This window comes from Rousettus aegyptiacus, unplaced genomic scaffold (genome assembly GCF_014176215.1).
Source record: "Rousettus aegyptiacus isolate mRouAeg1 unplaced genomic scaffold, mRouAeg1.p scaffold_m13_p_5, whole genome shotgun sequence".
Classification (NCBI taxonomy): Eukaryota; Metazoa; Chordata; class Mammalia; order Chiroptera; family Pteropodidae; genus Rousettus; species Rousettus aegyptiacus.
The window spans coordinates 63227029-63299117 of record NW_023416308.1 but is presented as its reverse complement, the minus strand read 5'-3'; the positions used below and the strand labels follow the sequence as shown (position 1 = coordinate 63299117).

Genomic DNA, 72089 nt, shown 5'->3' with positions numbered 1-72089 from the left:
TAAATAACTCATCCATTGAATGTGTTTGACTTGAAAACTCATTCTTTTTTTTCTGCAATTATACCATGCTGAGCTGCTCCTATACACCGTCCAGTTTTGTGCACAGTACTTAAAAAGATTGATATTACACGCATGCTGACTTGTCCATTGTAAAGAACATTTGGATTATATTGGCTGTCCAGTATCCATTCCCTTTGCTAACAGCAACCTTTATTTCCTTTTGAGAAAGCTCTCTGTCTCATTAGTGTTAGGAGAAACATAATTTCAGAATCAACTTCTCAATATGAAAGAAAATGAGATGAAACCTCTTCTCCCAGATCTTCTCAGACACACATAACCTAAATTCAGACAATTCTTGGACTTTGAATCTTTAGCTGGAACGCAAATTTAGAGTTAAAAGTTGGTCAATCATCTCACAGGCAATGGCTATGAAACAGTGACTGTGCTTCCTGGTTTTTAAAATTTTGTCCCTCCAGGTTTCTTCTCCACCTGCAGCTTCCTACTGATTCTGTGTCCACATTTTCATAACCTAAACTCTTAGTTAGTCTCTTTATCTTGCTTGCAGTCAACATTCTTAATGTACCAATACTACTAACTCTTGTCTACTCCTATTCCTATTTCTATTCCTTGAGTGTAAGTACAGTATAATGTTTAAGAGGACAAATTTTGTAGCCAAACTCTATCAGTTCAAATCCTACCTCTGCTGATTACTAATTTCCTCATTTGTATTGGGTTATTATAAGAATGAAAACAATTATAACTTGTAAGGTTCCTAGAACAGTGTCTAGTATATAGTACACATTATATATGCTTGCTGTTCATTTGTGTTCCTACTATGAAAGATTTTGAATCCTAACAAACAGTTTTTGTTATTCTTTAACCTCCCATTTGTCTTCTCCAGGAATCCAGATGCTTCCTAATTGGCGAAAAGGCAAGTAAAGGCTAAGCACCCACCTTGCTGAATGATTTATAGAAAGGCAGTAACGCCAATCTCATAAATGTTGAATTACTTCTTTCTTGGCAGGGACTCAGTCCTACCTTCCAATTACATAGCTGAACTAATGTAAATTTGGTACCTTCTCCTACCCCATTAGAGTAATATGTATTTTATAGGATCAATATTTGGTCACAGTTGTAGGGGATCCTGCTTTCATGAACAAACCAGCCTGATGTCAGTAATTCCCACTTTGTAGAGCTTGTAGCAGATCATCTCTATAAGATTGTCCTGTGTAGGAACATTCAGTGGATTCCACAACTGTGAACAAGTTAAGTTTGTATCCTGCTCTCTGCACTGGCTGTCAAGAAAAAGAATGATCTGACTTTACCATGACCTTGTTGGGTTTTAAAGTTCCAGACAGAGTTAGTCAGTACTGAATGTGAGATTTCGGCCTTAGGCCTGACTTGCTGTGCCCTGTGAGGTGAGCATTGTTGTGTTTTGGGTCAGCAGGCACCTGTAGTGTTAACTTTAAGAACTATAGACCATGAATTCTATTTCCCTCCTTTTTCATTCTTTTATATCTCAGCTTCCATCTACCACCTGCTCATTGTAATCAGTGATTTCCATTTTTGTTCATTTTTCTACTTACCCAGTTTATAGCTTTGATTGTTTTTCCCTTGGACTTTCCCTTTTCTGCTATGTTGCTGTTTTACTGTTCATTACCACAAGTGTTCTATCTAGAGGAGCATTGCAGATTAAAATATATATACAATATACATTTAATATTAGAAAAAGTAGCATGTTTTGGTCTTCATTTTCAACAATCAAGATCTTTTTTCTATAAAGCTCTCTTTAAAACTTCCAAAGCATCTCTCTGGAGTTCTAAGGCTAGATATTAAATTCCTATCAATAGAGAGGCAAAGGAGACAGAACTGAGGTACATTTCCTGATTCAACCAAGCTGAAGTGAGTCATAAGTAAAAGCACCCAACAAAGAGCACAACACACAAAAGCATTTCAGTAAATATTTCTTGAAAGAAACAATGACTAAGTCTCGCTCCTTCTTCTCAGAAACACATTGGAGGGTGGACTAGCCAAAGAAGTCACTAAGCCATTCTAGTGTTTGTTCGCCTAAATCATACATTAAAAATATTATGTCATCATTGCCAGTAAAAATAGACAAAAGATGAGATGCTAATTGCACGCGAATAACCATTGAATAGAACAAAACAAATGATAGATGTTTACAATATTTATGAACAACAGTTTCTGCCTTCATGCTAGAATAACATTTAAAAGGAGAGGGAAATTGCAAGGTGAAGTATCATTTGGCTACAAGGAAGTCATTTATCATTTTAGTTAACAACTTAGACTGTCAAACTCGATAAACGAAATGGTCCATTGATACCATTCTAATCACTGATGCATAGCTTCAATATAAAATGCCCAATTAGGTGTATTTGATTAAACTATTTCTATGTAAAGTGTTTGTGTTTTATATAATGCACAGTGAAATTCTGAAGCCTCTCTAGATTATTTTAGATTACTTATGAGTTTCTTACAGCAGCCCGGATTTCTAAAGGAAAATCATTAAACATTAAATACTTCAGCAAAATGAACTTTGTCCTTTGAATGATAGTATTATGTATGCTATAAATCTGATAGAGATATTGCATCTGAGAGCTTTTCAGGAGATAACAAAGAAGGTATACCTTGGGACACAACATTTATTCCTTTTCAAGCAGTGACCTTTACAGTGCATTTTAAGCATGGCCATTGCCTTTTAAAACTGCTCAGTGTTGCATACAGATACCTTCTCCTGCACTATATTCTGAACAAGGAAGTGGAAGGTATATTCAGTGTTAACTCATGAACATGAACCATATGGTTTAACTCCTAATGGAAGAAATTAGCAATGATTATGAGCGTTTTTATTTTAGAAGAGATTTTGTATGATTTTGTTAGGCCTCCCCAGTACAAATTTAAGTGTCATATATGAGACTGATTTATCTTGCAATAACTTGGTTTATATTTTAAATATAAATATTTTTACACGAACCCCAGACAAAGTGCTCTGATGTCCAAGTAGGTGACCTCCCCAAAAAAAGACTGTATGAAGAAGAAAATAACAGAAAAAAAAAATCCATGCAGTTTATTCTCATTCACTGTTTAACTTGAATTAAATTTCATACCTTTAAGCAATACATTTAAGGCATGGGTACCCTCAGGATAAAAAATTCTATTTGTGAACCTAATGGGGTTTAGTGATTGTCCATCCTTGTGAACAAAACTGTGGTAAAATCTAATATAAACTTTGTTATTGCTTAGGTACAGATCATTAATAGCTAATGAAAATAAGGTTGAAGTTCAAATCCCAGGCATTATTACAGTCAGATTCCAAGCCAGATTATTTATTTGGTGACATATGGTCCAACTTGAAACTCAACAGTTGCTGAGGATTTCACGGCAAATGATCATTTAGAATATGCAAATTATACATAGACATTTGATTTTACGCCTATCAAACTTTCATAAAACATGTTAATGATCAAATATATTATGGACTTTGTTAGTATTGATCACATATAGTATAGGATTTATAAAATGTAATTCTAATATTAAGGCATTGTGATTTATTTAGATTCTACATACTGTAGGAACAAGCTAAATTAGTATGCAAAAATAAATATGACATTTTACTATACAGAACACTAAGTGTGGAAGCAAGATGGTGAATAGAAAAAGTTGAAATGTCTAGATTAAATCTAGTTGCTACTTATTAGCTTTAATTATTGTCCATATTTTTAAAATAAAAAGCTTACTATTTCCCACCAAAGGATGTAATTAGGGTTAAATAAAACAGTATATGTGAAATTAGATATCTGGCATGTAGAAAGTTTCCAAATATTTATTTTACTTAAATTTCTTTGGAATTCTCTCTCTTATATGAAGTTCAAGTGATTGTTTCCATAAAAAAGTATAGCCACAGCTTTTACTACTAGAAATGTGAGGCCTCCTTGCCTTTTGTGCCAACCAAATGAGTTTGCTCATATAAACTCCTCAATTCTCTTAGATTTAAAGAAATTCTTTTTTAACAGGAAGAAATATGTTATCATACCAGTAATCCAGTAAATTCCAGCTCTAGCTAAATAAAATTATAAGGCAGTTTTTCATTTCCTTGCAAATATTTTGCTATGTACAGATCTCTAACTCATGCAAGTAATGGTCTTGCAAAGTGGGACACAAAATATTAGCAAGAAATTGCAAGAAAGTACGCATAGCATCTGAACAAGACTGCAAGAAAAATCAATGAAGTCTATCCTGGAGGTAATGCTATAGCTATCATACTTAATCATTTTAATAATTCTTTATTGACTCACTGGATTGTGTTTGCTCTTTACATTTCTGGCAGAAAGTCCACATATTTTCAGACCACAAATAATTAGTCCAAAATGTTTAAATGTGAAGAGTTCTGGTGCTATGTTAGAAATACAACCTGAGTTTCTTATATCAACAGAGACTCAGCAAGCCATCACCAAGAACAACGTGTTTTGTGCATAGGCCAAACCCGAGGGCCACAAGTCCTTTGTATGTGCCTTTGGAAACAGGAAGGAGCAACGGAACCAATCTAAATGAGGTTTCAGCAAGGAATACCAATTCCTTTGATGCCATAAGCCCCGGTTTAGTCCCTGGCGAGTTTTGTAGCATTCCAGAAATACTGTTATTTATATTGTCTATTTCCATCGTCAATAGATTTTTTAGTTAATGTGGAGAAGCATAAAACAGTCCTTGTTTTCAGGGAATTATAATCCGATTAGAATGAACAAATTCAAGAAGAGTGAAGCCAAAGTTAAAAAAAAAAGAAAATGCTAAAGTGATTTTGAAATCTAATGATTAATGATACCAATAAGTCATTTATACGTTGAATAAAAATATGAATGCCCACATTTTGCCATTAAAAAAAAACAGCAGAGTATTTAACTGTAGAAACAGATTTTCGCCATAGAAACTGAAAGTAATTTCTCTGCTATATTTAGGTGTAAGAACTATATATAAAATAGGATCTGTGCACTTCAAAACAGAAGAAGAAACTGCAAAGAATTCTATGGACAAATAAATTAATGAAATGGAAAAAAATTATGAATAAAAGGCAATGGCAACTTATAGGAGCTTTAGTATGTTAAACGACTATATTGTTGGCTAACATTTATTGAGTACTCACTATGTATCAGGCATTGTTCTAGGCACTTTCACATGAATTAATTTATTTAATCATTCTTTGAGGTAGATGCTACTTATCTCCATTTTTTTTACCATTGAGGAAACAGATATAAACATGTGAAATAACTTCCCTAGGTTAAACAGCTAATAAATAACAAAACTGGGATCCCGAATTCAGAGAACTGGATATCAAAACTGAGTCATAGCCTCTCCAATAAATACAGTGTTTCATAAAAGGTTTCTATTTCATTGAATTCAATATATGTTTTAAACTATAAGAGGAAAATGCTGCTTCATTTGGTTTATTGTCTAGTATGCTTTGATGATTAATTCAGTCCATACTCTCTCTCATATTCCCACACCAGTAACCACAGCACACACCTCAAATTAGATGTGGCACATATTGCTAAAGCTCATAATAGTTCAGATCATCTGTCTTCATAAAACATTATTACAGTAAAAGTGGAAGAATTTGAGAGAGGGATGCAGCTGCTGGAGAATGCAGAGAGAAGGAGGGGAATGAAAAGCACAGAGAAAAACATTTGGTTAGAGTATAATTAGTGCTAGAATCTTTAAAAAGATGAACAGCAAGAACTTTATCTTTTTTACCTATAATTGTGACCTATGCAAATACATATAAAATATTAAATTATACACATATACTTATATATTTATACATATGTATGTACTTTTTGTTATAAATTTAAAGTTTTTTTCTACCCACTCTACTTTCTTCTATAGTATCCTCACCTTACCATAAGAAAGACAGGAGACATGATAGGGAATAGACACTATTTTAGTGATAATACCCCAAAAGAGACCACATCCAGAGAAAGAACTCCAAGTCAACAGAAATATACAGCATATAATCAGAACACTGGGAGGTTTAAGGTTCACTTAATCTTTCAGTACTCCAGATAATCACCGGTAAGGGTCTGATCTCTCTTTTAAGACACATTTTTCCAGATTTTGCCGGGGGGATTACTACTGATACATTTAGACATTACAATTGTCAAAATTGTCATGATGAGCACTAATAAGTACATATTACAGATAGCCCTCTCTTGTCACTAAACATTACCTTCAAGTGTTCATCCATTGCTTCTAAAGGCTTTTTGTTTGCCATTCCTTTTTCTTTTCTATCACTGATAAGGAAATAGGGAGAAGATAGAGAGAGGACTAATATTCTTTATTAACAATATATTTTTCTTTAAAGCCATACAATTTATCATAACCTAAAATGCATGCTGGAAAAAAATTAATAACTATGGCCCACCCACAATTTGCTTAGAAGTCATTTTTAACGAGTGTCAGAAAAGAGTGGTTAATGGCATCTGTGCATGAAGAATCAATATAGTAGTGCTTTGCAGTGCTTACAGATGGATGGACATATGTGTGTAGAGGATGAATCAAAGTTCACAGTAACACCTCAACCACAATTTTACAGAAGCATTGAAAAAGAGAGCAGGCATACTGCAAGATGTATTCACTATAAGCATATGTGAGAGACTAGACAACAGGGAATGAGTGTTTGCTTTTATACCCGACAAACAAGAAACAAGCACTAAGAGAGTTCCAGTTCTGCATGACAGCATGAGGAATTCCACAGACCCACTCCCGGCTATATTGGTGAAAACTGTTTAAAAAACAACTTTGAAAAGTGTTCGGAAATGGAAGTATGGTTTTACAGCAAGTGAATAAATATTTATCTAAGTAAATATACTAAAACTTGGTAAGAACTGCCAGAATCTATGACATTTAAACCAAGACCAATACCCTTCTCCCACATTCCCAGCTAGCAAGACATGAACTCCACTTGGACAGGTAAGGCCAAGACACAAGGTGTGATTTCTATTCCCCAAGATCCCATTCAGAAGGCTATCTTCCCAGGAAGGGCAGGATGCCAGCATTTCTCAATCTACTTGCAGCTACCTGTTACAAAGGCTATGTTCTGGCTGAATATGGTTGAGAGATGGAGACAACCTTCTCTCAGTCAGTCCCCACTTGGTTGCTCTTCCTTGGGCAGGATACTGCTGTCAATACTGTGGATCAGATATCTATACCCCATCTCATGCAGTGGGCATTTCAAAACTAAGAGAAGCAAGTTGAAAAGACTTGAAGGTGCTGCTCCCATATCTACCAAGCACTCAGCTCCTAAAAAGAGGATGACACCTAGAGAACAGCATGCCATATCTATCCTCATCATGTATCTATCCTCATCTCCAGAAAGATGTCCCAGGCATTTTATACATTTTTTAAAAAAATCATATTTAAAAATATTAAACCACAGCATGGTAAATATATCAGAATATTCTATCCAAAGCCAGATGCACTGAGTATTGGTGGGAGTAAAACAGACAATTAAGTTCTTAAGATGAAAACTTTTAGGAATGTGATAATTATTAAGAACACTACGGGATATCTATAAAAATCATAATTAATACATCAAAATGTTGAAATGTATTTAAAATATTTTGATCATTTTTCTTTTAAAAACACCCATCAAAACATTTGCAGACCACACAATGAGAAATACACCATAATATACAGAAAAGAAAAAAATAGTAAATACACAAAGATCACACACTAGAAAGAAATATATAGAGAATCAAAACCCAGGGAAATGGTCAAGGATAGCTGGACTGGGCACAAAAGGAAGGCACAGATCTCAGCATACATTTTGGCAATGTGAAGAGGAATATTGCTCAAAGCTAACAATGAAACAGGATGTTGTAAATAAGCGAGGTTCTTATATGATTTAAACATCCTCTTCCGTCAGTAATTCATTTGAGGCTACTTTAATACAACTTTGTTAGTGTTAAAGATTTAGCCGTGTGCCAGGCCTCTGATATGATTTATTGTGGGAGTCCTCAGGCCTGTTTAAGATTTTTATAAAAATTATTGGCCCTTTATCAAGCTTATTTGTGGTCGGTTATAATCTTCTAAATAGCTGAATCCTGCTAGTTGTATAAATCCACAGTCACACATTTCAAACAAATAACATTTAAGAACTCTCAGAGGCCTTGACCCAGAGTTAAACATTAACTTCTTACCTTAATGAAAAGATATGTAGGGAAATATTAACAAGTAGCATTGTTCTAATAAATCTATTTAATTGAAATCATTGTGTTAGGGCAGAGTTACAGAAAAGTCTGTTTAGCTCTTCCCAAAGACATATACTGAACAAAGAAATAAATGATAAAGTTCTCTTTATAAAATATCTAGAGTCCTTTATAGATATTGAGCTCAGATTTGACAAATTTTTTTTTTAGCTTTCAAATATTTTAGGATAAAAAATACAAGTTGAGTGAATTTAATGCCATCTCTGTCTAAGATATAACATCGTGAATTACTGTGAGTGTACGTTGGTATGCATGTCTGTATGAATTATTGTGATTGAATATTTTATTTAATTTACTATAACATAAATTTGATTATAAGGCAACTAGTTAGGTAGGTTATCTAACGTTCTTGATAATCTGTCGAGTGTATGTGATTGTTTATAATTTTGTATAGATTAATCATTGTTTCCAAGTTATATTAGTTTTGTAAGTCTGAATAACTATAGTAAACTTACCAACACATAAAATACTAATGGCACTCATGGAAATTAACACGCATTTTTACTTATTTTTTATTCACTAAAGAAAATCCTATGCAAAATAAATGATGAAACTTTGTAATGGGAATATAATCAGTACCCTAATCTAAGATTGTTATTATTGCACTCCCTAGCTGACCTTAAGATGTCACTCAGGAAAAAGTTTACAATCTTTGTTTTTCTCTCTGGAAAGACAGAAGGACAGAAAAGATGTGTTAGAAGCAAAAGACACACTATCAAATTACCCAAGGTAGTAATAACTGGTTATATGAATAGACATAAAATAAAGGAACAAAAGAAACCATGTTAGTAGCCACATAGCTCAGTCTTAAGTAGAATAGGAAGATGCATCCTGCCTTTCAATACATAAAAGGAAAGACCAAAATTCCCAAGGTAGTGCCAACCTGTCATCCATAAGAAAGCATCTACTTTCTTTTATTCTAGAGAATGTCATTCTCAGGAGTGATGTTCTCAGTAATCTGTATCTTCTTCTATAATGATTACGATTCTTTTAAAATTATCTCTATCTGTCTTAAATTTTAACTCCTCTCGAAGTAAGAAACTTATTAGCACCATCAATCACCATTCAGTATAGAACCCAGTAAAGAAGCAATGTGCAACATTCACATTCAGGGTCATCTCAAAGATTAGAAACTTTAAATTTTTTCTAACCTCTAGGTGAATGCCTTTTGTTAGAGTGATCCATTAGTCAATAAAATAAGTTTAGTGAAGCAAAATCACATGATGCAAAATGATAGCCATTTTTCTTAGGTGTCAACACATGCAACCACTTTTATCAGAAAAAAAATTAGTAGTAAAGCAGACATTTAAGAGCCTCTTCAACTTTTTCCTGTACACTAACATACTCACCTATACTTATCCCTATCCATACTTATGTTATTTCTTGTATGCTCATTCGACAAAAATTTATTGAGCACTATCTCTGTGTCTCTTTACCCTCATTAAGATTACCTTTTAGCAAGAAGGACTGTTATACAACCAATACTACAAGACATTATTTGCATACAATTATGCTATACTTTATAAAGAAGATATACATAATGTTAAGATAGTGTACAAAAGGAAGGGGAGAGATTTTTCTGTGGAAGTTTTTAAAGTGGTCCTAAAGAGTAAGCAGTTAGGTAAATTTTCAAGTGGGGCCAGATACCAGCAAGGGCCCTAAACTAGAAAGTATAGTTGAAACGTCAAAATTATTGGCAAAGAAAGGAAAGATAATGATGGGAGAGACAGAGTATACATGAGACATGTTGGACTAGAAATTATGCACAAGGTGCTGATACGAAAGAGACTAGGTAGTCAGAAGCCAGACACACAGAGCTTTTTATATCATGTAAATGATTTTGTATTTTTTTTTTAACCAACAGTAAGCCTTAGGAGAATTTCAAATAAGGGAAGATATAAACAGATTTATACTTAAAAAAATCAAAATGAAGAAATTTTTTATTGATGAAATACTTTTATTTAATCAACAATTCATATTTGAACAGTTTGTATAATATTCTTTAGAGATTATTTTTCTAAATCTATGATACAATCAAGGATCACACATTACATTTAGTTAGAATATCTTTTTATTCCCTCTCAATTTGAGACTTTTCTTCAACATTTTTTCAGTTATTTTTATTTTTTTATTTTTTGATCTTGATGTTTTTGAAAAGCCCAGACTAGTTATTCTATAGAAAGTTTCTCATCTTTGGGTTTATCTGATGTTTGCTCCTGACACTGTGTTGATATTTTCTTCTCAATGTATCATGTCAGGAGACACATATATTGGTTTCCCTTAATATTGGTGATGTTAACTTTGATTCTTTGGTTAAAGAAATGATGAGAAGAAAAAAATAACTTTGTAAGTAAAATAAGAGAATGTTTTTTATATAAGTTTTTATATTTATAACCTGTTTGTCATTTTCAATCTTTTCTGTAGATCTATCTTTCCATTTTGAGGAACTTTCTTAAGCTTTTTTTTTTTTTTTTTTTTTTTTTGTAGCACAGATCTGCTGATGACTAATTCTCTTAGTTTTTCTTCATATAAGATTTTTACCTTGTCTATATTTATGAAGAATGTTATTATCATTGGATATAACATTCTGGTTTGACAGGTATTTTTATTTTCCTTTTCACATTTTAAAAATGCTGTAATTCATGCAATGATTTCAATTGCTTCTGATAAATCAGTTCTCAGTTGTATAATTTTTTTCTCTTGTATGTATTATATTATATTACTTTGACTGTTTTGCAGAAATTTCTTTTGATTTTTGATTTTTGTTAGTTTGACTATGATATACCTAATTGTAGTTTTTGCTGTATTTATCTTGCTTGAGATTTACTGAAACTCTTGAACTCTTAAGTGTGTGTGTGTGTGTTTAATTTGGGAAACTTTTTCCATTATTTCTTCAAATATTTTGCCCTAATTTTCTTCTCCATTTACACCTATGCTATACTGCTGGTTATTTTCTCCCAATCTCTGAGACATTTATAATATTGTTTAATAAATGTGTTTCTCATATTGCATGATTTCTAATGAACTGCCCTCAAGTTAACTAGTTCTTTCTCTGTTCTTTCAAATTTCTTGTTAAACCTAGCTAGTAATTTTTTTATTTCAGATATTGTACTTTTCTGTTCTAGAATTCTTTCTATTTTTAATATCTGAGACACTTCAACTTTGGTTTCTAAGTGAAAAGCAATAAAAAGAAAACATATTGACAAGTAATCCAGAGGTACGGCGGTCTCCAAGCACTGGTTCGGTCAGAATACAGACTCCATTTTTCTGTGATTCCCTATAGTCTGCTGGTCTCTTGGTGTTGATTTGGTCCACAGACTAGCTTCCCTTTTGGTTTGCAAAATTGTTGGTGGCTGCAACTGTGACAAAATAATTCCTTGAACATATCCAACTACTTTTTCTCTTAACTATGAGCTACATTTTCTAATTATCTCATGTGACTACTGTTGTATTATTTTATTCTGGACCATGTGGATGATGCATTGTAGAGACTCTGGAATCTTTTATCTTCCTCTGAAGAATGTTGTTGTTATTGTTGTTGTTGTTTTTCCCAGCAGGTAGTTAACGTGGCTGGACTCACATCTCACACTGTCTGCCCTATGGATTGCTTTCCACCAGGTTCATTGGAGTTTTTCCATAAATGCAGTCTAGGGTTATTTAAGTATTTCGCTGAAGTATATACATAGTTTTTGAAACTTCTCATCTATGGATTCTTCCTTTTTGTCATTTCCCTCTTTACTTTCTAGATGCGTCAGCAGTCCTGAACTCTGTCATCTGACCCCTCAAGCCACAGTGCCTGCAGCATCCCCATTTGTCCTAGCATTCTCACTTGTTCTACCACTTACGCTCTAGCACACAGCTTATATGAGGGAGTGTTCCCGGGAAAAATGTCACAAACACAAATTTTATCCACTGCTGTTACTTTTTAAGATAGATCCCTGCTTTTGGTAACTATAGTTTCAAAACATTTTCAAAAAATATTTTCTCCATAGTTTTTGTTACTGTTATTTATAGGTCAGTGTGATACAACAAGCTACTTTATTAGTACCAGAAACAGAGCTGCAGATTTAAATTTGCAAAAGAATCATCTCACTGTCATGTGGTAAATGGTTTGAAGGGGATCAGTAATGAATGCATGAAGATGTTAAGAGGCTACTGAATTAATCTGTGAGAGATATTTCAGTAACTTGGACTAAAGTGGTGGTAGAGAAGATAATAAATAGTGGATAAAGTTCAAATATGTTAATTAATTGTGCTTAACAATATTATTCCTTTACATACATTATGGAATTAAATCATTTAGTTTTAAGGACTAATTATATCCTTGAAATGAAGATCTAGCTTTTCTTTAGCACTTGATGAAAATGCCATGCTACCTAAAATCTATAATGGAACATATTGTTTGTAACATGCGACATGATACTATATATTACTCTGAGAGAAAATACCTCACTGCCAATTCAACCTTAATATTCTATTGAGTGTAAGATGAATCTTAACTTTAGAGATATTAAAATCTGAGAAAAAAATACCTCTCTTGGAATGAAAGAAATATTATATTTCATAAAAATTATTCTGAAAGAACTCTATTGGATGTATTACTTTCTTCTTCTTCCTAAAAGAACCCTAGTTCTGTTCTAGAAATGTCAATCATGCAGCTCTGTGACTCAGAAGAAGCTGATTTCGATTATCCTAAATTAACAATTATGATCTCATCTCCATTTCCAGTGATTGATTGAGGGACCTAGGATTCATCTTGTCAATAAAAGACATTTCTCTGGGGGCTGCTACTGATTTGGGGCCCCTTTTACTAAACTGAGCCAATTAACTAAAGGAAAGATTAGTTTTCGATTGGAGGAGGGATTGTTCACATCAATTGGATATGTTCAAGGAATTATATTGTTCCAGTTGCAGCCACCAACAATTCTGCAAACCAAAAGGGAAGCTAGTCTGAGGACCAAATCAACACCAAGAGACTAGCAGACTATAGGGAATCACAGAAAAGTAGAGTCTATATTCTGACCGAACCAATGCCTGAAGATGGCCATACCTTTGAATTACTTGTAAATATAATTTATTATTTTTTAAGTCAATTCGATTTAGAGTTTTAATTATTTGCATCTGAAAGGTCCCTAGGCCATATACAGTACAAGTCAAAACCCCTGAGTACCTCTAGGTTGGTGGTTCATTTGCTTCTGATTTTTAACTGATAACTATGCTGTTTCTCACTTCATCTTCCCAGAAGACAAAAGATCTGTCCTTGGCTCTCCCGATAAACATACCCTGGCCTTATACCAAATTTGCTGCTGCCACACTCTCTCATTCTTCAAACTAACTTTCCATGACTCTGGCTGACCTACTTATCCTTTCTGTTTCTCTTTTCACTGTTGACAACTGTCTTCCTGGGCCATGCATAGATAGGATTGTTCAACTGAATTTATTTTCTGCACAATGGCAATAAATCATACTAATTATAAAGGGTGGATCATACCAGTCTGTCCTCATAGTTCCTTTTCCAGAGTGGATCCAACAATTAAACATATTCATTGTCAGAATTATCCCTTTGATATTATACATTTAGGAGTTTTAGAAAACACTTAAAAGTATTTAACCTTCTTGGTCTAAACTTTATCCTATCTTTTCAGTCCATAATTGCTTTCGTGACATTTCTGTTTCACTTTTCTGCTCAAATTTACATTAGGTTTCACTCATTTTAAATCTTTACTGTCATATTTTCTTCTTGTTTTATGAATGAATATGTATTCTTACATATTTTCAACATAAAATATATTTTTAAAAGACAACATTTCCATTTTTTAAATGATAGCATTTGACATCTATTATACTTTTTCCCCTTCAATTTCAATGTGTAAATGAGTGACAATTTTGCTTGCGCAGAGAAGCAAAGGTATCTGACAAGTTAAATTTTCATCTACTTTTTTGGCTTTAATTATGCTCCACAGAAAATCAAAACAGAAGATAGTAGATATGCCTAAAATTTTATGAAGAGCAAAATTAAGATTATAATATAAATGTAAAAGTTAAAAATCTCAGTCCATGACCTCAGATGTGAAAGAAATCTATTTTTCAATAATTTAATTTAAATTTTAACCTTTTTTTTATTTCAGTAAGGTCTGCTCCTTCTTTCCTATTTGTCAGGTAGAATATTAGGGGTAACAGAGGGAGGAGTTGTTGGAGGGTCTTTGGCCCTTGTTCATATTCAATCTACCGTAAATACTGTAAAATTTCTCAGGTCCATTTCAAATCCTGCTGCTAACACTCATAAATCACTACCGTATCTCTTACACTATCAGACCTAATTCTATGTTGGCTATGTGTACATTCCTCTTCAGTGTGTGCATGTGTTTATGTGTGAATGTGAGTTATTCATTGGGTGTTTTGGAGGGCAATGTTGTTGGCTGTTGAGGGGTGTGTATGAAGACGGAGAAGTCAATGTGCTGCTTTCCTGAATTCCTCCATAGCAAGGGAATTCAGACATTGTGCCAGGTCATCTCTACCTAGACATGTAAAGAAATCATTTTATAATGGCAGGGCTGAACTCAATAACACAAACCACCTTTCTGGTTTCTTTGCCCTGAATGAGAAGCATGGCTTCTGGTGTTTTCAGATCCATAGGCTATACTCCCAAAATATTATTTTTCTGACATAAATGTATATTTCAATTTATTCAAGGCATAATACACTTAAAAGAATATGCTTTTGACATATATAATTTTTGTTTATTTCCTTCAAGCTGCCCTTGGCATAAATTTCAAATGCCTACCTTAAAAAATAAAGCCGTAAATATTCCAAGTATTCTCTTTTTCTGCTATTATCTCTTTCCTGGAACAGTAAACATAAAAATACCTTAGCTGTTACCTGAATGGGAGGAGGGGGTCAATAATTAACAGAAAGTAAAGGAAAAACACACATTGATTATTGTAGCAAATTACTTCATTATACCATTATTGATCTTCAGTTGGTCACCCTGTTCTCACTATTTCTTCTTGCAATTTTTTATATTTACATATATTTTAAAAACACTTATGAATGCTATATCTAACTTTCTAAAATACCACTTTAGCCTAGTTATGCAACTGCTCTTTTGCTCTTCATTTCCTAGAGATTAAAATCCAACTTTTTTAGTGACATTCAAGTGTTAAAATGTATCACTCCAACTTATGTTTCCATCCTAGTTTCTCATAAGCAGTCTGTAATAAATATTTACACCTGCTCAACGGCCTGTTTGTTCTTTTTCTCCTGCTATCTAAAAGTCCCTAACCTTGAAAGTGTCTCAAATCCTTTTCATCCCTCATGCCTTTTTCAGTCACACCAGCTTAAAAGTCATCTCTTCCCATTGGAAACAGCAGTAACGCTTGCCCGGGTCACCACCATAGCTGAGCTGTACTTTGTTTTGACTATTTCTATTATTGTTCAATGTTTTCACGACTTATGAAGATAATTCTTTAAAGCACAGGTACCAGTCTTCTCTCATCTTACTGTCAACAACATACATTGTACTGAGTAATCACTTGAATTGTTTTATAAATTTTATAGAATCCTCAGCGAGTTCATTATAATGAAACCAGAGAAAAACTTTCCGTGTTTGTTCCCTAATTATTCTGGCTATCAGTCAAGTTCTTAAAATATACAATTCCACTCTACATCTGTGATAAATATTCAAATACAGAACAATGAATTTATAACCATTCATACCATTATTTCATTTGTTACTTAAATACATTTGATCAAAAAATAAAGAATAAAAATATTTACTCAAACCCTCAAAAACATCTAAAGAAAACAACCAATAAATTGTTATTAGTCATTTAGAACTATCATGGTCACTTCTGTTCTTACAAAGAAAACTTTAAAATCTATAGTGTTCTTCAATGTCCCCTAAACATGAATATAAAAAAAGTTCATTTGAGTTCAATTTTTATGCTGCATGTAGCACTACCAAGGGATGCAATGATGAATATTGAAGCAAATTGGAGATGTTCCTGTCACTGTCTTTGATAAATTAGTCAAAGAAAAAAATCTGCAGAGGATGAGATGTTTACCTTCTTGGTGATTCTATTTGATCCTCGATGCATACACACTAATAATATTAAAAATAACAATAATAATAAATAATTTAGAATATCTATTCCATACTTAAAATTTGTGCTAGCAGATCTTCATGGTTATTAATAAAATATTAATTGAATTTTACTTGATAATTCAACATTCATATAGTTTGTACATGCCTGTGTAACAATTTTGTTTTTTTCAAACACAATATAAATGAGTCCAAAGATCAAACTCTGGAAATAGTTACATATATTAATAGCTGTGGAACTACTCTGATTAAAGTGTTTTCCTATGAGAGACTCAAAACTAAACAATTTTCATAAACATTTTTACATGCTGTATTAAATTCAAAATTAGCCACAAGTATGAAATGACATATAGTTTAGAAATACTGATTAATTTCAAATATGTTAGTTAATATACATTAATAAACACAAGCTATGTCAACCATTGTAAATTGCAAATATAGACCTCATATTGTTATTGAATGCTTTATGATTACTGGATAGAATATATATGTGGAAAACACACCCAGCCAATCATTGGAGTGATATATCTATGTATTATATAAAAGATGGTGATGATAGAATTCAATTTAAATGTGTTCAATTGGAGGCTTCTTCAGAACATCCAAAGGGAGACAGCCAGTCAACCATAGAGAAGAGGAATCTAATTTTATATGCAACAATGAACGATTAAAGATGATAAATGTATGGATAGGAAAATGGACAAGCTAGAAGACATCTTCTTCCAGACACACGTTATTTACAATTCATTACTACACACACACACAAACACACACATATGTGTATATATACACACACACAAACACGTGTATGTGCCTGTGTGCATGTATTTAGTGTATAAAACAGTTTCAGTATTCTTCCATGAAAACTATAAAATTACCAGTATAGTTTCCAAAGACAATTAGCTGGGACAAAAACAAAAACAAAAATGAAAACAGAGGTTATGTAAAAATAGATATTCAAATTAATTATGCTTTTCCTGGGAGTTATATAACAGATCCATTTATCTATCAAAAGAAAATTTTCAAAGTTTACTGGTCTCTCTGCTTCCTTTATTACAATTCTATTTGAATATCAGATACGATTTTGAATAAAATTATTTCACAATATCAAGACTCTGCAAATATAGCTTACTCTCCTCAATAATGTTTACAAATGCTGTGGCCTTAGGAAATTTTATACATGTATTCCCTGGTCAAGACTTTCTTTGTTATGTCACTGAAATCTATCCTCTATTTATATCCATTCTCAGAAAAAAAAAAATTAAATGATAACTTATGTAAATTAAGTTGACTGGTAGAAGTTACTATGGTACGAATTAGGACAATCATATCTACTTTAAAAATTTATCTACATAAAAGTCTATATAAAGTCTTAAATAATGGACAGTTTTGAGGAATTTTTAAAAGCTAATTTGACTTACGCATTTAAGCTTAATATAAAATAGTGTATTTTAGATGACTCCTAAATTTTACTATATGCAAATTTTAAAAATTTTACCCATTCTTAGTTGCTTTGTGCAATAAAGTTATAGACGTTCGATGGAAGCAAGGTTTCTAAAGGGGTTCTTATCACTTTTTTTTCAGAACCAATTAATATCACATTTTCATTGGAAGATAATCAGGAACAAGACCTCTTTATCAAATATTTGTTTGTCTTATTACTTGTGGACTAGTTTTTCCTCTATTTTATTAGCTCTTAACCAACAATTTGGTTGTTCGTTAATTTACTCATGGTTTGCATTCACATTTTGATATTTAGAATGAATGATATGTAATGCAATCCAATTATGTGAAAGTGCCTTCTCATCTATCCATGGCCTCACCTGATTATCAGAATAATCCTATGAGATAATCAGGGCTGACATTGTAATCTTCATTTTATTGACAAAAGGAAAAGAGAAGCAGAGAACTGACTTGATTTTCTAAAGATCACACAGTAAATTATTGATGAGATGGAGAGAACTCGAGACTCCTGAGGGTATTCTTTCAAAGTTGTATGTAGTTCTAGGTTATGATCATGAGGATAAATTTAAATTGTACTCTCTTGGCATAATTCTCCATGCTAGACTATGAGTTTCAGATAATTTGTTAAACTTTTTTGGAAATTATTCAGAGTACATATGGCACGAAGAAGCTATAAGATATAGAATTATATCTCTCAAAGTAGTATCATTTCAATGTCGCCCTCAACAATTGATACCATACCTTATACCACGTTTATCATTACCATTATCACTATTTTCTTTCTTCATCTTAAAAAAAAATCTGCTTTGCAAGTAAGTTTGCACTTTATAAGTTTTTTTCTTTTTCTTAAGATGGATTAAAAACTTAAATGTGAGACACAAAACCATAAAACTTCTCAAAGAAGACATAGGCGGTAAACTCTCTGATATTACTACTAGTAATTTCTTTTTGGATATATTTCCTTGGGCAAGGGAAACTGAAAAAATAAACAAATTGGACTATATCAAACTAAAAAGTTTTTGCACATCAAAGGAAACTATCAACAAAATGAAAAGACAACCTACTACATGGGAATAGATATTCACTTATGATTCATCTGATAAGGGGTTAATATTCAAAATGTATAAAAAACTCATACAACTCAATAACAAAGAAACAAAAAAATCCAATTAAAAAATGGACAGAGACATGAATAGATATTTTTCCAGAGGAAAAATAGATGGCTAATAGAAATATGAAAAGATGCTCAAGGTCACTAATCATGGCGAGGACGTGGAGCAAAGGGAACCTTCATACACTGCTGGTGGGATTGCAGATTGGTACAGCCTCTATGGAAAACAGTCTGGAGGTTCCCCCCAAAATTAAGAATGCATCTACCTTTTGACCCAGCAATTGCACGTCTGGGTATTTATCCAAAGCAAACCAAAACAATAATTCATAAAGATCTATGCACCCCTATGTTCATGGTAGCACAAATAACAATAGCCAAGATATGGAACCAACCTGAAGGCCCATCAACAAACAATTGGATAAAGAAGTTATGGTTCATATATACAATGGAATATTACTTGGCCATAAAAAATAAATCCTACCATTTGCAATGACATGGGTGAACCTTGAGGTTATTACACTGAGTGAAATAAGTGAGACAGAGAAAGATAAATACTATATGAGTTCACTTATTTGTGGACTCTAAGGAACAAAAAGAACAAACTAATCAAAAAAAACCTCAGGTATAGAAGACAATCTGGTGACAGTCAAAGGGATGGGAGATTGGGCCACTGGGAGAAGGGGTGATGGGTGAAAGAAGTACAAATTAGTAGTTGATAGATGGTCACAGAGATGGAGAGCGCATCATAGGGACTGCAGTCAGCAGTAATGTGATGGCTAGGTATAGAGCACTAATAATAAAATAATAAAATAAAATAAAATAAAATAAAATAAAATAAAATAAAATAAATAAAATAATAAAATAAAATAAAATAAATAAAATACTAAAAAAATCACCTACTTTAGTCTCTCCTATGAAAGAGCTAAGTTATAAACAGTTTGATATGATATACATGTTTGTCAGTATAATATCTTAGGGTAACTAAGAAACGAATTCTTACTTATTAGTTCTGTGTTTATAGAAATGATTTAACCTCTCTAAAGCTGATTTTTCTTATATATTATTTTAAAATAATAAACCCTATCTGGTGTAAATTGTTTAGATTATTAAAAATATATGTCAGAAGCCTGGCACATAGAAGCTGCTCAATAAATTATCTTAATTTATTTTAGACTTTGCAAGTTTAAATACATTAGTTCTTCTTAAAATGATATATCAGTTTTTATTAAACTTATTTCTATTCACTTCTTGCAATTTAGAAGGCTTCCAACCTAGCCTTTCTTTCAAATCTTCTTCATCCTCAATGTATCCTATAAAATGTCTTCTAAAATTCCATCACACTAGACATGCCCTCCAATTTTTCCCTCTACCTTAGAGTAAATATAAACTCCTGATCTATGGCATCCAAGATATTTCACAAAATGATCTTTATTTAAATTCCAGACATATTATCACATTCACTTCTATGTATGTCTTTCTCTTCATCCAAACTGGACTATCACACATTCCTATTTTTCCATTTCTTTAGCAAGTAATTCTCTAGCGTCAAACTAAGTTATCATCTACAATTGAGTAATAGCCGTCCATCTGGCTTTCTCTTTAGAAACATCTTGAATTCTAGCTCTTTAATCTTTTATAAAATTTAAGATTCAGATTATCAATTTCCAAAATTAAACACTTGGAATTTTAATAAAAATTTTATTGAATTTATAGATGTATTTGATATTGAATGATTTCTTTATAATATTAATTATTATTCATGATGGTATATGTCCCTATTTATTTTTTCTTTAATATCCCTTAATACAATTTAAATTCTTTCTTATGGAGGCCTTAAATATGTTTTATTAAATGGAATGAAATGTTCCGTTACTATTGTATTCTAGCTATTTACTGTTGGTGTATAGAAACGTAATTTTTTTTGTATCTTAATCTTATATTCAGTCAGCTTGCTAAATGCTCTTACTATATTCAATATTATAATTTTAGACTATTTTGAGTTTTCTGATTAAATGATTGCAACACCTGCACATATCATTAACTTGTATTTCCTTCTTCCAATCCTTTTACCTCCAATCATAGTCTAGGACCCCCAACACAATGTTGAGTAGAATGGTGATAGTATTTGTCTTAAGTAGAGTTAATCCAGGAAAATAAGTAACTTATTTATGGAAGAAATCCCGAGGAAGAGAATAAGAGACTGATGAGAGTAAAATGTATAAGGAGGGAAAGCCAATAGAAGGTTGAGTAACTGATTGATCACCTCTGGTACAAATGGTGCTTGGTAGTATCAAGATTATATAAGATACTGCAAAGACTATACTTCACAATTATTCACTTGAAAGAGAGAAGCATTTATCCTCTGGCTCCTATCCCCTATTGGTTAAGAATTGTCTATGAGTTACTAATTCACTCACCCCCCACCCCCCCCAGCTACATATGCATGAATGCCAGTAAAATTTCCACAGGTCTCTCAAGTTATAGTATGAAAATCCCAGGGCAGAAAGTAACACTGTGTGGGATAGCTGAAGCAAAGTACTGTCAGTTTACACCTATGTGATCCTGACTGTTATAATGACTGGAGTAAAAGGTGAGCCAAGAGGATGTGAGGCGTAGCCTAAGTACCTGATACAAACAACATCTTTGTCTTATAGAAAACAATCTCAATGATTCTCATTTAGGATGATTGCTCGTTTTCTTATAACCTTATTCATACTAAGAAAGTCCCCATTATATTCCTAATTTATTAATTATCATCACCATAAGTATTAAATCAAAAAGTAAATTGTTTTATATATATAATGATGATCATAAAATTTTTGCTTTTAAATCACTTAATTTTTTTATATTAAATTTCAGGATTGTCTTTTATTAAAACACTCATTTATGCCTGGGATAAAATTAATACATTTACAGTGTACTATTTTTTTATACATTTTGGTGTTGATTTCTTAATATTTTCTTTAGGATTTTCTTTCACTTATAGTCATAAGCAAAATTTTTAATTGGTCTTTCTTGTATAGTTTTGTCTAAATTTTATGCCACATTGAAAATGGTCTCATAGAAGCCATTTGAAGATATTCCCTTTTCTAATTTTCTGTAAGAGGTTAAACTAGAGAAGATGTTTTTGAAAATTTTCAAGAATTCCTCTCTAAAACTTGAAAGATTTGCTTGCAGGAATATTTTAAAGTCATGTTTCAATTACTTTAATGCTTGTAGAATTATTCCTGCTGTTTTTCGTCTTTGAATTTAAGTCTAGCAAGACATATTTTCCTAAGAACTTCAATTTTATCAGAAGTTTTGAAATGACTGGCAAAACTATTGGAATACTATGTCTAGTGAAACACCTTTTATTACTAGAATTATTTTTTATCTCTTTTTGTTTTTACTTTAATGGCTTCAGAAAATTTTGTCTCTTTTTTACTTTTTTGTCAAATAATTTATTGATCTCAGAGGTATCTTGCTTTAATATTTTAGTAAATTTTGCTCTATTTTTACTATAATGTTCTAATGTCTTTAAATTTCATCTATTTTTTCCTATTTTAATTTATTACATTGTTCCTTAGCTCATAAATTGGGAAGTCTTCCTCTTCCCTAATAAAAGTAATTAGGATATATATTTCACTTAAAGCATCTGTATTGCTGCATTCTATAAGTTTTAAAATATATCTAATGTTTTTATTATAATTTAGTTCTTGGTATTTTTATTATAATCTTGTTTAGACCATGAATTGTTTAGCAATATGTTTTTACAATTTCTAAACATGTAGAATTTTAATTCATATTTCTGACACAATTTTAATTCATACACCTGACACTTACTGGATTTTGTTTACCAATATCACGGTAATAAAAAATTACTTTAAATAAAGAAAAAGAAGTTCATATTTTTGTCATAAACTCCAAACTTAACTATGCTGATAAAAGATTATGATTTTTGATAACTCTCTTCAAAGTCTTCTGAGACTTTCTCTGTGGCTTAGTACATGATCAATTTTTTAAATATTTTTTATGTATGCTTGAAAAAATATCTTTTTATTAATTATTACATGTAGAACTCTGTGTCCATTAGAGTAAACCTGATGATTACATTGTGGATATGCGCACTCACACACACACACACACACATAAAATTTAGATTCCTTAACTATTGATTAATAAGTTATGTGTTGAAGCTACTACTAAAATTGTAGATTTATTAATGTCTCCCTGTATTTCACTCAATACATACTTCATTTATTTTGAGGCTATTTTATTACATATATACACACATAATACTATATATTCTTGGGAAATTGAAATTGGATCATTAGTAATACTCTCTACCTCAATAACTTAGTGTCTTAAAGTGTATTTTATCTAATATTAATATAATTATTTGTGTTAGTAGTCATCTGAAATGTCTTCATTTTTGCTTTCTCCTTCGTTTTTTTGATTGTCCTTATATTTCACATGTTTCTTGTAATTAGGATTTAGCAAGATTTGGGTTGTTATCAACAGTCTGGGTCTACAGCCATGCCACCCTGACCGTGACCTATCGTGTCTGACCTCAGAAGCTAAGTAAGGTCAGGCCTGGTTAGTACTTGGATGGGAGACCACCTAGGAAGACCACATGCTGTAGGTGTAAAAATAAACAAACAAAATAAACAACCTGTCAGAATTTGTCTTTGAACCAAATACAATTTTCCATATATATAATTACTGATTTATTTAGATCTGTTACTCTCCACCTATATTTTTATTATGTCTCATTTTTACATTTCTTTTTAATATTTTCTTTTTAAAATTGATAACTATATCTCTTTTAATAAAATTAAAAGTTAGCATATTTTCACATTTCCTGGTCTCCCTTCCCAATTTCCTTTTCTGATATAAGTATTACATGTAATGATTTAATGAGTTTCTCAGTTGCAATTATTCTGATATTGTGTATGCCTAATATGTGTTTTTTTTATTATGCCTTCACATTACAATAATTTAAAATCATTGTTTTTTCTAAGAGTCTTATTATTTTGACTTGTGAGTTCATTTCTCCCAGAAGTATCACCTACTTTTATCAGATAATGAGAATTAAAGATGACTAGAACATAATATTTTCGGTCTGATAAATTCAGAAGTTTGGAGTAGGAAAAAAGCCAAGAGTAGAAACATCTAAGTTAACCAGGTTCAATCACTCTTCATTCCGGAAAACAAAGTCTCATCAGGTATTCACTCTTCACAGCCCAGGAAGAAGAGATATTTATTTCTAAATCCTGGGTTTTGAAAAGAGAAAGATGGGGAAGCATTTGATTAATGTCAGTTAATCTATTTGTGATAAGCACAGAGCTTCTTCAATAGCAACCACTTCCTAATACACATGAATCCATGTGTGGGGCCAAGCATTATTTGCCCCCAAGCAATGGCCAAGAAGATGCAAGAGCAAAACTCTAGTAATTCCCAGTCTAATTTAGCCTCAGCAGTGCTCGGCTGCCTCCTGTCCAATGTCACTGCCCTCCATATACCAGTCTGAAAACTCCAGTCTCCTCAGAGGTTTGTCTCTATTTTCCCTGCTTAGATTCCTCAGAAGTCCAATTTGGGGAAGAAAGCCAGAGTCAGACCAATTCAACCTTTTAGTCAGAGAAAGAATGAAAGAGAGAAGAGGAAAAAAAAAAAAAAAGAGTCTATCCTACTCCAGTGTGACTTCATCTTAACTTAACTGATAGTATCTGCAATGATCCTATTTCTAAACTTTCTAAAAGGTTGCATTCTGAGGTCCTAGGGTTAGGACTTCAAAATATATTTTGGGGGGACATGATTTAACCCATGTATCTAGTTTAACTTACTTTCGATGTCACATTTGGGTCACATAAAGCATGTTTCTCAGCACTGATTGTCCATTCAAATTACCTGGAGAACACATAAAATACACATAAAATACTTAGGCCATCCTCCAGAGTAATGGAATTAAAATTTTTCTGAATGACACTAGAGAAACTATATTTTAAAACATCCCCTGGGTGATTCTGAAGCCTAATTAGATCTAAGAACCCTGAGAGAAGACATGCATAAAACCCAATTAATATCAATCATTACTAACAGCAGGTAATGCCTTGATGGATCTATCGACTCACTCTACTAATTTGTGGCTTAGCAGACATACAATCTCCTACTTGTCCATAGTTTTTATATGTAAGAAAATTTGTATCCCCAATTAAATTAATATAATTATGAACAGATTTACAGAATTATACATATATATGCATATACATATATAAATATATTTATAATTATATATTTACGCACACATTCTCCTTTCTGCTAGAATATGATCTTTAAGAAGCTGGATATTTTTATCTGTTTTGTTTTATGCTGGACAATGCCCTGTCTAAAGAGGAGAGGGGAAGTGGTGGAAGTGGACAGGATAATTCTATCAATAGCATTGTTTAGAATTCTCAGCACATGATGATGATATAAAGCAGACTTTTAGTTGATTTTATTATTATTTTAAAATTCTCAACTGACAATGCATCCCTTATTGCTTGCACTCACCTCTCCCCCATTTACCACGGATTCCTGACACATCCTGGGTGCTCTATAAATGTTCATTGAGTGAATGAGTCAATTAGTATAAGGTGCTCAATAAATACTTGATGAAAAAAATAAAAGGATGGATAGACAAGAGAGAGTAAATGAACAAATGTATTTTTGCCTACATAAGTGAAGGAGGGAACTCCTTCAATTTACTTTGGCACTTTTCCTTAGTCTTAGAGATTCTGATGTATCATCCCATTAGCAATACTAAGAATTGTTTTGGTAAGAGAAATAAAAGAAATTCTCTAAACATGATAGTCCATAGGAAACTTCTAACCTGAAGATTGAAACATGAATACAAAATGACTATAAGCAAAAGATACAGAAGGAAAAAAATTACCAGCATAAGAAAGTAGTAAAAGGCAATAGAAAAAGCAAACCCTAAGTTTGAATACACATAGGAATAAAATCACACTTTTTTTCCCCCTTCAACAAGAAAGAAAACACATAAAAAAAGAATAAAAGGGAAAGGACAAATGTTATAAATAGCGGCAAAAGTAGGAAAATAAAAGCAAGGGAAATGAAATACCATGGTGAAGGAGAGGAAGATATAGAATCCTCAAGGAAGAAATAAAACAAACTAGCAAAAAAGCAGATTGTAGGCCTCTGATTGTATTTCATTTATAACTGTTCATACATTTTATTATATTTCTCTGGCAGGAGTCCCACATCTCTTTATGTCTGAAGGAAGTAGGTGGCAGAAAAATGTTGCTCTGGGGACTTGAGATTTATTGCCTTGTACACTTAGTGTTAGGCTGATTTTTTTTTCTTTAAATTACATGCCACTGTCATGTTCAAAATAAAAGCTTAAGATGGACTGCATGTCATGTATCACTGTAAAAATTGCTTTTATTAACAGTGAAAAACTAATACAAACTTATTTTTATTCTAAGCAAATCAGAAACCACTTAGGTGATACCAACTTCTATACTCATTTTATCTATCAAAAAATAGGGAAGGGGTTATCTCCCTTGGTAAATGAAACATCCCACAGGAAATGTGGAAACACAGCCATGAAAAGCCTGCCTTTTGAATCCAGAGAGCTTCAATGGCCTTGGGCAAGTTACTTAAATTATCTCGGCTTCAGTTTCCATAGGTGTAAATAGGCATACTTAAGTGTAAGCAGGCATACATAAATCATAGTATTTAACTCATTATGGTTGGTATTAGGATTAAATATTATAATGTTCATAAAGTCCTTAGCATAGTAACTGGCAAGCACTCAAAATAATAAGTAATTTTATTGTTAAAATCATAAATTTCTTCACAATTCTAAGGTCTACTTTAAGAAAAATATCTTAAACTTTTATAAATTTATATTCAGTTAAACCAGCCAATGAAAGAGAAAATATAACTAGCCACTTCCTCTATTTTCTATAAATAATTGAATTAAAAGTGTATTGATTATGTTTTCTTATTGTTTATATTTTTTAATTGAGGCATAATTGATATAAAATATTATATTAATTTCAGATGTGCAACATAATGATTTGATATCTGTATATATCCTGAAATGATCACCACAAAAATATCTAGTTAATATCCATCACCATATAAAGTTACAGAATTTTTTTGTCTATATTCTTCTCTGTATTCTTTTTTCTTAATTTTTTTTTATTTTTTAGGCAAGACAACCCTTGGTTGACCTCACATATTGCAAGGACCTTGTCAGTTTACTATCCTTTATGTTTTTATTTTTTGCACTTACAGTGCCTGGTCTTCCTAGGTGGTCTCTCATCCAAGTACTAACCAGGCCCAACCCCGCTTAGCTTCCAATATCAGACAGGATTGGGCTTGTTCAGGGTAGCATGGCTGTAGACTCCTACCTGTATTCTTATTGCTTATATTCTTGATGCTTTGGCATTTGAGCCCTTGATCCTGGAGAGACTGTCCATCCCAGGGCTATATGATAGCAAATGACTCCTCTGAAAGTGTACCTTTGAGGTACAAATAAACCAATCCAAAGCCCACATCCCCAACCATCTCTTTTCACAACTTCTCAAAACTAGGACAGTATTTTTCCTGTTCTAAATAACCCCAGGGCCAAGTAACAGGTACTAAGAACCACTCATACAGCCCAGAGCCATCCACAATTCAACTGTCTAATTTTAAAGCTTACTCAGCATACCTACCCTGTCTTACTCATTTCTTCCTATGAAAACCCTAGTCAAGGCTCTAGGCCATGATCTCCCCACTTGTCCTTCTGCCTTCTGATAGATGCTGGTCCCTCCCCATGTGGCCCTAGGTGGCATACTCTGCCTCCTGTTTCTAGGAATCTGTAAGTATAAATTTCTTTCTTCCTGACAATCATTTCTATGTCTACATATCTTACTATACACGATTAAAACAAATCCTAGGTAAAATTTAACACAGAAAAAATTAATAAACTTACTACTGTCTCATTCAGGTTAGCATCCTACCACTATTGCTCCCTGTTCCCAAATATCCCATATTTTTAAATCCACTCCATCTTTTAACAGCATCTCTGCCCATGCTGAGACAAACCCAAGAGCTGCTAACCTTGAGAGCCCTGTCCTAGCTTCTTCAATAACTTCTCTACCTGGTTTACAAATGTATTTTATACAGAGCCTCTGCCATTTTCCTCAGCGATTTCCTCTCCTACTTGGTATTCCCTTAAGTCTGCTGACAATTCTTTTAAGTTCTCATTTTTAGAAAATTTATTTTTCTTTTAGCCACTCAGTGAAAGTACTTCAACCCAAAACATTGGACAGCCTTATTCAGTTTTCAAGCACTGGGATCTTAAAATCCTATACTTTGCTGACAATCTTTATGCTAAATATTCTTTCTTTTTTTTTTTTTTTCACTTGTAGTGAGAAATTTCTCTTATACTTTGAATGACTTGTTCCTTGATTTCTAACTTTTCTTGCAGTAAATATCATGTCTCTGTTTTAACTGCATATTCCTTCTTATCCACCTAAATGCCATAACCAACCACATTATTGACTTAAGCACCTAAAATTCCAGAATTTTCCTATCCTGGAATTTTTCTATCACTCTTGGTACAGGACAAGCCTCATTAACTGCTTTTTAATCCTTACTTCTATGTTGCCAAGCATTTTGAGAGTACATTGACCTAACTTGGACCAAATCAAGTAAAAGCAGCCAACTCCACTAGCCCCCACCACCCCCGCCGCCCCCCGTATCTTAGCAATTAAACATTTCTTGTTGGCTCTCTCTTTTACTCTGCACAGTAGCTGGCTTGCAACTTTTCTACAATTTTCAAAGAAGTAATTTGTACCTCTTTTATCTCCAGCAGCTATTCTTGTCTCAGTTGTTAAGGAGGGTTTTCTGATGTTATTGTCTTCAATTAAAATGTACATATGTCTACGCACACATATTTATCTATTTTCTCCTTTCCTTCCACTTAAAACTCATATTCCATTTTAATCCGTTTCCCTCATCCTCTATGAGACCTGTGTACATCTAAGACTCTTGCAGTGGCAAGTCATTAAAATTCAATTTAAAATTTAGGCAATAATAAGAATGAATAGATTCATTTTAATAAAAATCTCACAGGTATAACTGGCTTTAGGAATGGTCAAATACAGGGACTAAATATTGCCATGAAGACTTTGTTTCTCCTCATTTTCCTCCTGCTGCATATATTTCATTTTCAGTCCCCAGATAGATGACCCAAGAAACTCCAGTGTCACTTTAATCTGTCACCAGATCTAGGGGAAGAACAAGAGTCTACGACCCCTGTTAGCACAATCAAAAACCTAAGAATTTGGTCTCAATGTCTCTGATACCATAATTTTTAGATATATACTATTCCTAAGTCAGTTCTCACCAGCTGAAAGAAATGCTTAGATGATCATCTGTATCCATGATGCTTAGAACTAAGGAAGGCAGGGAATAAAGGGAGTATGAACTCAACTCTACCACGTTCACAAAGACCAAAAATGAGAGGGTAGATTTTCAAACCAAAATTGGGTAAGAAACGGGTAAAACATTGGATGGCCAAAAGACAACTATTACCCATGATACTTAGCTCTGTCAATTTCTTCCTCTCTCTATATATTGTCTTATTTCTCTCCTTTATACAGGACCACATTAAAAAAAAGTCATTAAAATGTGTTTCTCTTTGACATATCTTTGTAGAAGAATCATTTCTGTCACCTTAAAGCTTTTTACAAATGCCATCAGTGTTATGGTCTCTGCTTTTATATTACTGATGTGTCACTAAACTATAGCATTATGATTTCTTCATTCAGCTTAAAACTAATAATATCAAGTGTTGTTAATGAATTAATCCTTGCCATATATATTAGATATAATTATATATCATAAAGCAAAAATAGAAAAAATATTATGTAAATTATTTATAATTAAATATTTTACAGTTATAATATATTAAATACATAATATATAATATAAATATATAATTTATATATAATTTTTTCCCATTTTGGCTTTATGAGCATACCTATCTCTTGAAATTCACCTTTTCCTTAGCCTCTAAGACATTGAAATTCTTCACATAACCTAACAGCTATCTGATAACTTTTTCTATCCCTTTTATTAACATCTTTTTCACTTTTCAAAACTTTAAATGTAGGAAATAATGTGGGGAAGACTTTTTCTCTTTTCTTATATAGTCTCTTCACCTAGTTTCATCTATTCTCGGCTTCAAATATCACTTCTTTGTTATGATCAACTCTCATATTATGTCTCTTAGGTTCTCCATCTACTCCTCCAAATTTATAAATATCTTTTGACGTTTACATCCTTAATGTCTCTGCCATGTCAAACTCAATTTGTGCTTAAATTAGAGTTCTAAAATTAATCTCAAAGACAATTTAATTTTCTTTATTGTTATTGGTGATGCAATTGTCATTGGAAATGCATCTAGGTTACATGGCTATAAATTCTTTAATCAAAGAATTCAGAATGCAATTTATTCTCTGACATAACAAACACTCAAAAATGTTTGTACATTTAATTTTTAATTCCATACTTTTAACACTCTCACATCTGTTATTTTTGTCAAGTTTTGTATATTTTGTGCCTGAAATATCACTTATGTTTATCACTATTGTTATACTCTATAGATACTTCTGTATTTCCAGACTTCCTCTGAACTTCAGTTCAATAACACCTAACATGGTCTCCAATCTTATTCTTTCTAACATTTCTAATCTATACTCCTCAGTTATATTAATTTTTAAAGAAATGAGGTTATAATTATGACATATCCCTAACCAATGAAACACACACAATCAAAACCCTTCGATTCTAATACTTACGGTATAAAATAAAGTCATAAAATCCTATTATTTAAGTCCAGAACGATAATTTACTATTATCCTAAGAATTATTTATTATTTTTTAATATTTATTATTTCTTAAATCATATATTCCCTAATTTATTTATTTCTGGACTATTTATTATTTATTAAATCCTATATTCTCTAATTCTATTCTTATCCTTTATTTTCTTTCCTTGTTTACATAGCCATGAGTGAAAACTTCATTCTCAGCTCAGAGAATTTTCTTCACACATCTGTTAGAGTACTTATCCTATTCTACATTTTGTTTTAGATATTTTTGTGCGTGTGTTATTTACTCTCCTTGAATTTTATTCTTTTGAGGGCAGAGGCCGTTTCTGATTTACCATTGTATCCCACATAGCATCTATCCTAAGGCCTTGAAGATACAAAAAGCTTATAAATATGTATGAAAATGATCTTTATGCTTGTGGTTTCTAAAACTCCCACTGTGCAATATCACTGCTTTGTTTTAAAATTTCTTTGTTTTCTTAAAAATACTAATAAAAAATAATGTTGTGGTGATTGCCTCATTTCTTTTTGTTTCATTTTATTATTATTAAATCTAGTCATTACCTAATTCTCTCCAGCAAATTTTGGAAATAATTATATGTATGCGTGTGTGTGTGTGTGTGTGTGTGTGTGTGTGTGTATTCCTTTTACTAATATTTCATGTTTTTTCCTAGGGATTTTTTTTTCTTTAATGTAGCAGTTAAGGGAGGAGCATACGTATTTCTGATGCTTACATGAAGTACTAGTCTCCAAATCTCAGCAATGCCAGTCTAGCAATTTGATCACAGAACTCACACATCTCTAGCTACACAATGTGGGAGTAGGTATTAGCAGGATCCTGATGAACAAAGCTGAAATGGTAAAAGTCAGTTATCTCAACTTCGGTTAGACAAGCTGGGCTATTTTCCCTTCTACTTCCTCGGCTGAGAAACATTTGCTTCTAAAGTTAAACATTAAGTATCCACATTCTGAGAAAGGTTCCCAAGAGATATGCTTTACAAAAGACTTCACACAGGACCCAAAAGCATCCTGAAGCTAAGCCAACCCAGAGGCTCCTCACAGGCTATTTTCTCACAGGCATTATGTTTGCTCCGGTAGTTAAGAAGACATTGTTGCAAATCCTGAACTTGTAGGGTGTCAGGGTCGAGACTGTAAATGAGAGAAAGTGTAAAAAGAAAGAACTGTATAAATGAAAATGGCCCAGCTTTAGTGGGAGTTCGCATTCGTTGGTCCAGTGTAGAAGGTCTCTAGGGACAACTCGGAGATCCTTAAATGGAAGGTGGGGTTGTGACTCTTGGGAATACCTTTGGAACAAGATCAGTACTGAGACCCTTTCCTTGCACTTCCTCTTTTCCTGACGCAGCAGTGACAAACGCCTTTGGAAAATCAGGTTTTCAGGATGCCAGTAAAGATACCTAGAGTTAAGGACATAGGTAAATATGATTTCAGATATTACTTGTTGACAAGATCAGGGTCTCCCTGTTCTGGTCAGCAATGAGCACATCCAGGTAAATCCATGCCTTATCCAACTTTATACCCACAGAGTACAAAGTGGCTGCCACAGAGTAGGTATAAATAAGTGTTTCTTCATTGATCAAATGAATAAAAGTGAGTAAATAAATGAGTTATTTGTTCAGGGCCTGATGGGACTTAAGTGACATAGCTAATTGCATTTAGAGGAGTTATGAAATGAAATGGTAGGAGACCAGACCACATGTTTGTTCTCTAACTTTCTGCAGGAAACCATTAAGTGATCCTTAACATTCATCCATGGGTAGAAGGAGATGAAGAAGGTTTATACAGCAAACTAAAAATAGTCCCAAAGTTTGTTAAAGCAACATTTTCATTACTTCAACTAATTAATTAAATAAGATGATAGACTGGATTTCTAATGCATATGGAAAATATCACACCTTCAGAACTTTCATGCTGTCCTCCATAGCTATGTTTTTGATGTTAAAGTTGCAATATCTACAATCTTCTTCCACTGTATGCTTCTTTTTAAGTTCTATTTCATACATACAAAAGAGTATAATTAAGGTTAAGATATAGAAAAGCTTTTATAGACTAATAAGATGTTCAATCGTACACCTATACTCCTACTTTAGAAATAAAACACTTGAAGCCCCTGTGTTTATATTTATAATTGTCCTCATGATGCATTCTCCCTCCTCTACGAAAGAAGTAACCACATCCTAAATGTCGTGTTTAATATGTTCTTGCTCTTCTTTACAGTTTTATGTATATGTGTCTGTCTGTGTTTGTGTTTGTGTGTATATAAGCGATGAGTGTGCATGTATTTATGCATATACACATGTAAGATTTTTCAACTTTATGTAAATAGAATTATATAGTACAGATTCTTCTGTGAAGTGATTTTTTTAACTCAAAAATTTTTGAGAAATCTATTCATTTCAAGTGTGAATTTGTTATTTTTGCAATGATTCTGGTATTTTTCTTTTAATGAAAAAAAGATGATACCAAACATTGTACACAAGTCTTTTCTGAACCTGTTCAAGTATCTGCTCCTAGGATTGAGTCCTCAGTATGTACATAGTCAATTATACCAAGAAGTTACATTTCTAAAGTGGCCTATGAACAGCCCTGATCCTTGACATTCTCACTTGAGACTTCTAGATTCTCTTTTCCTAATCCTGTGGGATGTTTATCATGAATTCTCACTATGGTTTTAATGATCTATTCACTGATTATTAATTTGGTTGAACATATTTACATATTCATTGGTTATATATCTTTCTTTACCTGTAAAAATATGTTTGTATCTTTTGATCATTTTTGTACTAAATTATTTTTTACATATTGATTTATAAAACTATTTTTAATATATTCTAGGTACTATTCTTTTGTCAATTAAATATAACTATCTTCTAGATTTCATATAATTTTTCTCTTTTAATGTCATCTTTTGATAAATGGAAATTCTGAATTTCAATGTATGGCAATTTTTCAATCCTTATCTTAAGAAATTATAAATGTTTTGCTTAAGAAATCCTGTCCTAACTCCTAGTCAAAAATATCATTTCCCACATTTTATATTTTTAAAAATCACAGTTTGTCTTTGACATTTATTTGTCTTTATTCAAGCTGGAGTTGATTTTATTATATAGTGTAATGTAAATATTCAGTTTCATTCTGGTTCAAGTAGATAATTGGATTGATTATGTCAATATTTGTTCATTAACTAGTTTCACCCTTCCATACTGATCTTCAATGCCAATACCATTTGCATCTCCTGTCAGTTTACACACACACACACACACACACACACACACACACACACACCAAGGTGTTCTACAATCATGTGTTCCTTAGGACTATCTTGGCTTTTTATGGCTTTCTTCTTCTATACATATTTTACAATTAATTTATCAATCTGCAGAATAAAATATCTGTTGAGATTTGACTGAAAATTAATTGAACCTATAAATGAATTTCAGGAGAATTTGCATCTTTATAATATTGAGTTTTCTTATCCAAGAATAAAATATATCTCTTTATTTGGTTCTTCCTTAGTGTATTTGAGAACTTTCATAAAATTTTCCATAAAAATTTTGCAAGCCATATGTTACATTATTCTTTTACATACAATATTTTTGTTTCTATCATAAATGGTACTTTTTTGCAATGTACTGATAGCTTATTGCTATAGAGTTAAAATGCAAACTGCATTTGTGTATCTAGCATTCTTATTAAATCCTACTAATTCAAATAAATTTCTACTATATATTCTTAGTTATTACCTGTAGGTAATTTTTTCCCTACTTTTCCAACCATTTAATCTTTTAATAATGACGATGATTAATTTTGCTTTACTTTACTAGCAGAGAGTCAAGGGATTGCTTCCTTTTATATCTAAATTGATTTTATGCATTTAGAAAGTTTTTCTTGCTTTCTTTTGGATAGATTGAGTATATCTATGCACATCTTTTACCCTCGATTCTCCTTCACCACACAAATACACTTTCTAAGTATAGACATTATATCTGACATTTATACGCTTTGAATATTTTTTTCTAAAAATATATCATGCATATTTAAGTTAACATCTAAAATTAATCAGTATATTTATCCTCTTCTCAAGTAGCATTAAAAACAGAACAATCTAAATATTCTCTTAAATTTTGTACATTCTTTGTTCAGTATTTCCATTTGAACCTTTTTCAGTAAACTAAAGTTGCATTCTTGATTGTTTTTTTCTTTAGCTCAGCAACTAATTCAGTAATTCTTAATCAATATCTAACCTCCATTTGAACTTTTCCACAGGGCATTTGACTTCAATTAGGATATTTCCCACTGAAATATTCTATTTAGTTCTTTCCAAATTATTCTGGTGATATGCTTTGTATATTCCTTATAATTTTATTGCATTTTTCATTTAGCTAAATGGAAGATATTTTTCATACAGTAATTATAGTATCACTGTGTGTAAGGATCCTAACTTTACATTTTCTAATTTCTTCTAATTTCATGTGTTTTATCATGTCTTTGGCATATTTTTTATTCTGAGATGGTATTCCATGAAACTTTGTCTATGTGTTTTGATGTCTTGGTTGTGAGATAATTTCCTGGAGAAGATTAATCTTAGTTTCTATGAGGTTCCTTGAACCCTTATCATCCAGAACTACTTTAAATTAAATTTTTAGTTTATTTTTTTCCCTGAACATGTAGGTAGTTTGAATCCATGTTCCAAATCTTTGTTAGAGCTTTCCTTTTTGTCTGATTTTCTTTTATCATTGGAATCAAATATACTCCCTCGTTATCTCTCATTTCTTGTTGTTTGTTTTTCTAGTTCAAAAGTTCACTTAAAGTTGTTCTCTTTCAAAATGTTTATTTCACTCTGTACTCTCTAAATTAACTTCTTGTGTAGTGAATCTTGTATTTTTAAAGCCAAAGTCTGAGAACACTGAAGATTATCAGATCCCTTTAGGCAGCCATCTGCTTGCTTACATCTTGGATTTATGTTTTCCTTATATTTTTGACTCCTGATGATATCCTTTATTATCTCATCCACTCTTCTATACGCTAAAGTTATTTATTGTAAATTCTATTTTAAAGAAAGGCCTTAAAATGAGAAGTGCTCAAGATGTTAGAAAAACAGATAGCTTACCTGAAGTCTAGTGGTTGGAAGAAAGGGAGGAGGGTAGTGTGTTGATGAAATTAAAGGTTCTCATAGGTCAGCAAAGGCCAATTCATATAGGGCATGAAAGTACATAGAAATGCATTTGGATTTTATTCTAATGGCTAAAGAAATTCATGGTTGGTTTTAAGCTCTCATAAAGTTGTACTTCTTTATTTTTCTCCTGCTTTTCTGGTTGATTGAAATTTTAATTTTGTTCTTGAGAATTTTATGCCAAATAACTTTAAAGTTGGTGTTCAGTAGATTTTAGGAAAGAATCACCTCAGTATTTTACAGGCTTTGTATGTTTAGAAGGGCCATGATGCCCATGCTCCTACTTTTCTACATAGGCCTTCTCTCTCCTGGGATATACCCCAGGCCAGATGAAAGCAAAGGCAGGCCGATAGGCCACAGCTTGCAAGGCAGCAGTTACAGATAGTTTCAACTAAAGTATAGTTGAGCTTAATAATGATAATAATGCCAACTCATAGAAGCTGGCAAAGCTCACAAAAATAATATAATTCAATTATGTGTAACATCCAATGTGGACCATGGATAGGCCAGTGATGAGACCCTACAAGGAAAAATGGGCTAGGTCTAAAAGCAGGTAGACTGACATGTGAAATTGTTCAAGCATTATGCTAAAATGTACCAATCTATTTATTGTGTGGACATTTAGGTATTCATAATAATTATATAACAACACTATATCCTTTTTCCTGGCCTTTAATTTTTACATTGTGCATGCAATCTGTTTCCTAAGCTTCAAAGATAGAATTTTTCCACTCAAGAACACCATATTTTATATTTAATTTTTTATAAAGACCTCTAGAAATAGCAATCCTGTTACTTTTCTTCCAAGTGCCTTTCTTGCATTTCTTATATGCAAGATGAAAATGTTGAGGAACTTGAGAATGGTGTTACTTAGAAAATTTTATAACTTGAATATTTCTCCAATTTGGAGCATGGGGCCAAAAAATTATATTGCAAAATATACCATATTCCTCTTGTCACAGCTGATATATAGTTATTCTATATAATGAGATAGTTCTATGTTAAAGTGTAACATGAAAAATCCCATTTTTCATATAGAGGCAGTGAAGTGCCTGTTAGTTGTTAAAATAAAAAATGTATTATCAAATGCAATACTTTAAACAATTATTCCAAATATACTGACTAGGTTTCTCTAGAACTTTTAAGATATTAAAATTTGTTTTGTTACCAATTTTCTATTTTCATATCTTTAGTCATCTTTTTTAGCTGAGAATAGAAATATGCGAGAAGGCAGACACTAGACTGTACATGTAGGAGGACAGAATCTCATGGATTCATTAAGTCTGAGATTTCTTCATGTTCTAATAGTATAATTCAAAAGCTAAAATTATAGATATTTTGAATAAATTCACTATTTCAGCTAACACCCCAGGGAGTTGCATCATACACCTTTCACAGTCTGAGACTCTTCATCTAATACCGAGAGAGAGAGAGAGAGAGAGAGAGAGAGAGAGAGAGAGAGAGAGAGAGAGATGAAGAGTCTCAGAGTGTGAAAGGTGTATGATATCCAAAGGATAGTATCAGAACTTCAGGGAGAGCATGTGTGGTTTTAAAAAGTATATTCAAAATTGTTATTATTTCAATTTGGTTCTAGACACAATCAATTTAAATAATGTCAAAGGATGGCCAAAATTTTATACATAACAAACTAATACTTTTTTGTTAATCATAAGAAGCATGGGCAAAATTAAAAATAATTAGTAATTTCCTTGAATAATCTTAATTATTATAATAACCTTAAACACATTTAAATAGACTGACACATTTGAGTGTTTAAGGTTATTATAATAATAGTTCCTTGCAAAATTGTACCTCCTCTAGAGAAATAGACCTCTAGAGAAATAGACCTATAGAGATGTTTAATGCACTGTGAAGATATTCCATAAGGTGCAGACTCCTACATTTATCTCAAACAGTTTCATCACAATGATTCTTTCTCTCCCTCCTCTCTCCCCTCTCTCCTCTCCCCTCCTCCTCCTTTTCTCTCTCTCTCTCTCTCTCTCTCTCTCTCTCCAGTTTATTCAGGGAAATACTTCACTTGAGTTTTTATTCACATGATAGCAGAAGTGGCAATTTGCTACCAATCTGTTTTGTTTGGTTCACGTAGATACAGATTAAGTGGTCCAAACACTGGAATTCCTTTCTTTATAAATTATCTGCAGGCACATAATGCTTTTCATCTTCAAAGCAAGTAATAAACACTGATTAACCAAACTCTAGAAAGGCATTATAGAATGGCAGCTTATGACTTCAGATATTATAGGGATTACTAACTCAGTAGAATAAATAAAACTAGACTGTAAAATTATATAATCAATGCTTTAGTTAAAAGTGTGTTTGTGACACACATCTCATTTTAAGAAATCTCAGCTTTCTAATCTTCATTGCTTTTCATCTATTTTCAAAAGAAATAAGAGGAATGATGGGGGTAAACTGTGTTTATTGAGAATGGAAGAAATTATTTTAGAAAAAATATAGACATGCTTTTGTCAAATGTATGGTTGGAGTGGCAATGACATACTATGTAAAAACTTGGAAAGGAGTTGTTAACACTGCAATTCATGATGTCTTCTGTAAAAATACATCTACACAGATCAGAGTAGACTTTTAAATAGTAAAGGTTAAATGGTGGAAAAATATATATCAGATAAATACTAACCAAATGAGAGCTTATATAATTATGTTAATATCAAAGCAAAAGAGGTTATGTTAAAATTTAAAGATCAAATCATGAAGAAAAATTATTGAAATAAATAATAAAAGAAAATTTCCAATTTGATGACAAATATTAATCTATAGGTAAAAGAAGCTCGACAGAAGCCAAGTAGAATAAATATCAGGAAAACAACACTCAAACATATTACAAGCAAAACACTGAAACCTAAAGACAAAGTGTTGAAAGTACCAAGAGAATAATGTCTTCTCATATACAAAAGAACCCTAAAAAGAAATTTAGCTGACTTCTTACCTGGAACAATAGAAGCAAGAAGAAAGTAGACTGACATATTTAGAGTGTTGAATGAAAAATAAATACAATCAACTAAAAATATTATATCCAGAAAAATATGTTTGAAATATCAAGGTAGGATAAAGGCATTCCCAGATAAATATAATCTGAAATAAGTAGTTGGAAAGAGACCCATCCTACTAATAGAAGTTCTTCAGCTGGAAAGCATGTGACATGAAGCTATACTCTGCATCCTATGTCGGATGAAAATATTCTTCAGGAACGATGGAGAAACAAGATGTTTCTTGACATGTTAGTTACGAAATCAGACTAAGACTTTTTTCACTATGGGCATATGTGCTTCACACACCCTCCAGTAACTGAAAAAAGGTTCTAAACTGAAAGAAGACGACGATAAGAGAAATCTTGGAACATCAGGAAAAAGAAGAAACACAATTAAAAAAATATGTATCAGCAAATAAAATAGACTTTCCTTCTCTTGTGTTTCCTAAATTATATTTGATGTTTAAACCAAAATCATAACACTATCTGATATAATTTTAATGCGGGTAGAGAAAAATATTTAACAAAATTAAAATATAAATGAGAGTAAATGGAGAAAAGGGAGATAATATTTCTACACTTCACTTTGACTTGTAATATGATAATACCAATACAAATAAAACCTTATGATGAGATATATAAGGTATATGTAATATATAAAAAGCAACCACACAAAAAAAATCTATCTTCAAGAGGTACATTCAAAATCATTAGATATAAAATGAAATCCTGACAAAGAGTAAGATATTTCAGAATAAAATAAGACAAAGAAAACATAGAAATTAAAAGCAGACAAAACATATAGAAAGCAGAACAAAAATGATGGACTTAAGTCCCAACACGTAAATGATTATTAAATGTAAATGATCTAAATAAATCAATTAAAAGAGATTGTCATAGTAAATTATCAAACATGACCCAACTATAAAAAACTTATTTAAAATGTAAACTGTACATAGATAAAAGTAAAAATCATATATATCTATATGTCTATATCTAGATATATGATTTTATATATATATACATATATATATGCCTACATATATATATAGATATGTAGTTTCCTAAGAGAATAGAATCTAAATATCATCATACGTGAAAAAAGGAAGTCATGTAAGATGATATATCAGCTTAATAAAATTTTCTTAATTTTAATGATGATTTTATAATCATAAATTTTCCCCTGAAATATCAAACATCGGTCATCAGTTTTCATCTGAAATATATACAATTTTTAAAAAGATGGGTGCAAATGGTCTATCCTGCCTAAAGAAGCTAAAATAATTCATTTAATGGCAAAATAATCTCAACTAATATTTAGCCAAAGAAGATACACAAATTTGCAATAAACACATAAAAGATGTGCAACATCATCAGCCACTAGTGATTTACAAATGAAAATCAGAATGAAATATGACTTCATATGGTATTTTTTAGAATGGCTATAATAAAAATGGCGGATGAAAACAAGCACTGATGAAGATTTGGACAAATTGGAGTCATCATACAGTGCTGGTGAGAATGTCAAATGGTACAGCTTGTTTGGAAAAGTTTGGAAATTCCTCAAAATGTAAAGCATAGAGTTACTATATAACTCAACAATTCTACTTCTGTGTATGTACCCATGTGAAATAAAAACTACACATCCAAACAAACAGAAACATCGAAGCAAATGCCCATACTATCATTATTCATCATTCCAAAAATTAAAACAACACAAATATCCACCACATGGTAAATGGATAAACAAAATGTAGCATGTTCCTAAACTGGAATACTATTTAGTAATAAAAAAAAAAATGATGCACCGAAATACAATATAATATATTTAAACTCTGGAAACATGTTAGGTGAAAGAAATTGGTAACAAAAAGACTACATGTTGCTTGATTTCATTTACATGAAATGTCAGGAATGCCCAAATCTATAGACAGAAGATGAATAGGTATTTGCCTGTAGCTAGGTGTTGGGGCAAATGGGGAGTGATTGTTAGTGATGTTGGGGTTTTGTTTGGAAGTGATATAATCTAAAGTTCAATTATGATGATTATGCAACTCTGTAAATATACTAAAAATCATTGACTTGAAAACTTTAAATAAGTGAATTCTATGGTATGTAAATTATATTTCAATTTAGCTGTCAAAAAGAGAAGAATAAAATATTGACAATATTTAAATTAGCAAATTCTTTTTTTTTAAGAAAACTGTATAGACAGAAAAAGTAAAGTCATATAGTAGATATTTACAACATATGTAAGCAACAAAGGACAATACTGTAAAGAATATATAAAAATATCCTAAGAATAAGTAAAAATAAAACAGATGGTATAAAATAAAAATAGGTAAGACAGGCACTTGACAAAACAGGAAATCCAAATAAAATAAACATGAAGAGTTTCAAATTTAATTATAATCATGAAGATACAAATTTAAATTATTTAAATAAATTTTATTGTTATGTTGGTACAAATTTCAACTTTACTGTAATACCTTTTGGCAAGAAGTTAAAGTGATAGACAACCATACACTTCTAGTGGGAATGTATGTTAATTTTTTTATGTAATTCAAGTGAGAGTTTATAATAATATACTTTAAACAAATACTCTGCCCAGTGCAGATAATGCTTGCTCATTAAATAGTGTCTGCGATGTTTTAGAAAACTGGAATTTAAATATTCAAGTTAGGAGGAATAACAGTAAAATGTTAAATCAAAGGGCTTTCCTGATGTTTCTCAAATCACATCCTGTAAGTAGCTTCTAACTTAATCTATAATGAAAGTTTGACCTTAAAGGGTAGAAATCCTTGAAAACAATTGTAGGCAGATAGTAAAGTGAAATGAAGAGATCTCTGATTCATGAATCATTTATTACTAATTCATCCGTTAATAATTCTAAGAACTTAATAGAGTGAAAATAATAATCTTATAAATATATACAAAAGTTAAGGTAGTAATATGTTGCCCAAAGGAACCTCAGTGTATTAATTTTCATCCAACTAAAAGTATGTGCACACATTCTTAAAGCAAGGTACTGTAAATAGCAGAGGGATCTCATTAGGACAGACAATACTAAGCAACCTAACTCATGAGTACAAGTATGAATTTTGAGGCGTATTTCTTTGCTTTAGATACGTTTTCCTTGTCATTGGTAAGATTCTTGAGAAGAAAAGGTTTAGTGTATGACTCAGTATGTGTTGAATACATTAATGAATTTATAATGAATAAATGAACTTATGACAGAGAAAAAGCTATGGATAACCCCTAGTAACCAAAACTTTGATAGCCGTATCAAGCTAAAATTCCTGCAACAAATATTTTTTGAGTGCTCCATCTTGATTATAGAATTTAACACAGCCTCTATCCTTAAGAAACTTATTTTCTACTAGGACTCTTACTTACTTTTTTCTAAAACTGCTGGTGATTACCCCACCACTGAGACCACAGCTACCCCCGACATCTTATACTTCTTTTCACTATTTTAGAGTAGTTCTTAAAAGCTATCTTGTTAGTTTCTGTGAGGACTAACCATCTACAGATGAGCCAATTTTGCTGGTTTAGGGGCAAATAGGAGGATGGTATAGGATTATCACCTGTTAAGCAACTGAAGGCATCAGTTGCATGGGAGAGGATTGTGCACTTCAGGTTGTGGTAAATTTGACTCTACACTGTGGTCTTTGGTTTTCCTCGCAGAGTAGCAAGGAACTAGAGAACTGCTGAGTAAAAGAGTAGAAACTAATACGTTGCTTGTTGAGAGCTGGGAAATGGGATGTTTGGTGTACATTTTTTCTAAGCCTAAGTTATAACAAGAATGTCAAACACCCACAAGCCTGAACTATTTTTAACCAACCACAATAATATGCCAAGAGTATGTCTTTTTAAAAAGAATGTTCTACTCCTTCCCAGATGGTTTCATAGAAATATAGATGTTATGCAATTATCACCATGGTAACCTCATATCTAACAGCAAGAAATTACCATATAACTTATTCCTTAACATTCACTTGTCTATTTGGAGCAACAGAATACTGATCAACATATCGCTCTGTTGAAGCAGTACCAGAACTCTGACTTCTGTTTATATTATTTAATCTTCACTCCCCTCCCCACCCACAAGACATTAAAGTTAAAGCCTCAGTGAGGATTTTACAAGAAGATGTCATGTAAACATATTTAATTCTCAAATAAATGAATTATCTATTGTAGAATCTCCCTTGATTTTACAAAGGACAGTCAAGAACTGCTTTTCAGAACTGCTAAAACAAGATGTAATTCAAATATTTAACAGATATCAGTCTCAAGAACATGGTTGTTGATATAATAAAGAAATATCATTATATTTATTTTCATTATAGCAGGCCAATGTGGCACCAATACAGGATTAACTGAGAGAAGCTTCAAATAGAAACATCTATCTATATTTACAGGGTTGTCTAGCACCCATGTGATGTACTTAAGGAAAACTGTGATCCATGAATATTGTTTTCTGTAGATGAATGGTTATAGCATGTCTTTTCTATCATTATCTAGAAGATTTAAATATTCAGGTAGAATTATATAACATGGATCAGATAACTCTTTCAAACTTATCCATGTCCACGGGCTTCTCTACTTTTTTATTCATTAGCCCACACACTCACTTCTCTTCTTTCATAATTTAGGTGATATGTTCATTATCTGTTGCTACATAACAATTATCCTGAAATTTAGTGGTCTAACACAACTAACATTTATAATCTCGCATCTTCTCTGGGTCAGGTAAAACTGGCTTGATTAGATGCCTGTCATTCAGGCCTTTTTGACTGTAAGATATCAACCAGGGCTGCAGTCATCTCATAGCTTGGCTGGGGCAAATATCTACTTCTAAGCTCACTCACATGGCTGTTGGTAGTCTTCAGGTCTTCACTGGTTGTTGGACAGAGAATTCACTTCCTTGCCCCATGGACCTCTTTACATGGCTACTCATACTATAGTGGCTTGTCTCTCCAGAATGAAGAGGGTGAGAGAGGTTGGAAGAGATGGAGAGAGAGAGAGAGAGAGAGAGAGAGAGAGAGAGAGAGAGAGAGAGAGAGAGAGAGAGAGAGAGAGAGAGAGAGAGAGAGAGAGAGAATACAAGCCAGAGTCTTTCTGTGACTCAGTCTCAGAAGTGACATTCCATAATTTTTGCCATGTTCTTTTTGTTAGGAGAGAAGATATAGGGCCTGCTTACACTGAAAAGAAGGTCAAACATGGCTGTGGATACCAGGAGGCCAGAATTATTGAGATCCATTTTAGAGGCTGCCTACCACAAGTAAATGATGGGATTTCAAATATGAACAGACATTTTAAATTATGTCATCAATAGAAGTTAAGAGTTTACTAAAGAAACAACATAATGTATTCTTATACTTAAATATAAATAATTTACAAGTTATCTGATATTCATTTTAATCTTGCTGTCACCATCCTCCATAGAATCAATGAATTTAACTAAGATTTGATGTTTGCGTATAGTGATTCTCATGAACAGAGAAAATTAATTATGTTCAGAGACTGATGTGTGCATAACAGAAGGATTTTGAGTTAAAACTGTCATGAAAATCCCTAACCTCTGGATATAAAATATAATTTAATTCTTTCTCTGGAAGAGTGAGCAGCTACAGAAAAGATGAGCATGAAGTAGTAAGGAAGAAAGCATATATGTACCCACTTAGCCAAATAAATCTAAGGAACATAGTTAATCAATACGGCTACCAATGCCACAGATTAATCATTTTTTTATTCCAGCCCTATAACTTTGAAATTTCTCTTTTAATCTCCATTCTATTTTTCACAAAGAATTATAACCTAATGGCCTTTAGGTTTAATTTCTATAGCAGATATTAATTGGAGCCACCAGGGAATATATAAAAAAGACTGAATTTGATTTTTTAAATTATATTTAATATGCAGTTCTCCTCTACTGGGCTGCAGAAAAAATTATATATTTGTCATCTAGAGGTTAATCTCCCCCTTTCCAGAGTTATAAAAAGGTTCAGAAGGTTTTACACAGTCCTAAACAATCAGAGAATCACCTCTGGCTTGAATCCATGATGGTGATATGTTCATTATTCCAAGCTCTAGTTTCTTGCAAATTATCTGTAACTACAAAAATCTAAACCTGGATCTTGGAGACTTCAGCTAAGGCAAGAAGTCCCAGTGAAAAAGATCAAGTCTCCCTAGGTATACCACTCAGGGAGTTCCTTCTAAGAAGCCACAGTTCTAAAGATCAACAGGTTTTAGTAACAAGCTTAGGTCTCTTATTTCTCATTTTCCCGTCCTAGAAGTAATGTTCACCTCCTTGATGCTGCTTCATGTCCTGCACCTCCACTAACATGATTCTGTTCTTTTTCACATAAATACTTCTTCACTGTGGAACCAAGTAAAGATTGGTTCCTTAAAGTATTGTTTTATTCAAGGTACTCCTGGTTTCGGTTAGGAAGGACAAGAAGTTAAATGTTGATCATTGTTTCTTTTTTTCTATAGCATTATAAAGAAAACATAAATTAATACTTTACTACATTTGGTTATCACACATATTAAATAAGATACTTCATCCTGCCATACTGGCTGAACACTTCCCATCAAGTTTGACATTTTTCAATAAATTTTGCAAGATTCGGGTTAATCTCTACCTAAAACAGTCACACCATCATCTATTGCAGTAGCAGAAAGTCGAACTTGTCCCTGAATCTAAGACACCTAACAGTCTTTGAACCTCTTCTAAAGTTAAGTGATCCATAAACCAGCAAGTTTGGCTGGCTCCCAAATGAGCCAAAACACTGAACTTTGGGAAAGAAAGAATTAGCAAAGAAAATTAGAGAGAAATATAAAATGGACTCTTACACTGTTGTTGGCACTTGCTCAAAAAGGGAAGCATTCCTAACATTCTGCTTCTTCACATTATAGTGTAAAATGCATCCATAAATATGCCATATGGCATAATTCTGTCAGAAATCTATGTTGCCATTAGTTAACTTTATAAACATTGTAAGGTACTCTGGACCAGCTAGAAAATCAAGTTCAGAATGTTACTGTAGCAATGGTTCATTACAATAAAGTTTATCAAATAAAAACATATTAATTCCAACTAGACAGTCATGCCTTCCTATATTGCTATGTAGCAGGTCACAATGTTTTATAATTATTATTTAGCCCTCTCTTTCTCTTATTATTGTGTATTCTGTAAGGCTGCAAGGGCAGCAGACATACTTTGAGCATTATAGAAATTCTAGCGCCTAGTTTATAGTAGCTATTCAACAAACTTTTCTTAATAAACAATGGTGACGAAAGGATGTGACATACAAAGGCTAGGGAAAGAAAGAGTAACGTGTCTGTTCTTTCAAGGCTTCTACAGACTAGAACAAGGCCAAGAAAATGAAGTTGCAAATCAGGACATTTATTCCCTGCCCCTCCCATTTTTTAATTGTATAAAATAGTGTATATTTGTGACAAATATAATTTTATCCTGTGGAAAGCAGTTAGTTTTATGAGCTTTGTAATTAATATGGGCTGGATTCAGGTTCCGTAGCCTGCTATTTCCTAAATGTTTGACTTTGGGTGAGTTGCTTAACCACATAAACACTCATCCTTTTTACTTCTAAAATGTGAACTATAACAGTAACTAGCTCACGGGACCATCCTGAGAATTAAAAAAATAATTTTTAATAGCACTTAGCATAGTGCCTGAAACATGGCAAGCCTTCAATATATAATAAAATAGAATCTATATGAATACTTTCATTTTGCTTTCCAGCCATGGACACAGACTATTTTATCTTGTCTTTTTCTTCCAAGAAAACAGTAAACCTCCAATGAGAGATAGAATTTGCAACCAATGGGGAAGAGGGGGGAGAAATTGTACATACATTACCATAGTTCTGCTCTTGTACTTCTAAATGGCCTGAGTAGCCATTAGCAAAAGGAGTCGTCATCCAGATTGAAGTGGGCCTGCCCAAGGACCTGAATCCTCCACACGTAATGACTCAAGCTCAGAGTTTATTACAGTAACACATCTCCTAACCCAAATCTATAGTATTGTCATTTGTGTGATGATTAAAATGAAAACGACCATCGTTCCCTGAGGACCTACTAGTTTCCAGGCTCAACGCTACAAGAAGAGTTTATTATTTACAGCTTTCACTGAAAAAGCCGATACTAAGCAGGTTATGTAGTGTTCCCAAAGACACCTAGATACTCAGTAACAGAGTGAGGATAGAAAATAAAGTCTTTCTGCCTCCACAGTTTGTGTTCTCAACTGTCCTATCACTTGACCTGTGAATATCACAAGAAGGAAATAATATTCCTCTGTACCAAAATAAAGTTTATTTCCTTCAGTTGCATATATTTAAGCATCTCTGTGTTTTTTGCTTTACAGTTATTATGTATGTAAAGTTAATTGTCATAAAGACTTTAGCTTAGTTAATTGGAACATCCTCTAAGATAATATTTAACTTCCCTTATGCAAAACTGGTGTCACCTTCCAGAGGCCTGATTCTCTAGCTGTATCTAATTGCTTCCCATTCTTTAAATGATTATACTTTAATTTTACCTTAGTACATGTAGTTCCTTCTGCTAGAATCCCCTATCCATATTGTGAACATGTCTTTTTTTTTTCCTTTTTAAAACCCAGGACAAGCATCTCTGTAGAGCTTTATAAAAACTCCTTACTCCCAGCACTGTTGCATTTTCTGCATATTCACCTCACTTCATACGTAACTCAACTATACTATTTTCTCATGTATAATTTAATTTTGCTCTCTCATTTTGTGACACTAGACTGTGATTTCCTTAAAAGAAAATTTTGTCTTTCTTAGTTTTTTTGTTTGTTTGCTTGTTTTTAAGTCTATAGCACCTGGTCTTCCTAGATGGTCTCCCATCCAAGTACTAACCAGACCCAAACCTGCTTAGCAGCCAAGATCAGACAAGATCAGGCATATCCAGGGTGGCAGAGCCATAGACACCTAGATCTTCTTAATGCTCATCACAGTGCCTGACGTGTAGCATATACTACTACACAGGTATTACTGAATAAATCATCGGTTTCATTAATAAATGTCTTCTCACATTTAATATTCTTCTACTCTTACGAATGACTTTTACAAAGTTTAATAGAACCATCTATACTGCATTTCAACATTCTGTACCATTCTCTAACATATGACATAATTCTGTGACATTATCTAATAATACCTGGCCTGAGTCTTGTCTAAGGGCTCAGGTTTTCTAACAAATCAACATTTCACTTTTACGGGTCAGAGAAGTACAAGCTCCTATTTAAAAAAGCCCCTTTGAAATAAGTACCATCTTATTTTCTTTTAATGAACAAATACCAAGGGAAGGTATAATACTGGCCAAAGTTTTTCAAAAGCTTCCTGATAGTATTGATCTAAGCTTGACCAGATGGTTCCTTACAATTAAACCCCAGATGAAATGATATAAGTTTATTTTTAATCACTCCTCTTCTAAATATGTTTTATTTTTATTTCTCAGAACAAAGAATTGAATCAATTCTAGTCTCTGTGAAGCCATTAGAACTTAGAGAAATATTGACTACTAGGAAATAATTTTGAAGTACACACACACACACACACACACATTTATATGTTTAATATATATATTTGATTATATATGACTTAGTTGTAAATAATTATTAAAAATCAACCTAATATCATGAAGACATTGTATTCTTATCCCTAATAATCAAGTCTGCTCTACAGAAGTATTCCAAGAACAAGATTATATGGCTGATACTAATATGTAAAGTATCCTTGCCATGCAGCCTGAAAAAAGTATTAAGCATATATTTGGTCAAGCACTTCTTAAGAGCATTCATTCATCTAATTTGTCCTTTCTTCATTCATTCAATAAATCCAGTAGATAGTCTGGTCACTGGAATTACAAAGACATACAAAATGTAAGTCTGAACCTTTACTGTGATAGTAGTATACTTGGAGGTATATATACATGTATAAAAAATGACAGCAATGTGTGAATAAATTCTTATATCGTTGTCTGTAGGCAGAGTCATGCCAGCCCAGAGAGTGTGTCACCGAGAAGGTTTTCAGGGAAGAGGTGGTATTTGAACAAATAAGATAATTAAAACAGGATTCCCTTCTAGTTTCCAATGGTCTATAATTGCTGAATCTATCCTGTAAACACATTATAGAGTCATAGAAAAGAGCTCTACCCAGAAATAGAGGGATCAGAAAAGGGAGATATCCCAGGGAAGGGGCTAACTCCTTTACGTTGTACATGATGAGCAGAAAACAGCTAGGCAAGCAGGTGGGAAATAGCATTATAAGCCAAATGATAACTCACCTAGAAAAGAAAAGCAAGGAGTCTGAGAAGCTCCTAGCTTTTAGACACGATGGTGTCCCATTGACTGGTTCTCTTTGCCATATGTCACCCCACATTCTCTCTGCTGCATTTCACATGTTGATGCTTTTGCTAAATGCTGCAGCTAGAGATGAATATGAAAACGGCAGATAATTGGAAGTTAGTTCTGGTATTTGTTACCTAGTTGACTTTTGGCAAATGACAATTTCCCCTATTTTCTCAACCTGCAAGCTGGGGATAAAGATGTTCAGCATTTCTTTTGTATGTCCTTTCAAAGTGGCGAAATTTATTTAAAAATATGTTATGCTAAAGGGCTATGCAAATTACCATTCCAATAATAGTAATGTTTTTTAGATTCAAGAATAAAGAATTGAAGCTAGTGAAAATGTCCAAAAAAAAAAAAAAATGGAGGGGAAGAGTAATGAGTGAAGAAATGTGTAAATAATATCCTAGGACACTATACACATCCTAATATTTACAAAACTGCTATGTAGTTATTTTAACTTTCTAAGATGAGTACTCATAATGAAACAGACTGACTGGGGCCCTGTGTTACATTTTATCTTCAACTTACTATAACAGAATGGGCTAAGAAACAAATCTAAAACTCAGTTATTTTTTATTTTAAAAAAGTATTTTTTAATCCCTTTAGTTTATATAATTTACTTCAGACATCAAACTACAAAATTAATTTTTCTTCTTGAATTAGGATTTGAGCAATTTGAACTAAGGAATTCCCTATATAGCCATTTTAATTTTTAAAATAAATTTTATTAAATTTATTGAGGTGACATTGGTTAATAAAATTATATAGGTTTCTAGTGTACAATCCTATAACATACCATCTATATAGTGTTTTGTGTTCACCACCCAAAGTCAAGCCTGTTTGTATAACCATATATTTGATCCCCTTTACCCTCTTCTACCTTCCCCCACCCCCCTTTCTCTCTGGTAATCTCCACTGAGTGTTTGTTTTTTTGTTGCTTTCAGTTTTATATCCCACATATAAATGAAGTCATATGGTTCTTTTCTATCTGACTTATTTCACTTAGCATGATAATCTCCAAATCCATCTATGTTGTTGCAAACATCAGTATTTAATCTATTTTATGGCTGAGTAGTATTCCATTGCATAGGTGTACCATATCTTCTTCATTCAGTCATCTATTGAAGGACACTTTGATTGTTTCCATGTCTTGGGCACTGTGAATTATGATGCAATGAACATAGGGGTAGGTATATCTTTACGAATAAATACTTAAAAATTTTCAGGTAGATACCCAGTAAAGGGATTTCTGGATCACTTGGTAATTCTATTTTTAATTTTTTGAGGAAACGTCATACTTTTTTTTCATAGTGGTTGTGCCAATTTACATTCCCACCAGCAGTGTATGAGGGGTTCCACCTCCCCCCCCCCCACAACCTCTCCAACACTTATTACTGGTTTTGTTGATAATAATAGCCGTTCTAATAGGTGTGAGGTGCTAACTCTCTGTGATTTCAATTTTCATTTCCCTTACAGCTAGTGAAGTTGAATATCTTTTCATGTATCCGTTGGCCATTTGAATGTCTTTTTGGGAAAGGTGTCTGTTCAGGTCTCCTGCCCATTTTTTAAATGGGCTGTTTTTTCCTTGCTTAGTTGCATGAGTTCTTTATACATAATACACTAACCCCTTATGGGAGGTATTGTTTGCAAATATCTTCTCAGTTGGTTGCCTTTCAGGTGGTTGTCTTTTTATTTTGTTGATGGTTTCTTTTGCTGTTTAGAACTTCTTAGTTTGATATAGTCCCATTTGTTTACTTTTGCTTTTACTTCCCTTGCTTTTGAGGTCAGGTTAAAATTCTGAGACCAAGGTTCATAAATTTGGTAAATATGTATTCTTCTATGTATTTTATCGTTTCAGGTCTTATTTTTAGGTCTTTGATCCATTTTGGGTTAATTTTTGTGTGCAGTAACAAATAGCAGTATAGTTTCACTCTTCTGCATGTGGCTTTCTTTAAATTAATTTTTTTCTTTCTCCCTATTTGGTATCAGGGCTTTTTAGTGTCACACCACTTTGACAGACAGTAATAAAAACTAAGGTATTCATACATCCTTTAGTATTTGTTGAAATGCAGCCCAGATGCTTTTAAATGATTCATTCCTACTTTTTATATTGAATGATATTTGTTTATCTTGATCTGGAAATAGCAAACTCAGGAAAAGTAGGAAAATTTCCTATTATTATTTGTTTCAATGCTACGGTTGGCTAACACCATGAACCACAAAAGGAATGGTAGATTACCAGAGGTAGATTTCCCTTTATGTTACCAAAGTAACCAATAAATAAATAATATATAAATAAATGAGAGAGAAAGAATGAGATTTCATGTTTTCAAATAAACATAAAGTGAGAGAAAAAATTACTAACAGTTGCAAAAAGCTCAGCAATGTCTAAAGATGTGTTTATTTCACATGGGAATTTGGTCTATAAATAACAGTGCTGGCAATCCTATTTTAAAATCAGCTGCAGAGCTGCAGAAAGTGTTTTTAAAGGATTGAAGAAATTAAAGTATATTCACATTTGTAAAATTTGAGGATGGTGACCTGAAATGCTCCATTAAATTAATCAAGGATTCAGTAAAGTGCTGTCATCTGGTGGAGTCTGTTGAGACTGTGCTCCTAGTTCTCTTCTTCGCTCCAGCACCATTTCTCTTCTGTGTGTTCACTCAGGCCGTCAGGGCCCATGAAATGAGTGAGTTGATTTTATCCAATATTGTATTTCCAGCCCCCCCCCCCACTGCAAGATATTTGAAAGACACTGAAATGGTTTCACAGAATATTTTATATAATCGCTCACCATAAATGCTTCTCCCTAAAATTTCGTCTATGCAGAAAAAAAATCTTTGAGCCAGAAGAGAGTGGTAAAAAGAAAATAGGCAAGGATTAAAGCAACTAGTCCTTAAATATAATTGGGGATCTGAAATGAATATTTAATATACAGCTATGTGTTAACAAACATATTAAATGAAATTTATTTGCATAATAATAACCACTAACATTTAATGATCTGCTATTTTGCACTAGATAATATGCTTTGTTTTAAATGAAGTAGCTCATGTAATTTTCTCAGGGGTTCTATGAAATAGGTACAGTATTATCCTCATTATAAATGAGAAATGTGAGACTTTGAAAGATTAAGTAATATGAACCTAGCACTACGGTTAGCAAGTTATGGATAGTTTAGAACCTAGGTAGTCTTACTTCAAAGCTAATGTTAACCCATATGGTTTACCACCTCCATCAACATTGTTACTATACTTTTGTTCCTTGCTATTGGTCTAGTCCATCCTATTGGCTGAGGTCAATGAAAGCATTCTCAAGTGACATGGGAACATCTAGATTCAAAGTACCAATCACTGTTCTTTATCTTAAGTCTATAATACGTTTTGTTCTAAGTTTCTTGTAGAACTAATTCACAAGTGCACTTCAAAAAGAACTATCTGCAAATCTACAAACAAAGACTTGCATAGAATCACACGATTCTCATTCTTTTCTACCAGGAGTCTGTGGACTATCTGAAATAATTATGCCTACCTCTCCTGCCCCACAATCCAGAAATAATTTTATTGCCTAAAATAAATTGATCTGATGTTTCTTTCTATATTCCTGACATTTGTAGGCTGCAGAGTTCTCAGCCGCAGCTGCCATGAACTCTGCTAATGACAACACATTGTAGATAAATAAGATAAGATCTTGACTCTTGTTATGTATGCATTTCTTTCCTAACCTAAGTTTGAAAATCACTCACTTGGTTTAGGAAATTACAGCTTTTACTTTGAATAATTTCTAATTAGGAAATTCTGTTTCTCAGAACTCCATAGTCTCTACCTGTATCCATTATTAACCATATATTGAGTTCTTCCCAGCTCCAGAATATGTGAGATTTTACCTATTTTACCTCATTTAATCCTCAAGAGAATTTCATGAGTGTGATAATTCCCATTTCACAGAATAAGAATCTACAGCACACTCATGAAATTCTAACAAAGAGAATAACAAAGAGACTTCATGTCTTACTTGCTATTGAATAGCCGAGACTTGGTTCTCTTACTCACTGTCTTCTTGCTATAAAGCACATGTTCCCAACCACCAATGTGGCACCCTCTCTCTACTTCTGCCACTTGACTCTCAATGTTTTATTAAGAAGACATAAATGTATACTCATAATTTCCCTATAGAAACACTTCCGTGCTTCTTGAAAAAGTTTGTGTGTATTTACTTTTATTTTTTATTTAGCTTTCTAATATAATGATTAGAGAACTGGGCTCATTAACATTCATTTGGATGAAACTGGTTAGAAATTATCTTGAGTTAAAATTATTGAATTTGAAGTTAAAAACCGTGTGCCCTTTCTTTATTTCACTTTGCATTTTGTAGAGTTGATATAGTTTCACATTAATTAAGGAAAAGCCTGGAGTCCCATCCACAGTGCTGACAGAGGGAAGACAGAAGAATGGCTCCTGTCCCTTTGCATTATCCCAGCTGCCTTTGAACATGTTTCTTTCAGGCATGTTGACAAAGCCCAGACATTGTTAGGGGCTTTCTCTGTCCAGACCTGCAGACTGCAGAGGTCTACTGAAAATAGACCATTTTTGTTACAAAAGGAGAAGGACTTTTCACACTCCTTAAAACTTTTAATGGACATATAGACCACTCACTGACATAAATGCCTTGCCAAAAAAGACTTTTTAATCCCACTTTTGAAAAATGTTTTTAAAAAATCGAATGCAGGAAATTCTGGGTAGATATGATGCCTAATATGCCTATAGAGTAGGCAGGAGTTAATAAGTTTGTCATTGAGAATTCTGCTTTAGTAAGAAAAATTAACTGCAAGATTAAAGACCATGTTTCTCTCAAACACACACACACACACACACACACACACACACACACACACAATGCTCTTCTGTTTAAATATGGATTGAAGAACTCTTCTCCTGGGCTATTTTTGTAGGTATGATATTTCCTTGGAATTCTAGAGCTATCTTCCCCATTCTCTAAAACACAGAGAGATTTTAATGCCTCCTACAAATCAACACATTCAATGTTAAATATCAGATTTTGTCCCAAACCAGCAACTTTTCTTACATTCTGTATTCATCATATGAACCACCATTCTTCAGAAATACAAGCTATTTTTAATTATCCCTAAATGTTCTTTTTTATCTTCAATCAGTTCTTCCTTTCAAATTACACTTATATTCCTAATACGTGCCCTGCACTGCTATATGGCTATTTGGGGGGCTGTACCCACGAAAAAATGAACAGACTTCCAAACTGCCTACCTAATTGAACACACTGTGGTTAAGGGAGTGAGACATTCAAGAAATAAAATATGTAGACTATCAGCTGACAATAAAAAGCCACGAAGAAAAACAAAGCAGGAAAAGAGAATAAGCGTACTAGATGAATGTTTACAGACCTGAATGAGGCATGACCTGGATGTCAAGGTTTCCCAGTGGTGACTGCTATAAAATAGGCAAAAAGAGTGAATTTGTTCTGTTGGTCCCAAGGCAGGTGGTAGTGCTGGGGGATGTACTTTGCGGAGGAAAAAGGGGGAGTGGTCTTGAGCTGCCCACAGACCTTCAGTGTCCTTTTCAAACTGGCCAAAAGTGCCTTGTGAAGCCAGCGATTTGAACCTATAACTGATGTATCTGGAGCAAGTGGAGGCCAAAAACTCCTTGACAACTTCAACAGCCAGAGGTGAGGCATGACGGCCAGAGACCGGGGACAGGGCATATCTCTTCATATTTCATAGTCACTAACTCCTTTAATTCTACGTCTCTTGCAACAACAACTTTACAACTCCAAAGTACAGGTTTAGAAAACTGCCTCCTAGTTGCTTTTTCAGACTTCAATCTAGGATGGGGTGACTGTGTCAATCATAGAATATCCTACTGCATTGAAACTGTCTGTCACTTCTTTGTAAAACCTATTAGATTATAAGATCTTCAATGCAAGAATGGCGTGTTGTTCAACTTTTTCTTCTGTGTGCCTTGACTTAGAGTAAAAGAAATTGTTTTACTTACTTTCTAGAATAGGCAATAGCATGGCCCTAGAATTTTCAGCAGTTATACCTCCTATTCTATTATTCCACATAAACCGTATTCCAAACATATTGAACTGACTTCTGTTCCTCAAACACTGTTGGATATGTGTTTTCGGCTCTGTATTTTGCTAAAGTTCTTCTCTAAACCTGGCACATCATCCTTTTCACTTCTAATATACCATTCTTATTTATTATTCTAAACCAATACCAACAATATTTTTCTTATTGTGGCTTTCTTAATATCTATTCCATACATATATGTAATTAACCATTTCTTCCTCAGGGCTCCCATAGACTGATGTTTGAAAACTAATTTCATCATATTGTAATTGTAATTAGTCGTTTATATAATTATTGCACCTGGAGAAGCACTGTTTCTTATTTATCAGCAAATCTGTTTTCTTCCCTGTTTATCTTAGGTCTCAGAGGAATCAGTCCATTTTAAGATAGACAGGACTAGTGAAATTCCAGGAAAGAAAGTGAGGGGGAAATAGGGTTAGGACTTGTTGGACTATCTTACAGCTACATAGGATCTCTGTTGAATTTCCCCCTTTCAACATTCTGATAGACTTAGAGAGGAAGGCACCATTGGAGAAGATTTGGAATAAAGTTTGATCTCTGACTCAGGCATGCAGAGAGTTCTTTTTTCCTTCCATTGTTACTTAAGTTACATTTTAAAAATATATTAGTTTCTATCCAACAATAGAGTCAAGGGCATGCATGAATTATAAAGAGAATATGGAGGGAAAAAGTGGCTATTCTGATAAGTGATAATTGTAAAATTTATTTCATGGGAAAAATATAGACTGAGTTAAAAAATTAAATAGTTACTTTTTGAATTTTCATTAGTAGACATTACATTTTGTTATTCGTTTACATGTGGTCTCAAATAAGTTAATAAAAAATCTAATAAAATATAAAGATATCCAAGGTAAGTGGCTTCCTTCCAGAAGTCTATTATTTTCATTTAAAAAGAGCATTATTCTACTGCATATATAGAAAAAAATACATTCTAAAATAGAACAGTTATATAATCTGACTTTCATACCCATAGCGACAGACAGATAAGAAAAACTGCCAGTTTCTTAGATGAAGACAGAATCTATAGTGACACTCCTAAAATATTCTAGTTAGGTCTGTCTCCCAAATTAAACCAGCTAAATATTTTATGAAACTTTTGTTGTTATTGTCATTGTTCTCAATTTTGCTAGGCAAAACAAAAAGTTTTAACAATGACATTGCAAATATTTCAAAAATCTCTACAAGTGGAGCTTAATAACTCCCCATTCCTGTCAAAAATACCCTGCACTTTCAATTTCCTCCATTGTTTCTTCCACAGGTTCTATTCTTCCTTCACCCAATTCTACATTCCCTAATCCATGCTATTGATTTACTATGCATCAGAATTAAAAGCCAGTTAGCACTTTCTGAATAATTACTATTTGCTAGATATGGATATGCCATATTATCTGGTGGAAATGCTTTGGTGGGAGAATTTAAAACAGACTTTGATTCCATTCTCTTTGTCCATTCTTAAAGTTCCAAATTAAAATATTTTTATGACAACACTTTAATGATCAGCACAAAATTACTTCTAGTTTGTTATATACCTTATACCAGCATTGGTAAACTCCCATAACTGAAGATAGTAATATAAATGTGTATGAAAGACTACATTTAAGGTAATGAGAAATTATAGGGACTATAGTTAACTAGGGGGTATGTGCTTCATACCCAAACACTGAAACTTAAATATGTCACAATTTTTCAGCCACTATGTTAGTTATAACAAAGGCTAAATAAATACATTTTCATTTTTTAATGAGAGTTATGTTCATTATTACTAAGGCAATATACGATTTTTCATGGAATGTTTTACTTGAGAGTAGTTTTAATTTGCAGAAAAGTTTTAAGAGTACAGATTTCCTGTATTAACCTGCCAAGTTTACTATTGTTGACATCTTACATTGGTATTTATTAAAAGTAATGAACTGTTCTACTTAATATTAACTAAATCACATAATTTATTTATATTTCCTTAGTTCTAAGATCCTATAACAATACCACGTTCAGTTGGCATGTCTCCTTAGACCCCTCCAGACTATTTCTCAGTTGATTTATACTGCTGTTAGGTCATTTATATCCTTCTGCTTTTCCGCTTGTCTGACTATCAATTCCTGATAAAGAGAGGTCGAACTTCACAACTATGATAATGTCTGATTTTCATTTCAGTCCTATTAGTTTGCCTCACGTTTTTTAATGTTCTTTTGTTACATGATGCAGTAGATTCAACAGTGACCTCCAAAACTTATGTCCATGCCATTTAACCTGTGAATGCGACATTATTTGGGAAAAGGGTCTTTCAGATGTAATTAAATAAGGATACAAAATGAGTTCATCCTGAATTAGCCAGATGGATCCTAAATCCAAAGACAAAGTGTTTTTGTAAGACACAAGAAGAAATGCATGGAAAAGAGGGGGGAAAGAAAAAACATGTGAAAACAGGAGGAGAGCATGAAGTGAAACAGCCACAAGGCAAAGAACATCTAGAACTACAAGACACTGAAAGAGGCAAGGAAGGATTCTCACCTAGAAGCTTTAGAGGGACTTGGCTCTGCTTACATCTTGATTGATATTGGACATCTACAAGAGACTATATTCCTGTTTTCTGCCTCCCACTTTGTAGTAATTGGTAAGTCAGTCACAGGAAACGAACACAGGTGCATACACATTTAGAATTGTTAAAGCATAGAAACTGGTCAATTTATCATTATGTAATGCTCCTGTCTATCCTTGATAATATTCCTTGTTCGGCAATTGGCTTTGTCTAAAATTAATATAGATATTCCAGTTTTCTTCTGATTAGTGTTAGCATGGTATGTCGGATCCCTTTGTCTTTAGCCTCTATGAATCTCTACATTGAAAGAGAGATTCCTATAGAGAGTATATGTTTTGACCTGTGTACTTTTATCTCATTTGATGTATTTTAACTGGTGTATTTAGACCACTAATATTATAAGTAATTATTGGTACATTTGGATTGAAAGCTACAATTATTGTAAATGTTTTCTGTTTATTGCATTTGTTCTTTGCCTCACCCCACTTTTCTTTTACTAGGTCCTCTAGTTTTTACTGAGCATTTTATATTTCCATTTATGTCCAGTCGTGGCATCTCATTTTTTACTTATGTACATAACTTTTTGGTGGTTGTTCTATGGTCTACAACAAATCTTTTAAAATAACCTGAGACTATCTTTAAATAATGCTGTACTGCTTTACACATAGTATAAGTACTTTAAAATGGAGTATTTCCAATTTCTCCCTCCTGCCTCCTATGATATTATTGTCATTCATTTCATTTATCCACATGTTTTAATCACCCAATACATATATTTTTTTTAAATTTTGCTTTTGTCAAACAGCTGTCTTTTACATCAACCAATAATAAAAATAATAATTTTACTTCATTTCTTTATTTTCTGATGTCTTCCTTTCTTTATGTATATCCAGACTTCTAACCTGTATAATTTTGATTTTTTTTCACTTTTTAAAAAATAAAACTACAGTGGACATGTAACATTAGTATGTATTTTCACTATTAAAGAACTCTTAAAATTTATTATAGGGTGGATCAAATGGCAATGAATTCCTTCAGATTTTGTTTGTCTAAGAAAGTCCTTACTTCTCTTTCACTTTTGAAGAATAGTTTCACTGAATGTAGAACTTTAGTTTGGTCATTTTTCTTTTCAACAAATTAAATATTTTAATCCAATCTCCTTTTGGTTACTTGGTTTCTACTAAGATTAATTCTTATAATTGTTCCTTTATAGGTGAAGTGTTCCCTCAACCCCCACCTTGCTTTCAAGTTAATTTTTTTGTCTTTATTCTCTTCAGTTTGAATATAATTTGCCTAGGTGTCTGTTTGCTTGTTTGAGGCTGGAGGGTAGAAAGAAATTTATCATATTTATTCTTCTTTGAGTTTCCTGGCCCTTCTGCCCTGTTCTTTTTTTCTTTTCTTTAGGTATTTCAGTGATGTGTGTTATACCTTTTGATACTGTCTCACAGTTCTTAGGTGTTCTGATTTTTTGTTGTTTTATCCCATTCTCTTCGAGTTTCAGTTTTGAAAATTTCTATTTACCTATCTTCAAGGTCACTCTTTCTTTCCTTAGATATGCTGAATATACTGATGAGCTTGTTGAATGCATTTTTCAATTCTGTTACTGTTTTTTAATTATTGTTTCTAGCATTTTTTATTCTTTCTTGTTTTCATAACTTTTCTGACAGTAGTCATCTGATTTTGTATATTATATTCTTTTTCCCATTAGAACCCTTAATATATTAGTCATAATTATTTTAAATTTCCTTTCTGATAATTTCAACATCTGTTCCATATCTGAGTCCAGTCATTATTATACTTGCTTTGCTCTTTAGGCGGTTTTTTCTTTAGACTGCTTTTTTTTGGTTTAAGGTTGGACATGTTGTATGGGTAATAGGTTACGAGGAGTTTAGTGTTAATCAGGTTACGAGTTTGTCTGTTTTTAGTTCTTTGTACCTATAATTATCAAAGGCTTCAAATCCCTCTTATTTTTGTGTTCCCTTTTGGCTTTGAGCTTACCTTTGAACTGCTACTCAGAGAGGATCTATGCCTTGCAGTTGTAATACCTTAGTATTATTATACTAGTGGCTCATTGGTATCATGGTGCAGTGTGGATGAGAGAAAAATTCTATAATCTTTTGATTAAGTCTCAGTCTTTTAGTAAGCCAGTGAGTCAGAGGTATGGCCTTCATGAGTATTTTAGTCTTCTTTCAAGGTCATAGTTATTCCTCTTGTGATTTTGTTTTTGTTCTCTGCTTCCTTACTCCCTTTTCTCTCTTCAGTTTTCATAATCTACTTTCTTGAGGCCATTTCCCCTGTGTAGACAAATCTTCTTCCTCCAGCTGGAGATAAAGATCATAATTGTGCTCTGGAAAATTTCTTCTTCTAGATACTAAGTTTCAGTTACAGAGAAGAGTCTGCATGAATTTCATGGTGACACTCCTTTCTTCCACCAAGAACAGGAGGAAATTTTTCATTGTTGGAACCTGGTGAGCATACTCCAGTGAAAGCATGTAAAAAATGTGTGGATTCTCTTATGACCAAGGGTCCCTGGAATTTATTAGTCTTATGCTAATCTGCACCCAACCTTCAGCACTTCATCAAAATAACCACTTAATTATTCTTAACAGTTTATGGTACCCAACAGCTTTTGCCCCAAGTAGGTTGATCTCAGCTATGTCTCTTTGCATGTACTTCTCTCTTCAGATTTTGAGAGATGCACTTTACCCTGTAATATCCGTTCTCTAATAAGTCCAAGTCATTGGTTTTTAGTTTGTCCAGGTTTTTCTTGATTTGAGAATGGGAGTGATGACTAGGCTCTTCATATGTTGAATCTGAAAGTAAGTGTCCTAGGTCACCAATTTTTGATTGAAATATTTTTACCATTTGAGCTCTGAATGATTTTTTCATATATATATATTTCTTTTACCAAATAGCAAAGGAATGGGAATGTTGGAAAACACAAAGAGTCTTATGAATATAAGTTGTCTAATTGCCAATGTGGAGGAAACAGAATTTGAAAATATATCTATACCTTATAACGTAGTAGAGTTTCAAAAATCAATGAATACAACTGGAATATATAGAAAACACAAACGACAACAAAAAAGCTCCTTTATTTAATCTATAATTAATCTTTTCTTCCTTAACTTGACACTTACTGGTTAATTGAAAAGATAATCATTTCATTTAGTCCAATTTGATAAACGTAATCTGCTGAAGTAGTTTAAACATCTCCTTTAGGCAAAATTATCACATGGTTAAAATTTGCCCCTATTTCTCAAAGCCTCTGATGCTTTTCCCAAGATTACATCCAGATTTCTAATGGAAAAAATATGGTTTATGAAATCTCATAATTTATTTTTAGATTGAGAGGAACAAGTTTTGACACTCAGCTCAGTTGCCTTATTAGTTGAAGAATGGTCACCTGACCACTCTTGAGACTTAGTTTTTTTCCTCTATGAATTGACTCTAGAAAACTGAAGGTGATAATAACCACTTTACAGAGTTCTTACACTAACCAAATGAGTTAAAACTTTTAAGTGTGTAGAGAGCTACAGATATGTAAGACAGTAAAGAATTACTTTGCAAGTGTTTAACATTTTAGAGAGTTCAATTACATACTGGTGAGGATTAACGAACAGGCTGTATCTAAATATTTTTAAAGTTTACAAAAATACTTTAAAAGCAATTTTTTTAATAAAATATTAAAGATCTTCCTATGAATGCAAACTAACCTAGTTTTTACACAAATAAAGGTTTTGCCATTCCAATGATGATTTTACATTCACAAAAGAGGTCCTTAAAGCATCACTTTCATCAAACAGAAATGCAATCAGTTCCTGGTTGTTTTCTACAGATGTTATCTTTCATCATATTAAATACTGTCATAGAAAATATGACAGAAACATACCTACTACATCAGCTCATAGATTATCAGGAAAGCCTTCCTTGAAAAAATGGCTCCTCTCACAAATTCCTGCCACAGAATCTCATATAATAACATCTAAAGATAAATACCTAGAGTTCCTTTATAGCAATAATGAAAACTAGAATTGTGTGCTCCAAAAGAATTAATGTTGCTTAATGATTCTTCTCTTTGTATAGCATATGCTTCTTTCTTTAAACCCTGGGCTACTTTGGAGAGCATATTTTTTGCACAAATTAGTTGGGGATCAATTATCATAATCCTGTTCATAAACAGCTAAAAAAAAAAAAAACTAGAAACAAGGAATGTTCAAAGGCAGAGACAAGAGAGGGGAAATGGAGGAGGACACACAGCTTGGAACGACTAACCAATTCTCTTCATGCAACGACTTAAATTTTCAAAAGTCAGTTCATAATTCTATACTCAACTCACTTTTGGATGCCATAAATTTGGTCTAAGAAAAATTTATAGGATGGATAATTTCCCAGATATTAGAATTAAATGATCTATTGAGGCTAACAGAAAAAAACAGTTTTTAAAAAAAGAAAGGACAACATAAAACATTTTAAAATAAAGATGGTGATGGCAAAGGAAAACTATAAATACGATCAGACTGGAAGCAGGATATTATAGGGAAACGGCTTATACAGAATTAGAAGATCTTGAGACCAGATAATATGTCAACAGTCGCAAGCTTATATGATTGAACTTGGGGGCGGGGGCTCTGGTATTCATAGTTACCCTGACAGAATGAAGGAAACCAAAAAGGACAAGCTATCTTCAGGCTTATCCTCAAAAAACCTAAAATGGGTCAGATGGATATCAGGAAATTTAGTTAGAAATTACTCATGAAATGTGTTGGCCACTTCAAATTTTTAAATGAAACTCAAGAAAAATTATTGGCAATGTCATATGGATGAGTAAGCATAGCAAAGTCACGAACACATCTCACTCCCACCAGCGGGTGTGGTAATTCCCATTTTGTTGATAGTGGAATAGAGTTGGCAATACGCTGTTGTTTTATAAATTTAAGGAATTTCATGGGTCATAACACTAGTTCAAAAAAGTAAATAAATAAGTAGAGAAATAGAGAGATCAACAGTGAACATTCTTTTCTTTAATGAGGTAAAATTTATATATGACACTACATTAAGTCTCAAGCATACAAGATTATAAATTTTCCATCTGTACATACTAGAAAGTGATCACTACCAAAAGTCTAGTTTACTTTTCTCACCATAGAGTTGTCCTCATTCACATATTTCACCCAGTCCCCAACCCCTTTTCCTTCTGGTAACCACCAATCTGTTCTCTGTAATCTGAGTAATTTTCATTGTTGTTGTTTTCTTTGTTCATTTTTTTTTTTTTGGTCTGTTTTAGATTTCACATGTGAGTTAATTCATAGATGTTTGTCATTCTTTGTCTGACTTATTTCATTTAGCATGATACCCTCAAGATCCATCCATCTTGTCACAAGTGGCAAGATTTCCTACTTTTTAATGGCTGAATAATATTTCTCTCTATAGATTTATCTTTCTTCTTTATCCATTCATCCATCAAAGGACACCTAGGTTGTTTCCATAACTTAACTTTTATAAAGAATACTGCAATGAAATAGACACATTTTTAAATTAGTGTTATCATATTCTTCAGATAAATACTCCTAAGTTAAATAGTTGGATCATATGTTATGTCTATTTTTAAGTTTTTGAGGTATCTCTATGTTGTTTTCCGCAGTGGCTGCACCAATTTACATTCCGATCAACAATGTACAAAGATTCCCTTTTCTCCACATCCTCTCCAACATTTATTTCTTGCCTTTTTGATGAAAGACATTCTAATAAGTGTGACTTGATAGCTCATTGTGGTTTTGATTTGCATTTCCAGAATGTTAGTGATAATGAATATTTTTTTCATGTAATTGCTTGTCATCTGTATGTCTTCTTTGTAAAAATGTCTATTCATATCCTCTGTTCATTTAATCTGTTGTTTTTTTTTTCTTTTTGCTGTTGAGTTGTATGACTTTTTCACCTAGTTTAAATATTAATCCCTTATCAGATATATGATTTACAGATATCGTCCCTCATTTAGCAGGTTGCCTTTTCATTTCGATGATGTTTCCTTCACTATGCAGAAACTTTGATATAGTTCCATTTGTTTAATTTTGCTTTTGTTTACTTTGCTCTTGGAGTCATATCCACAAAAATATCACTATGACCAATATCAAGGAGCTTACTACTTATGTTTTCTTTTAGGAATTTTATAGTTTCAGGTCTTATATTCAAGTTTTTAATCCATTTTGAGTTAATTTTTGTGTATGATATAAGAGAGTGGTCAAATTTCATTCTGTTGCATGTATCTGTCCAGTTTTCCCAATATCATTTATTGAAGAAACTGTCCTTTCTCTTGGCTCTTTTGATATAAATGAATGCTCATATATATATATATATATATATATATATATATGAATTTATTTCTGGGCTTTCAATTTTGTTCCATTGATCTGTGTAGGAGATATTCATACAAGGCCCTGAAGCACAATCTCTCCTTGCCATCAGGTCTTGGCACATAAGGAGAGCCCCTCTTTGGGCTGTATGTGCCTGCCTGTTGTGGTGGGCCGAAGCTTCAGCATGCAGGTGGAAGAACTCATGCCAAACTTTGCGGTGCATGCCTGTGGTTGTGCAGATGTAATGGTAGGTAGGACTCTTGCCCGGCCTAGTTATATGGTGAGCAACTGTGGCATGGCTCTAGCCCAGCATGGCTGTGTGATACAAAGCTAAGGAGTGTGTGCGTATGTGTGTGTGGCAGGGGCGGGGGGCGGGGCGGGGCATGTGGGAAGCAAGGGTTCTTAATGAGGCACTCCCACTGGGTCTAGCAGGTTAGATGGAGAGTTCCATAATGGCACCCTCAGTGCTGGCATGAGGACTGTACAGTGAGGTTAAAAAATGGTGCCTATTAAGAGAAGAAAAAGAGTAGGTGGGGGAGAAAGAAGAGAGAAAGAGCGAACGCAAGCATAAGCATGTGTGATGAGTAATAGCTGTAGACCTTACAGTTGCTGCGTACTGCTTTGGTGTGTGTGAGGGGGAGAGAAAGATGGAGGGAGAGAGTGCATGCTAGCATGAGAGAGCAAGTGAGCAAGTGAATAGAAAACAGGTGGAGAGGAGAGGAATAAAGAAAAGGAGGAAAGGAGAGAAGGCAGGAATAAGACAAGGGACATTACAAACATGCTGTGCTGTATGAGAAAAACCAAACAGGTGGCCTGGAGGGGCACAGACTGGGGCTAAACTTGGCCTGTAGCTGAACCCCTCTCAGGACTGTGCCACTGGACACCTACTACACAGAGCCACGCTAATACGACCAGGAGACTTAGGAGCTGTATTTAGTACATAGAAACAGACACAGAAAGCCAGCCAAAATGGGAAGACAAAGAAGCAGGAACCATATCATAGAATAGAATAGAGATACAGGAATGATGGAGTCAAGTAATCTAACAAATGCAGAGTTCAAAACACTAGTTATAAAGATGCTCAATGAACTTAGGGGAAGAGTAGATTAAGTCAGTGAGAACTTTAACAAAGAAATAGAAAACATAAAAATGGAATGGAAATTATAAAAGAGAATCAGTCAAAAATAAAGAACACTTTATCTGAGATGAAGAGTATATTAGAGGGAAGCAACAGAGTGGATAAAGAAGAGGATCAAATCACCAATATAGAAGATGGGGAAGCCAAGGACACACAATCAGAATGGCAAGATAAAAGAAGCCAAGACAATAATAATAATTTAAGGAGCTTATGGGACACAATTAAACATAAAAATATTCATGTCATAGAGGGACCTGAAGGAAAACAAGGTGCTTAAGAGCTATTTGAAGAAGTAATGATGGAAAACTTCCCTAACCTGGTGAAGGAAATAGACATACAACCTCGGGAAGCTCAGAGAGCCTCATTTAGAGTTGAAGGACAGATAAAGAGCTTCCCAGACAAAATAAGCTAAAGGAATGTATCAAAACCAAACCAGTATTACAGGAAATGTTGGAGGGACTTCTTTAAAAAGAAAATAAAACATGTATCAAAAACATAAATAAAGAATGGTAATAACTACGTTCCTATCAACATGTACTTCAAATGGAAAAGAACTAAATGCTCTGCCCAAAAGATAGAGTGGCTAAGAAATGGACAAGAAAACAAGACCCCTATATATGCTGCATACAAGAGACTCATTTCAGATTAAAAGACACACACAGACTAAAAGGAAAGGGATGGGAAAAGTTGTTGCCTTGATGGACCTAGAGAGTATTGTATTGAATGAAATAAGTCAGATAGAGAAAGACAGATATTACATGATTTCACATGTGGAATCTAAAGAACAAAATAAACAACAACAAAAAATTGAAATAAACTCATAGATACAGAGAATATTTTGAGGGCTACTAGATGGGAGGGAGTTGGGGGGATGGCCAAAAATGGCAAATGGATTAAGAAATACAAATGGATAGCTAGTCATAAAATTGACATGGAGATATATAGTATAAGGAAATAGTTAACAGTGTTGTAATAAATATGTAAAGGGGAAGAGGGGTACAAGATTTAGTGGGGTGATCACTTTGTGTGTTATATAGATCTCTATTTACTATGCTGTACTACTGAAATTAATACATATTTGAAAAAAACTCATTGAACCGTACAATATAAATACGATCAACTAATTTATTTCAATAAAGCCAGGAAAAAAAGAAAAAAAATGGTTCCTATCAGTGCTTTTGTCCCTTGAGATAGTCCCAACTGTTTTCTGTCTCTCTGGAAGATCCTTTAAAATTAGTGGGTCTCCTTCATATATGGGAATTTTGCCCTGGGTCTCAAGTGAATGGTTCTATGCATGAGCCTTTTAAAAGCAGGTTGTCCATTCCTTTTAGTTCTATGGTTTTTCTAGATATAATCTTTGTTTTAAAAGCCAGGCATTTTGAGGACACATCTCTCCTGTGAAGGATCTCAGGGTTGGGATTCTTATGCACAAAGCCCCCACTCCTCAGGGAAAAGTTTCATATTTGTGTAATCCCTCCCAGTTGCCTGGGGTGGGTTTTGTCTGTTTATTTATATGTGAGACTCAGTCTCTGACTCTCCTACTCATCTAAATGCTGCCCTTTTATTTTTTGTTGTGGAGTCTCTGATCATCCAGTTTCCAGAGGAAATAATTCCACATGTAGTTATAGATTTATTGTGTCCATGTGTTCAGGATCTTTCTATACAGCTCTTAATATCTCAAATCACTCTCCTTGAAATTTCCATTTTAATAGCAAAGAGTATGATTGAAGAATTCAAACAAGTATCCTGCTGTTAAATAAATATTTGTTCTTTTCATATGAACATGAAATATATTCTAAATTATTAATAAGATGCAGTCATGAATCCAGGCACATTTGACCCTGGCACTGTTATGGCACATTTCAAGAAGGCTGGCCAAGGATACTGCATAGTCTATAACTTTAACAGATACTCACTCAAGGATTGCAGTTAGTTCTCATGGCCTTGGTCAAACAATTGAGCTAACCTAACACATAATCCCTAATAAAATATAAGCCAATATCATATGGCTATCTGGTCAGAAATATCTGAAGAATCTTTGAATCTTTGTATTTCTTGAAGATGATCTGAATCTATTGAGCCAAACTTGAGAAAAGTGAAAAACCTATATTTAGTTCTCAACACCAATTATGTAAATATGAAGTGAAGAGTTCAGAGCTAAGCACATTAAAGAGAGAGAGAGAGAGAGAGAGAGAGAGAGAGAGAGAGAGAGAGAGAGAGAGAGAGAGAAAGAGAGAGAGAGAGAATGAATTTAGGGCATTTAGTTAGTATACACCGCTAAACAAACAACTATGTGAGATACTTGCCCAGATTCAAATAAAATTGGATGATTGTTGGAAGCATCAATCCCTAAAATAATGAATGTCATTTTTCAGAATGAGAAACAGAGGCATATAATTTAAGCAACTCGTCCCAAATTTCAAATTTATTAATATAACTGAAAATAAAGCCAGATCTGCCCCCAATTCTGTGTGTTGTTCCTTTTTCCTGAATTCCTTCATTCACTCTAATGAGGGAATTCAAAACCATGATACATGAGAAATAAATGATAAGAAGAACTGTAAATGTTTCTCCTAAGGATTAAGAGACATAGAAAAAAGTGAGGACTTGGAAAAGTCATAATCCTATGGTTCAAATATCTGATAATCCATTAATAACATAGAAGATAATAAAAGAGCAAATAGAATTTAAGGATAGCAAGAGCTAGAAAATCTTAATAAATGAATGGTCTGCCTAGGTAGTAATGAGTTTTGTGACAGGGAAGGTGCTGAGGTAGAGTATAAATACTTGCTATTACAAAGGACTTTAAATATTGTGACATGGCCATACTAGATGATATTAAATTCTAACCCTTAGAGTTTTTATGAGTCTATGATATTTTTAAGCATATATATATAATATAAGAAAATTGCTGGACTAGTCTTCCAGAACTTTGGTTCTGACTCCTTTTATTGATCCAAGTTAACTGAAGAATTCCTACTAAGGGATAAAAGAATGAGAGAATGAAGGAAAGAATCCCTGTTGCTTGCTGTTAGCAGTATTTCGATTTTAGTATTCCATAGCATCGTTGTCCATGATGCTTGGTTTTCCAAGAGATTCTCAGTAATATGATTTAGGAAAGTGCATTGTGTTACTCATCTCAATACCTGTTTGATGTCCTGCTTCCCCTGAGGACCAAATAACAGCTTATCATTGGTCTAATAATACTGTGCTCTGAGGTCCCCTGCCTCTGCTTCCCTCCATTACTGATTGGCTGCATGACCTTGATCAAGTTACAACTGTCTCATGAGTGTGCTGAGCAGCGCTAGCAGTCTTTCAATCTAATTTACTGTAGGAATAAAGTAACTCAGGAATGATCTATAGAGCGATGACAATACACAGGAGACTTGGTGAACTCTAGAGCATGGTGTTTGCAGCAGAAGAGATATCCAGGTCAATGATTTAACATCCAACTCAGAAAATAAAATAATGCAAATATTTCTTTTAGTGCATATATATTGGGTACTTTAAACATGTATTGCAGAGAGCTAAGTGGTTATTAGGACTCATATGGTTTCTTTGCATGGTCTTTGATCATGGAAACATCTCATGTAGATGTAGTAATATTAGTAGGGTCCTGGAGTTCTGATGAGGGTATTGTCCAGAGAAGAATAAGGTAAAGTAATAATAGATCTATACCAGGCACTATCATAGGCTATTTGTACATGTTATTAGTTATAATTCTCATGATGACCGTAAAAGGTGTATACTATTATCCCCATTGTACATATGGGAAAAATTTCATCAGTGATAGATAATGACTTGCTTCAGTTCAGCTCTTGTTAGTTATGCTATTTAGAGCACATGGCTTAAACTTCATTTAAGAATGTGATTGTTAATATAAAATGTGTGTAAAAGCAATACATGCATTTTATTTTATGTATTTTGATACATAAAATGTATAAGATAGTAAGCATAATATTATAATAATGATAGCAAAGAATTGTTACACAGCAATACATCATGATAACATAACCTGCACGAAGGCTAATTTGGATAAATATGATTTTCAATAGACCATCCTCTTTCCCTCACCTAATGTAAGTTCTCAAATGGATGCAGACTAGTTCTTATAATGGATGGGAATGGGGTTAGGGTGAAGGAATTAGAAGGGAGGAAATAGTTAAAAAATGAAAAGAGGGGAAAGTGTCTGCTAACTACTATAAAGTACCCTATCTCAGGAAGCAAGGAGGCAAATTATGGGTCCCTGTGTAATCAGTAATCTTTTCATTTAGTCTCCCCCCAAAAGAGCCAGGAAAACAAATGTCAATTAACCAAAAATTTCCTGAAAGTCCTAGACAGCCGTAAGACTCAGAATCATTCCCATAATTATTTAAGCTATGGCTAAAAAACACCACCAAAGTATACTAAACAGCAGCTGAAACTGAGACATATTTAGACCACTGTAGCCACCCTGGAATTCCCAGTTGTCAGCTGTGCAGATTTACTGCAGTTATTTCCTTAACCTCCTTATAGTTAATTCTTCATTTTACTTGACTGAGATTTGGGGGGCCAAATCTATCAAATTATGACAGTGTTTTTCTTTAATAATAACCACAAATATATACTGATTATCTATTCCTATCACTGTCTTAATCACTATCCTTGGACTATCTATCTCTTTTAATAATATCAATCCTGTGACATTGGTATCATTATTGTGTACCATTTGTAGATGAGAAAATTGAGGCTAAGCTGAAGCCAATCCACAAGGTTACACAAGGTTTCAGTTATCCATTGAGGTAACAAACTACTCCAAATATTAATAACTTTAAAAAATATCAGCTATTTTATTTACTCACAATTATCAGTCAGAGATTTGGCTGGACGCAGTGGAGGCAACACCATGATGTTTCAGGCCTCATTTGGGGTGGATGGGATAGCTGGGATGAGCCATATGTCTGGTGTCTGAATTCTGGCTATTATCAGGGTTCCCTGGTATTTCTCCACAGGCTAGTGTGACATGCTCTGCATGCTGATCTAATGGTTGCAAAAGAAAAGATTTCAAAAGATAAGTTCATTGTAAAAGTATTTACTAAGCGTCTGCTTACATTATGTTTGCAAATGTCTCACTGATCACAAGTCACAGGAGAAAGCACTGTCACTATGGGAGAGGACTAAACAAAGTCAAATAGATAAGAAAAATGATACAGGTAGTTAGGGGCAATGAGACCCATCAGGAGCAGCAATTACAGACTTGTGTATATATATCTGTGGGTGGAGAAGATACATCTGGTAAGACTAGAAGAAGAAAAAAAAAAAAAAAACAAGATAGAACTACAGAATTTCAAAGAGAAACCATAGATCTAGTCCAGTCCTTTAATTTACATGTAAATAAATTGGGGCCACAGTAGGAAAAGGAGCATATCTAAAAGCATAGGTCTAATTATTGGCAAACACTAAACTCAGGACACGTGTCACACCAAAATCCAAAGGAGATGCTCTTAATTCTTTGCAGTATGTGGTAGTATTGAAGAATATGAGAAGAATTTATGGGCTGAATGAGCCTCAAGAGGACTGAGAAGAGTCAAATAGTGAAGAGTCTAATAGTCCAGTCCTGAGAAGTTTCTTTTAAGTAGCCCGCTTGAGAACCCATGAGACCAGCAAAGTCCTCTGTCCCCTGTCCCTTGCCTGTCCTAGCCAGGTTGAAAAGCCATATATACCTCTTCTACATTACCGGCCCATGTAATTATTAGAATTACTTGCATTCTACTGTTTCTCTTCTGTTTTTCTACAGATCTACATTGAGTATCTTGGAGTACAAGGTTCTAGGGAGCAAAATGCTGCTCATATTCAATACAGAGAAAAGTAAAATTAAGTATGTGATAAAGGCTTTAGAATTATAAAGATGATGAAACATGGATAGTTCCTTAAATTCACTAAAGGACCAATATGTCTAAAGCATCTGTTATGTAGCAAATTTCGAACTATTTTAAATAAAGCTTTTATTTAATCAATTTCAAACTATAAGGTAGTTGTGCTTTTAATCCGTGTTATTTTGCAGAAAGGAAACTAAGTGTGAAATGGCTAAATAACTTATCTAGTTTCACACAGCTAGTAAGTGGCACAGCTAGGATTTAAAATTTGACCATTATTCTTGAGTTACTCTTTCTTTTATGTAATGAAACCATAATCACAAAGAAAGCCAGGAAAACGTGTTTAAAACCCATAGGGGTTTGAATGCAGAGTTTATCTTGAAAATAATAATAATCTTTCTGAGTGTGAGTACTTTCATTTGCAAAATGATAGACTGAGCAAGATTATTTTTAATGTGCACTTCATCTCCGGAATGTTGTTTCTAGCAATCATTGACAATTGGAAACGCAATGTTATTCAATGCAGCGCCATCTGGTGCTCATTAATGAGATTACCTGATGGTTCTTGCTAAATTAAAAGAAAAAATCAGTTAACTCCAAAATACACAAGTAATAAATATACACTATTCACCCTCCACAATACCCTATTGTTGATTTA

The 72089-nt window shown here is 33.0% G+C and overlaps 2 pseudogenes; both read right to left on the bottom strand.

Moving 5' to 3' along the window:
- Positions 1 to 27226: 27226 nt before the first annotated feature.
- LOC118603059 lies at positions 27227 to 27345 on the bottom strand (annotated as a pseudogene).
- A 20535-nt stretch (positions 27346 to 47880) lies between these two features.
- On the bottom strand, positions 47881 to 47999 carry LOC118603695 (annotated as a pseudogene).
- Positions 48000 to 72089: the final 24090 nt, after the last annotated feature.